The sequence below is a fragment of the Lycium ferocissimum genome, chromosome 2 (genome assembly GCF_029784015.1).
Source record: "Lycium ferocissimum isolate CSIRO_LF1 chromosome 2, AGI_CSIRO_Lferr_CH_V1, whole genome shotgun sequence".
Classification (NCBI taxonomy): Eukaryota; Viridiplantae; Streptophyta; class Magnoliopsida; order Solanales; family Solanaceae; genus Lycium; species Lycium ferocissimum.
This window is the reverse complement of record NC_081343.1, coordinates 53,366,617-53,437,072: the sequence shown is the minus strand read 5'-3', so window position 1 is coordinate 53,437,072 and position 70,456 is coordinate 53,366,617. Positions and strand designations below refer to the sequence as shown.

Here is a 70,456-nt window from a genome sequence, read left to right as displayed (position 1 = left end):
ATACATCAGTATTAAGTCGGTTCGGGGAAAAAATAAAAGGATTGCATTTGTTTACTCCTAGTTATAGAAAAGCACAAAAGGGGCGTAAGAAAGCTATTGAAATGGTATTTGGTGATTTTGAAACCTCTTTCAAGACATTGCCCCGATACATGGCTGCCTTAAAATATTTCAATCTGGGGACCGTTGTTGAGTGGGAGCACCAATCAACTACAATGCAAGGTGAACACATCTTCAAGTTTCTTTTCTGGGCTTATAAACCAAGCATCGATGGATTCAAAAGTTGCGGCCCTCGTCATCTCAATAGACGGTGACTCGTCGTACGGGGTAAGTATGAGATGAAACTGCTAATTCAAGTTGGAATTGATGCGAACAATAACATTTTTCCACTTGCATATGCTATTGTTGCACGTGAGAGCTTTGAGTCTTGGACGTGGTTCCTTGTGTTGTTGTGGAGACATATTATTTAAGAGAGACAAGGAATTGGACTTATTTGTCGACCGTCATCGGGGCATCTTGCAATGTGTCCAAACACATGATTGGTTACAACCACCATCCACACACCATAGGTTTTTGCGTTCGGCATTTGAAAAGCAACTTCAATAAAAAGTTCCTCAACAGTGACCTTGAGAAGCTAATGTGGTTGGCGGCTACAGAGCACCAGAAGAAGAAGTATAAAATGAGGATGGAACAATTCAAAACAATGTCACCTCCAGCATATCTGTGGTTAAAATATCTTCCCGGAGGAAAATGGACATTACGTAAGGACAATGGTCATGGTGGGGGGCTATGACAACGAATGTCTCCGAGTCTTACAACGGTTTATTGAAGAAAGCTCGTGGATTGCCCGTTACTGCCATGGTCCGTTATACGTTTAAAAATCTTGTTGATCGGTTTGTTGAGAGAAGCACCCTTGCTGATTTGTTGATTGCGGATAAAAAGTTTTGGCGCCCGTTGAAAAGAAGTTTGATGAATTTGGGAGAGGTCCACTAAAGCATACCGACACGCGCAATACAATGCAACTCGAAAGGGTCTTTTGAGATTCCGACATCCGCACACGAAGGTAAGGGCGGAAATATCCATAAAGTCTCTTAGAAAGGAAAAGTGTTCGTGTGGGAAGTGGAGAAACTACCATATGCCATGTTCACGCAATTAAATTTTGTGATATCCGCGAATTCAACCAAAGGACTATGTTAGCAAGTACTACGTTGCGGGTTTTACAAGCAAACGTACGGTGAAAATTTTTCACCGTGGGTGATGAGGCATATTGGCCACCTTCTCCCCTTGGGGTTTAATTGCAAACACCGAATACGAGCGAACTTCGTGAACGCGACTACAACTAGAAGGAGGAATGAAATGGATATAGCTCCGCCGCATGGCTAGAAAATGTAGTACGTGCAAGCAAAATGTGTCATAACAAGAATCGCTTGCCGACACGTAAATCAGTGCAGTTGTTGTTGCTTGTTGGTTTTTATGTTTTTTCTTAACTTGTACGATTGTTGTTTCCTTATGTAATCTTCGAAGAATATATAACATGTCTTGTACCGTTTAATAGTTAGTATGTAATTTAAAATTTATTACTCAGTTAATGTGTGACGTTTATTTAACTTATATTTTATTTTTTATTTCTGTTCGGATATATAACACATATTTAATTATTGCATGTATTAAAATATTTATTTGAGTTATTCACTCGAAATTAACTATATGCTTTAAAAATTAAAAAAAAATCAATAAATTTTTTTTATTAAAAACACAAATTTTCGAATATGATTTAATTAAATAGAGGCAACGTCTTACAAACTATTTGTAAAACGTCGGCGAGAAAAAATTAATGAAAGGTATAACGTGGACTGATCCACGTTATACAATTTTTTTTATTTTTTTTCGTTTTGTGAATCTGATAGAGGGAAAAAAAAGTTGGGGTATAACGTGGATTTGGTATATATATTTTTGGCTACCCCCTTTTGATTTATATCGTGTATTTTTATACCCTTTAGGCTCCGGACTCCCTTTTTAATAAAGGACACGATGATGAAGCCTTTTGTTGTCAACAAGGTGCTTGAGGACATCGAAGAAAGACGAGGAAGATTTAAAAATAGCAAGTGGATATGGAGGCCTAATGACATATCGTACATGATTTACTATAACCTTTTTTGTGAGTCAACATTGTAATCCGTAAGAATTACCATAAACTTTAGACCACATAACATTATCTTTCTGATGTGGAAAGACAAAAAACAAAATAACCAGATTCCTGTCGTGTTCTTCTAAGTATCTTTTCTTTTACGATATTATCATCGGTAATATTATTAAAATTTAAAGCACTTCCTTTTGGTTATTTGCCGGTTGCCTCGTCCGTTTATCATTACACGGGCGGTTGGAATGTCTTTTATTTTTCATATAATGCGGAATGATGCTTTGGTTTTTGTACAATTTCTCATGGAAAATAATATAACGATCACCTAAATTTTTGGTGATCATGATTCTACAAATTGACGATGTTGTTCTGTGAAAATCGCCTTGAATTTTGGAAAAAGTAAACTCTCAATAGATTCCCAAAGAAGTGAAAACTTAATTGATCGGGATTTTCTACGACTAATGCATCTGAACAAAATCTTAAGAATGATATATAAGATCCGAAATGATAATGAAAATGGTTATCCAGAATGATTAATACTGTGCATATATCATAATGCTCCAATATTGGATGAAAATTCCTAACGTCATGTTTGAATTCAACGGTGGAAATCGTGTTTGGAGGTTTTGAGCAGCAAATTATGAGCCAGAAACAGTAGCTCATTTGTGGTGATTAGATCCTCGTTGTGGATCACTTGTTTTGTTGATGGTATTTTTTTTCTTCTTGTTTGGCACTTGTACTGTGACCACTTTGGAAGAATTTTGTGACCCTCTCAATATAGTTTTTTTTTTTTTTTTTTTCATCCTTTTAAATCCAAACTGCCAAAAACACAATGGACCAATGTAGAAAATTTAGGAAAAGAGACTGAATTGTGGAGAATTTTCTGATGATTTTATTTCATTCCACTGTGCATGGTTATATAACAATCTGCTCTACTACAAAACAAAAGAAACTTTGTACAGCTGTGCTACAAGACAAAGAAATAAAAGAACAAATTTGCACAGTTGTGCTACAAGACAAAACAATAAAAGAACAAATTTGTACAGCTGCTATTCTCCTATTTGCTACTAAAATAAATATTCTAACTAAGTCTGTATTTGGAAAATATCTACAGTGAATGGAAAATTTCTGAAATAGAGAAAATTGATTCTCTCGAATGCCCGAGTGGGCCATGGAAATTGTTGTCATCCGTGAGCCCAACTGTTGAGACAAGCCCAAAACTTATTAAGCCCAACCATTTAATAACTTGACCCAAAACTCAGATACTTGAAGTGTTACCTAAATCAGTTTTTCTTTGTTTGCACACGAACACAACTCTTTCATGAACTAACCCTTTTGTCCTCCTCCTTTCTTTCATCATCATGGAGAGATGATACCATTCTCAACACCCCCCCCCCCCCCCCCCCCTCAAGTTGGAGGGAAAGAAGAAACCCCAACTTGCGAAGCAGTATTATGCGATGGTCCTGATAGCGATTTAGTGAAGATATCTGCTAACTGTGCAGAAGATGGCACAAAATTGAGAGAGATCAGACCAGATAAGAACTGCTGCCTGACAAAATGGCAGTCTAATTCGACATGCTTCGTCCTTTCATGGAAAACCGGGTTTTTAGCGATGTGCAAGGCAGCTTGGCTGTCGGAGTGAACCGGAATGGGTAGTGAAGGTGGCGCAGACAGATCAGACAGAAGTCGATTGAGCCAAGTCAATTCTGCCACGACACGACGCATCGACCTATATTCAGCCTCGGCGGAGGACAAGAGAGAGCAACTGCTTTTCTTGGATTTCCACGAAATAGGAGATCCGCCAAGACTGATGAAGTAACCACTGATAGAACGTCGGGAATCCACACACGATGCCCAATCGGCATCACAAAAAGCGAGTAGAGAAAAGGATGAATCTGATCTCATGAAAAGCCCTTGACCTGGGTCTAAACGTAAGTATCTCAATACACGTAATGCAGCAGAGAAATGAGGAACCTTTGGAGATTGCATAAATTGTGAAAGGTGTTGAACAGCAAAACTCAGGTCAGGTCTTGTGTGTGTAAGGTAGTTTAGTTTACCTACTAATCTTCTGTAGTTCGTGGGATCGCCTAATGAATCACCTTCCATGGCAGATAACTTGCAAGATGGGTCCAAAGGAGATGAAACAGATCTCAAATGGTCGCAGTTGAACTCAGCTAAAAGCTCAAGAGTGAATTTCCTTTGACTTACCATCAAACCATGAGGTTCTCGGATAATTTCAAGCCCAAGGAAGAAATGTAAGTCCCCTAAATCCTTTATTTGGAACTCTGCATGTAGAAATTGCTTGAGTTGCGTCAATTCTAACTCATCATTCCCAGTTAATATAACGTCATCAACATAAACACCCACAAGGGAAACCGAATCACCCGAATGCTTAAAGAATAGTGAATAATCATTTAAAGAAGAATAACCCTTGAAGTGTAAGGTCGTCGCTAATCGTGCATACCATTTGTTCTAGACGCTTGCCTCAAGCCATATAATGATTTCTTAAGCTTGCAAACCTGACCAGGCAGGGGGTAGTCATACCGGGTGGAACCTTCATGTAAACTTCTTCTTGCAAATCCCCATGCAAGAAGGCATTGTTTACATCTAATTGGGATAACCTCCAACCCTTCTTAACTGCAACTGCTAAGATACACCTGATGGTTGTCATCTTGACAACAGGGGAATAAGTTTCATTGAAATCAATCCCAGCTCTTTGTATGTCTCCTCTTACCACCAGTCTAGATTTTAATCTTTCAAGGGTCCCATCTGACTTTTGCTTAACTTTGAAAACCCATTTACAGGGTAATTCCCTCTTTCCAATAGGCAAATCCACTAAGTCCCATGTGTGATTAGCTTCTAGAGCTTCAATCTCAGAATTCATGGCTTTCTGCCAACCAGGGTGCATAGTAGCTTGTTCATATGATGTAGGTTCAGTGATAGAGGAAATAGAGTTAAGAAGCAATTGATTAGAATCAGATAATGCAGTAAAAGGAAACACAGGGGCAGGAGAAGAAACAGTAAAACAACTAGCATCCAGGTCAGTGAGGAAAATAGAGTTACAAATATAGTCATCAAGATATGTAGGCCTTTTGTGGACCCTCTCTGATTGTCTTGTAGGTGCAGCAGGAGATGTGTCCATTGGATCTTGTATAACAACTGGTGCAGGATTAGGAAGAGTAGGTGATGGACTAGGTGAATGATGAAGATCAAAAAAATCATGATTAGGAGGATCAGGTGTTGTATCAACAGGGGGATTAGGTTGAAGGGTAGCAGGTGATTCATCTGGGACAGGAATTGGTGTTGTAGGAGTGGTGACAGTAGGAGTGTTGGATTTAGAAGAAAAAGGAAAAGAGTGTTCATGAAAATGAACATCTCTGGATATGAAAACCTTTCTGGACTTTAACTCCATGACTTTGTATCCCTTCTTGCCAGGGGGATATCCTAAAAAGACACAAGGCACAGCTCTAGGTTGAAATTTCAGTCTATTGTGGGCTGGAGTAGAGGCAAAACAGAGACATCCAAAGCACTTAAGAAAACTATAATCAGGTGGATGACCAAAGACAAGTTCATGAGGGGTTTTACCATTTAAAAACAGAAGAAGGAAATCTGTTTATCAAGAAGGTGGATGTGAGAAGGCATTCTCCCCAATAAGAGATAGGTAGTTTAGATTGATGTAGGAGTGCCCTTGAGGTTTCTAGCAAATGTCTATGTTTCCTCTCTACAATTCCATTTTGTTGAGGGGTTGCTACACAAGATGTTTGATGCACTATTCCTTGAGAAGCAAAGAATTCAGCTATAGTACTCCCACTTCCTAGTTCTAGAGCATTATCCGACCTTATACACTTAATCTTGGACCCAAATTGTCTTTCAACCATAGCCATGAAGTACTTAAGCATAGGAAAAGCATTACTCTTGGCACTTAAAAGATATGTCCAGGTTGCCCTACTAAAATCATCTACTATAGTAAGGAAGTATCTATATCCATTGTAGGTAGGTGTTTTGTATGGGCCCCAAGTATCAATATGAATTAATTCAAAGATAGATTTTGTTTTAATGGAACTAACTGGAAATGGTAACTTGGTTTGCCTTGCCAAAGGGCAAATTTCACAAGCACAATCAATGGAATCAGAATGAGAAATGAAACTGAACTTCTTCATTGAATTAAAAGGCAAATGCCCCAACCTAATGTGCCACAAAGTTACATCAGATTGATTGCTTACAGGAATTGGAAAACAACTAGAAACAGCACTACATTGACTTAAAGAAACACTAGACTTAAAGAAACTCTTGGACTGATTGATAGTAAAAGGCAACACATAAACTCCATCTCTTGCCTCACCAAGAACCAGAGGGGTCTTCATTGAAAGGTCCTGCATAAAACAAGAAGTATGAGAAAAACTTAGATGACATGAAAATTGTTTGCAGAATTGATGAACAGAAATTAAGTTGATCCTAAAAGTAGGGACAAGCAAGACATTCTGTAAAATCAGATCTGGGAAAATTTTTACAGATCCTGCATGTGTGACTTTGACCCTAAAGGAATTAGGTAATTTGATAAACACTGGTGTTTTTAAAGGGGTGAGAGAGATAAAAAATTTGGGAGAAAAGGACATGTGTTCTGAGGCTCCAGAATCAATTATCCAGGAATTAGAGTTGATGTGTTTAAGATAGGTCACTGGGTCATTGAATATGTTACCAGCACACTGAATGACATTTGCGTGAGCATCTGAGGATGTTGTATTCTGTATGGCATTCTGGAACAACTGCATCATTTGCAGAAACTGATCCTGGGAGATGGAATTGTTTCCTCCCTGAGAAGTTTCAGCACCATTTTGTCCAGGTGTTGCCATTGCTGCATTGCCTCTCACAGCTGCTTGATTCTTGGTACTCTTAGTAAACTTGAAGTCAGCTGGGAACCCTATGATCCTGTAACATTTGTCCACTGAATGACCTGGCTTCTTGCAATTTGAACACACTAAATTGTTCTTCTTTCCCCTAAAGTCAGAGTTAGAAGTCCTCTGCATTATAGGGTACTGTTGACTTGCCATAAAAGAGTTAGAGTTTGCAGAAACAGAATTATTAGCATTCATCATAGGGTTTTGTTGAGCTGCCATGAAAGAACTAGAGTTACCAGGAAAGTGAGTGTTCATGAAACTTTCCCTTTGTTTCTCATCTTGCATCAAGAGTGAATAAGCAAGATTTACACTAGGCAAAGGTGACATCATGAGAATATTACTTCTTCCAGGTGCATACACATCATTGAGACCCATGAGAAATTGAACTAGCCTTTCATCTTGCAAAGCTTTGTTCATTTTCTCCTTACCTCCACAGTTACAGTTGCAAGAGCATGTCACTTTGGTGTATAAAGTGTCAAGCTCATCCCAGATTTTCTTCATCTTTGTGTAATAACCAGCTATGTCTGATGAACCCTGCACTAGATCAGCTAGTTCTTTTTGCAGGTGGTAGAGTAATGCTCCATTGGGTTGTCCAAACCTATCTTCAAGGTCCTTCCATAGCTCTTTTGCAGATTTGGAGTAAATAACACTTCCTGCTATCTCTTTTGAGAGAGAGTTCAGCAGCCAGGAAGTTACCATATCATTACATCTACTCCACAACTTGAACTCGGGAGTGTCAGATGAAGGAATGGTTGAGTCTCCTTCAATGTATCCCAGCTTGTTCTTAGCTGAGAGTGCTATGAGCATGGACCTTCTCCAAGCACCATAGCCATTTCCATCAAAAGGTGTGATGACTAGAGTCATCCCCGGTGAGTCAGAAGCATGAAGGAAATAGGGACTGGTCTGATCCAAGACACCAGTTCCTCCATTTCCAGAGGTTGCTCCAGCAGATGAGTTCTCAGTTGATGCAGACATTGATGATGAAAGGAGATGAAGAATGAGTAAAGAGAATGAGGATTAGGTTGAGAAGTTTGTATTCAGATCTTAAAATTGCTTTGATACCATGTAGAAAATTTAGGAAAAGAGACTGAATTGTGGAGAATTTTCTGATGATTTTATTTCATTCCACTGTGCATGGTTATATAACAATCTGCTCTACTACAAAACAAAAGAAACTTTGTACGAAACGTGTCTTTACAAGACAAAGAAATAAAAGAACAAATTTGCACGGTTGTCTTGCTACAAGACAAAACAATAAAAGAACAAATTTGTACAAATTGCTTTATTCTCCTATTTGCTACTAAAATAAATATTCTAACTAACTCTGTATTTGGAAAATATCTACAGTGAATGGAAAATTTCTGAAATAGAGAAAAATTGATTCCTCAGTAATGCCTGAGTTGGGCCATGGAAATTGTTGTCATCCGTGAGCCCAACTGTTGAGACAAGCCCAAAACTTATTAAGCCCAACCATTTAATAACTTGACCCAAAACTCAGATACTTGAAGTGTTACCTAAATCAGTTTTTCTTTGTTTGCACACGAACACAACTCTTTCATGAACTAACCCTTTTGTCCTCCTCCTTTCTTTCATCATCATCAATGGAGGAGATGATACCATTCTCAACAACCAACACATAGATCCCAAACAAAAATCATTAAGAAAATACTTACCACCATTAGTTAAATTTTAATCAGAATAAAATTACTTTTATAGTAGATTATTTGTGACATTTTCCTTATGTAAAAGGTCGTGCTAATCCATCTCACACTATATCCTTCATTCGCTGCTTTTTGACAACTAATAATGTTAAATGTTAATTTGTTGAAGTCAAATAGTCCTGAGCCGCAATTGTACCATCAACTTGTTTAAATGAAACAGATTAAATGACTACGCACAAAAAGTGAAGAATTTTTAAGTCCCACTTGACAAGTGACAACTAACGTTTAATGTATACTGTATATATGTTGACTGATTAATTGCCTGTCATGATACTTATCAAAACATTGCGGCTTTGGATGCTATTGATTAGCAGCAGATAACACCACTTTGCAGTTAGTAAAGTAAGAGTAGGCGGAACGGCAAGTTCACATTAATTTCCACTTTTTTTTTTTGGAACACAAGAAAACCATAATTATATATCTGTTTTTATCATAGTGTCCCTTTCCTCATGAAGAAATTAATCTTATCAAACTAAAGTGTGATGTGTTTTCAAGATCGGTTCTGCTGGATTGTGAAATTTGAGTAATGAGCTATTAGTTGTTTGCCTTAGCTAGATTTTCTGATCTACGTTATTCAAAATTTGCTTTGTTAGCGTTTACCTAAATTTGATTATTTCGATCCTAATGGCAATGGGAGTTATGACATTTTGGAAAAGGCACAAAACCCTGCTTAATTATTAGCCTTCTAGCGTACCAGGGTGCACCATTTCTTTTTAACTTAAACTTTCCAATTACAAAATACCTCACTACAAATTAATTAATAAGTATTCATTGAGTACGCAATACTTCAAAATAAAAGAAGAGGATGTTTTAGAGATAACTATAAGAGCAAAATAAAATTTAAAGTAATATCCCAACAATACTATGTTTAATGCTACATGCTTTATAAGTTTCCAGTAGGATGAAAGCAAAGTGCTCTGTCGTGCATCCGAAATTTAAAGAATGTAACACTCAAGCCTATCCTTAGCCTGGTTTGGTAATCACCAATTAACTAAGTATGATCTTCCACAATAATCTGCAAATTTTTCCTTGGACAATCTTCCTGAACTGGTCTTCCAATAGGATCTCAATAAAATAAGTACATATCAACAAATTAAAGTGCTTAACTTATACAAAGAATCTTTGAGGAAATGGCCACTTGTTCCACCATTCATGGCCCTTGGATGCTTCGAAGGAACCCATCTCTCAGCCATATATTCTCCAATAAGAGGGTAAAAAAGGCCAGGAATTTTGATGAAGTGGCCTTTTGAAATGCGGGTTTTTAATTTTTGGCCTCCTCATAGAAAAGTTGAGCAAATGCATATATTTGTCGGGAATTTCTCTTCTTATGTGGAGTCAAAAATTGAAGATTCATTGCTTTATTTATGATTATTTTGGATTGCTTTTGGGTTGAAGAAACTTGAAAAACATATTAATTGTTGGGTTTTATTAAGCTTGTTGTCGAAAAGACAAAGTGGTTCTATTGATTTTGAATATTTGAATTGAACCTAATTAACTGAAAATTGTCAGGACTGATATTAGAAGCTTGGGTATCAAATTTGGAGTCATTTGGAGTTGATTTAAAAATTTGGATCAATTTTAAATAAAAACAGTTAGAAATTTCTCCATTACAAGTTATGGTGATCGTCAGAATTTTGGCCATAAATCCTGACGAGTCGCTAGGATTTAAGCCACAAATGTCAAGATGGCGATCTATTAGGATTTATGGGCAAAATCTTGACCCTCACCATAGCTTATTATTAAGGCAAGTCTTGTGACCGAAATCTTGACGATTTGTCAGGATTTGTGATCAGAATTCTAACGATCACCACAACTTGTTGCTAAGGCAAGTCTTGCATCAAATAAGAAACCATCGCGACGCGCCAGGATTTAACTCTAGATTCTGACAAAACAGTTATTGTTGTACCCTTTTTTTAACGAGTCCAAAATTAAAAAGTGGCACTCAAAGATCCTATCTGTTCAAATCACCCGAAAAAACTAATTTTGATCCTAAAAGTGAATCATAATAGGATTTGCGGAGGGGTAGAGTGTACGCAAGCGGGGTCCATAAGTGGGGTCTGGGGAGGGGTAGAGTGTACACAGACCTTACCCCTACCTTTAGAGGTAGAAAGGCTGTTCCCGAAAAACCCTCGGCTTAAGAGAAAGCATGACAAAAAAGGTCAGACAAGGATTGATGAAAGTAAAGAAGCCATGGCAAAATACTATAGATAAGCATTATGAAGAAAAGTAACAGTAACTGCAACAAACTAATATGATAATCGAAATACAAGAGACATCAAATAGTAACATGAAAACGAAGGACAAGAAACTACAGAGATAATACTACGCCTACTTGTATGAAAGGATACACAAGACAACGCTCTACTACCTACTCCTTCTACCTTAGTCGGTGTCCTCTATAAACCCTTATCTAAGGTCATGTCATCGGTAAGCTGAAACTGCGTCATGTCCTATCTAATCACTTCTTCCCAATACTTCTTCGGTCTATCTTTACCTCTCCTGAAATCATCCATAGCCAACCTCTCACACCTCACTGTTATTTACTTTGATATATTTTTAGTTATAGATTCCATTTTTATTATGGGCAATTACCTAAAGTTTCCTGATACCATAATTTTTTTTTTTATGCTATTAGGGGTCCTTTGGCATACGGTATTAGCTGGGATATCCCAGCACTTACTGTGGGATTAATTTTGTATCGTGTTTGGTAAAGCTATAAATTTATCCTGGGATAAATTTATACCTTGTACCAAACAAAGTATAAAGTGCATCCCAAACTTAAAGATGGGATACCCCATCTTATCCCATTAATCCTAGGATTATTTTATCCCATCTCCTAGATGGTATAAATTAATCCCAAAATTATAATCTTGGGATAATTTTGTCTACGTACCAAACGACCACTTAGTATGTAGCACATTGTAATTAATATCAGATAATTATAACTCCCTTGTTTTATTTGAATTCCTACTTAGATATTGTTTCAAGACAATCAAAAGTTAGGCCAGACAAAAACTTTTCATGAACACCAACACTTATCCAGATGTTTCCATTATTTAGCTAAACTAGTTCCTAGGCACGTGCTTTGCAAGTGAACCCCATTTTAATCGGTACAAACTTTTTAAAACGACATACATATTATTTAAATATGTGTGCGGCGATTAACGTGAGATTTGAAAAAGAGAAAGACAAGCTCAAAATGTGATGATCAATACCGAGAACTAAAAGGCATCAATCTTATTGAACCATACAAAAACGTTAGCTTTAGGAAAACTATGCTCTTAAGGCTATGTAATTATGAATTTTTAATTGCTTACGATTTAAGATTAATATAAAAAGAAATGATTGAAGAAATAAAAGAAGAAAAAAGCAGAGTTACAAGCATGAAAACTTTCAGTAACAATGTTGACATGAGTATCAAAACAATGTGATAAAAGTAATATTGTTTACCCCGAATTCGGATAATCAATTAAATTTGTGAGTAGGTATAGGATACGTGGTTAAGCCTCAATCTATTCGATGGAAAATATATATATATAGGTATGATACGAAGAAAGTAATAATAATCTGAGATCCGCTGAAGATTCGTGTATCTAATAACATATGAGTATTGCTTGATTGGATAGATTTAGGATATGAACACAATGAACCGGACAAAATCCGGTATTGAGGGAGAGATTTGTATATATTTGCTAATACAAAGTGTTCTTTGTCCCTTGGAGCCAGCCCTTACAAAGGAGGGGGATGCCCCATATTTATAGTGTTGCCTCCATGGGCTTCGTACAACGTGAACTAATAAAATAATAATAACAAGGGCTACTCGAACGGATTTGGTGGGATTAGACCGACGGCGCCGTCGATACACGCATGGTTGGTGGTTGACCATGGCGGGGACGCGCCGACGCGTGGCTCACGTGCAACGGCTATACCGGACCAGCGGCCACACGGACCAACGGCCACATGGACCAACGGCCGTACGGACTAACGGCTACACCGGACCAACGGCCCTGACCGTCTCGGCGATAAAGGTGGTGGACCAAATGGTGTCCTTGCTCAGCTCCGGTCCAAGCGCTCCTCCGGTTTAGCTCGAATGTCATCAGGCACGTTCCTCTCTTCCTTCCCTCGGTCCTCGTTTCATCGGTTTACGTTATATCCGGTTTTTACCGTATACAGATAGCCCCCACACTTTCCGGATCAACGATCTATCGGAGTAACGGGAAGTGGATGAATCAAGCCTTCACCTTATTCTTCCTCCCTTTTACTTTCTTCATTTCGTCATCTCTAATCATTTTCCATCTCTAGTTTGCTGTTGTTTTTGCCAAAATTGTTGGTCCGTTTTAAGGACAAGCTGACTCATGGTCATTAGTTCATCGTGCCCGTAGGACTTACCTGATACTTTGTGAATTCAGACGTCTCCAAATCACGATGGGCATTTTTAGGGCCGGTATTTTTCGGACACCTGACTCTCAGCCTTGACTAAATTTTGATGCAACAGTCCCCATTTGGGGAAGTTAGGAAATTTCGTCTCTGATCATTGTGACCTCGTTGCCTAAGTCAAATTTCGACCATAGTGCCCGGTATAGGGTGTGTGAATGAGATAGTGCCGAAATATGGTGGTTATCACCGGGGTAAAGCCCATTTAATCAGAAAGACACTCGAGATTTTTGTATTGCGAAATGTCTGTATACATGAGAATTTTCATTTCTTCTGCCTTTGCCGTAGCAAATACTAAGTGGGACACGATTCGTTATGATCGTTTGGTCCTTACATCGGAGGCTATGGCCGGTGGCCGGTCCTTAATTTTGCCGTGGCAAATGTTGAACGGGACACGATTCATTATGATCGTTTTGTCCTTACATCGGAGGCTATGGCCGGTGGCCGGGCCTTAATTTTGCCGTGGCAAATGTTGAAAGGGACACGATTCATTATGATCGTTTGGTCCTTACTTCGGAGGCTGTGGCCGGTGGCCGAGCCTTAGTTTTGCCGTGGCAAATGTTGAACGGGACACGATTCATTATGATCATTTGGTCCTTACTTCGGAGGCTGTGGCCCCGAGTTCCCGGCAATTTGTCCTTATTTTGTTAAGTAACACGTTGTACTTGTTGCCTCATTAAAAACCTTGTCGGAAAACCCATTTTGGGACAAAACCGTACTAAGGAAAAGAGTGCAACACGTGTTTTCAGACCTAGATTCTAACTTTATCCGGTACTTGACTTCCTGCAAAAAAAGAAAGAGGTCAATAGAAAAACACGAGGAGTCCATACCTTAGTCCGACCTAAAGCTTGATTCCTCCGAACGAGAATATGGCCGGTACCTCTCCCTCGATGACCTGACCTCCAGTTCGTAATTCTTCCTGGGCCTCTCCGGACCTTTGTTCATATTTACGGTCCCCGGGGGAAGCTCGAGTTGGTCATCCTCCACCCGAATCTTCGACGCGTACCGGTTATGGACATGGACATCCGCCCATGTTACGGCCTCGTATTCCAAAGAAGCTTTCCTTTAATTTGAACGAAGCCGTCGAGCTCCGAACATTGAGCCCCTTTGTGAAAGCTTGTGCAGCCCATTCCTCCGGAACCGGGGGAAGCTCCATTCGTTCCCTTTGGAACCGATTGACGAATTCACGCAGTAACTCATCGTCTCTTTGGGCAATACGAAAAATATCCGCCTTCCGAGACTGCACCTTTTTGGCTCCGGCGTGTGCTTTTATGAAGGCATCGGCGAGCATTTCGAAAGAAGTGATTGAATGCTTGGGCAAATGATCGTACCAAGTCAATGCTCCTTTTGACAGAGTTTCCCGAACTTTTTCAGCAACACGGATTCGATTTCATCCTCTTCCATATCATTGCCTTTTATAGCACAGACGTATGAGGTCACGTGTTCGTGAGGGTCCGTCGTGCCGTTATATTTTTGGATGTCCGGCATTTTAAACCTCTTCGGGATCAATTTCGGGGCCGCACTCGGAGGAAAAGGCCTTTGGATGTACTTCTTAGAATCCGGCCCTTTCATAATGGGCGGAGCCCCCGGGATTTGATCCACCCGAGAGTTGTATGTTTCCACTCTTTTTTCAGTCGAGTCTACCCGCTTTGCTAACGTTTCGAGCATTCTCAGAACCTCGGTGGATGAGCTAGCCCCGGACCCATTACTTTCGGCCATCCGTGCCTCATCTCTTCTGGGTTCAACAACACTCTTTGTCTTAGGGTCGCTTTATCTCCTCCGTTTTGCAACCGGCTATTGCGATTCCCTGTTCGGCAATTCTTTGCTCTCTGTTCCTGCAACATTTCAAAAATTAAACGCAAGTCAATATTATCATTCGGGGTATCCGGTTCTTTCCGGACTTGTGTCCCGGACAAAGTAATTGAATTGTTAGTATTTAAAGGGTCAGTGGGGTTTGGCAATCCTCGTGGCCCGTCGCTTCATTTTCCGCCACAATTTCGGTATTGTTGACATGACCGGATTGCTCGGCGTCGGCCATTTAGTCCGTTCTCGTAGAGACGGGCGAGGCGTTTCGATTTTGATGAGTGTGATATGAGTCAAGATCAAAGACCACTATTATCCTAGCCCCACGGTGGGCGCTAAACTGTTTATCTCGAGTTTGGATAATCAATTAAATTTGTGAGTGGGTATAAGATATGTGGTTAAGTCTCAATCTATTCGATGGAAAATATATATATAGGTATGATACGAAGAAAGTAATAATAATCGAGATCCGCCGAAGATTCGTGTATCTAATAACATATGAGTATTGCTTGATTGGATAGATTTACGATATGAACACAATGAACCCGGATCAAAATCCGGTATTGAGGGAGAGATTTGTATATATTTGCTAATACAAAGTGTTCTTTGTCCCTTGGAGCCAGCCCTTACAAAGGAGGGGGATGCCCCATATTTATAGTGTTGCCTCCATGGGCTTCGTACAACGTGAACTAATAAAATAATAATAACAAGGACAGACGAACGGATTTGGTGGGATTAGACCGGCGGCGCGCGTCGATACACGCATGGTTGGTGGTTGACCATGGCAGGACGCTACTGACGCGTGGCTCACGTGCAACGGCTATACCGGACCAGCGGCCACACGGACCAACGGCCACACGGACCAACGGCCGTACGGACCAACGGCTACACCGGACCAACGGCCCTGACCGTCTCGGCGATAAAGGTGGTGGACAAATGGTGTCCTTGCTCGGCTCGGTCCAAGTGCTCCTCCGGTTTAGCTCGAATGTCATCAGGCACGTTCCTCTCTTCCTTCCCTCGGTCCTCGTTTCATCGGTTTACGTTATATCCGATTTTTACCGTATACAAATATTTGGCAGCTTCTGCCTCTAGATATTCAAACACAACTTCTCCACATCAAATATGATAATAAACTATCAAGTGCTTGATACTCCCTCCATTCCATAATAAGTGTGACTTTTTAGGCTTATGCACACCCTTTAAGAAAGTGCTCACTCCTAGAAAATTAGGAATGTTTTTACTAACTTACCCCTAATTAATTGCATAGAAAAAGAAAAGCTTAATGATTCTTGATTATGTTAAATAAGGGTCATTTTGGAAGAAGATCAATTTCTTCTTGAAATCCTAAAGCACCACTTATTTTGAAACAAAATAAAAATCCTAAAAATTCACTTATTATGGAATGGAGGGAGTATATCACTTGTTACTAGATATGGTTACGCAAAAAAAAAAAAAAAAAAAAAAAAAAAAAGAGTGGCGCGGGGGGGTGCACTATTTCATGATACTAAATTATAGTAGTAGAAAATGTTTTCTAGTCAAAAGTTTCAAGATTCCAATCGGGCTACCTCTGAAGGAAGGTGGCGGCGAGGAAGGGTATTTCAAATCTCGATCAAATAGCGTAGCATGGGACTGCGCCAAGCATAGCGAGTTAGGTATGGGCTTTCTTTCACTACCAGAATCACCATTTGGCTACTAGGACTTGGGTCTCTCTCTTGGGCGGGGCATCAAGTACATCTATCTTTACCGATGTTGCAATTTCTAAAGGCTGGAGTAGATCCTAAAGAGCTACCACTTCCTCATGAATTTCTCTTGAATCGAGATCTTTTGGCTCAACTTTATCCCACCGAGGGAGCAACCCCATTTGAATAATAAAACTATACATTTTCACGAATGTTTGTAGAAAAATAACAAAACGAAAAATGAACTTATTTGAGTTAACACTTGCAAAGCATTGCTGAAGGTGAATACAGAGGCCTAATTAATTAAAATTTACAATATATTTATGGAAGTAAGATATTCCAACTGATTTCAAGCCCACGTATAAGCTGATAGTTGATCAAAATTTAATTGAGTGCCTAATGATTTTCTTCAACGGATAATCCCATTCAATAACAATTTAATTGTATACCTGTTGGTTTTCTTTGACAGATTATATACATGAATAGCCTTTTTTTCCATTTAACACGAGTAATTGCTATATACTAATTACAATCGAGTTGTAGTCTTAAGGGGTCCCACATTTTTATTTCTAATTCAAAGGATCAACATAAATGACGCATAATTGCTATCCGTTCAATGTACCAACATAACTGATAGGAGTATAATTGAATGATAGATTCTTGATTTTCCCTAAAGTTCACGTTATGTTTACGTAAATAAAATATGCTAATTTATTAGATTTGCTATTAATTAGAAATTTAATTAGATTTTAATTTAGTATATGGGTAAAATGATAAACTAACTTTGAAGGTAGAAACTTTCTACTTTTAGTATAACTAGCTCTCGGACACGTGCTTTGCACGTGTATTCTATGCTATTTAATGCAACTTGCAAATGTGAATTTAATACTATTTAAATAATATTAAATTAGATTTTGATTTAGTGTAGGGGCAAACTGGTAATCCAACTTTGAATTATGGGGCTTCCCACTTTTAATATTTTATATTATATATATATATATATATATATGATGATATGATGATGATGATATGATTATATATATATATATATATATATATATATATATATATATATATATATATGATATGATGATGATGATGATGATGATATGATTATAGTAGGACTATAAAATGAATCAATGTAAGAAGAACGAATTGACACAAAAGAAGCAAGAACATGATTTTATCAGCACTGTTATCAAACAGCTCTTCGTTAAATGCTTGAATGTATTACTCCACATAGTAGAGCATAGTTCAGAATCTGCTGAAGAATATTAAACTGACCAAAATAAATAAGCCGTCCCAATCACAAAAATCAGAATTAATTCAGCAAAATAAAGAGAACCCATTGGGAGTCTGGTGTATTTAACGAAAACGACAATGTAAGAGTTTACTCTGATGAAATATTTGCCATAACATCTGATAAGTTCATTACAAAAAGGTCGGTAGTGTACTGATGTTTTTTGGCCTTTGCCTTTAGACAAGGTTTGAGGAGATCAAATGAGGTCTTATCTATCTTTCACTAAATATGTCTTCATCTCCATATTGTCAAAAGGGAAATGTCCAAAAAGCATCAGATAACATTATTGAAAAAGGAAAAAAAAAAAAAAAACATTAGTTACTAACTAGTACAGAACAGTAGTATCTAGACACCAACTTAGCCAAATTCTGTCTATGTTGCTCGGATCCTTCAAAACTGTCGTCGCACCATGTCGGATCCTCCAAAAATGCATTACTTTTGAAGAATCTAACACATGCTTGACAACATCTTTGAAGGATCCGAGCAACATAGATTTTGGTCACTAGATGAAGGACCAGGATTCTTGATTTCCAATTCCCTAGTTTTACTCAGTCTTGGCAACTGGCAAGACAATTTAACTTTCTGATCAGAAGTGTTTAAAATGGTGATGAGGGTCAGGTCCTCCTGGACTAACTCGCTGAGGCCAATCTCGGGCGCCATAAATCTCCTTCTCTCTTTCGAATTGTTCCTCCAATGCCTCCCTGGCAATCCTAATAGACCTAAAGGAGCGAGCTTCAACTAATGCAGACGAAAACAAGAGCAAAATAATGCAAGCTAAATACTTGAACCTAGACATTGTATATCATTCAAGAAGTTGTAACTAGCCAGCTAGACTCAAGTGTTTCAGAATAGCTAGAGAGTATCCTTATATAGATTTCTTCTGTGACTACTTGTAATGTTCGATAATTTTTTATATGGTTTGTAAACCTTTAGTTAGAGGAAACTGATTCAAGAAGCACAAAGTTTTGTCTTTACTAGAAAACTAGATAAGTATGCTTTTAACGTCCTCATTTGCAGTTGATTCCAAACATATTTCACTATCCAGTCATGTTTAGGCATGAGGTCTGCAGAGACCATTTATGTGAATTTAAGTTAATTCTGTGAGATACTTAGGAAAAAGTCAACCCTCTTTGTGTCAGCATAATGAATTTTCACTATCCAGTAATGTCTAGGTTTAAGTTTGCTTTCTAGCCAATGCATAAGGATTTGGTGATGACCACATCTAGGAAATGACATGGATAGATGATGGAGGATGACTTTGATAAAAATAGTGAATTTACAGCAGGGAATTCATCTAATCTGAATAGATGCTGATGGGGATGGAAATTCATTGGTTGAACGGTTCATTACACGTCAACAGACAATTGATCAGCAGTTATCCACCTAATCTATTGCTCATTCTGATAGACATGAAACTCATACAGTGACCAAGCAAAAAAAAAGAAGAGTTTTTCTAAAATGCAAAAGCCAATAGGAACTAAGATGAAAACAGCATCTCAACGTGAGCAATAAAGTTGAGGATAAGAACTAAGTTTCAAGATTTTGTACCATATTATCCAAATTAAGTAATCAAATAAACTTCTTGTCAAAACTTAAAAGACTGATTTTTCTAACATTTCATATCCAGAAAGTAGAAAAGTTAATTACATGCCAACACTTAAATGCAGCCAAAATTAAATTACTATATCAGCAGAGTATTGCCTTTTCAATTAACATAGATTCAGCAAAGCTGGGGAATGTAAATGCAATAGGATTGCAGTTAGAACCTTTCACTATAATATGCTCAAGAAATTAGCATGTTCACTAATTTATGTATTTATGCTTCAATAAAATAGGAAAGTAGATATAATTCACATTCTTGATAACCCTGTTTCTCTTGCAAGCAGCTTATAATCCCAGTTCAAAATAAAAATAAGGAGCTAGATAATTAAGGAAAAAATGAACCCTTTGCGACAAAGAATGGAAGAAGCAAAAGTCAATTCTTATAGTATGTCTTTTCTGCCCAATATTTCCATAGCTCACTGGGAGGCGTTCTCGTACTATGAATGTTCCTTGTCTTGAACTTGGTTGAACATAATAAATATTCATATCAAGAGAGAGAGAACAAAATCATGAAAAAAAAAAAGGGAGAGAAGAACTGTCAATTGCCTTAATCCTACACGTCCTTTTCATGCGAAGCTGGGAATAGAGCTGAGAAATCCCTACATGTACGTGTATCCATGCTTGCTGTTACTAAAGACATTAAATGATCACATAGGTGAATCCAAGATCTAAAGTCACTAGGTTCAAAATGAGTGTTGTCTTATTATATATATACATTCTAAATGGTTTTTGCATATGCATATTTAATTTGAGCAAAAACATGGAGTTCTGTGAACTTGCAAAACTCACCTTGAATTCGCCTCAGTGTACAGAAACAGCCTATCGGCTCAATGATACGATCAGAGGCGGATGGAGCACTATAACTTGGGAACCCCAAACTTTCGATGCGGGTTATAAATTTATGTGTAAAAATTTGCTAAAATTACACTAAATAGTAGATATGAACCCATAACTTTAGAAATATAATGGTTTAGTGCTAAAAATTTAAGATGTTGAAGCCCTAGAATTTAAATCCTAGATCCGCCTCTGGATACGATGGACAAAATCCTCATGGCTCCAGTTAACTTAAAAGACCAGGCATTGAAAATTATGTTTACCTAATCTATCAGTTGTGTCCACTCTTTCTGACCTAACAATGAGAAACCAACTTTAGAATGCTTTAACTGCACCTCCAGTTGTAGTTATCTGATTGACATCAGACTCTAATACAAGTGAGAATTGGCATATAATTCACTCACCGATGCAAGGGTATATAGAATCCCTCAACTCAGAGGAGACATGACTTTAAGGTTACTGAGGTGACAGAGTGGATATGGCTCCACCAGTTGCTTTATTTTTGCTTAACCCAGTGTGCCGCACTGGTTCTAACTCAACGACAAGCCTAGGGCCATCGTATTGTTCTCCATTTCCTTACTTTGTTTTCCCTTTATTATCCATAACTCGAGTAATTACACAGTAGAATTTTACGTTACAAAGCACTGGCCCTTGATGCTTATAGGAAACCCTGGGAATCTGAGAAGGCAGACGTGATCTTTAATAACCATATCTACACAAAAAGAAAAAGAATCCTTAGGGAGCTATACTTTCAATTTTCAACCTTAAGAGCAGACGAGCAACTTTTAATCATCAGTCTCATTGCAAGAGGTTTTTCTATAATCTTCTCTACTCTTGTTAAACATCTTTCTCCTGCAACAAGATTTAGTAATGTCTGATCCAATGTCATGCCTTAGGTTGCCTCTTATTTCTGTAATAATATGTCCCACCTAGAGCTTCACAATGTGACTAGATGGTCACCTAATGAAAAGTTCCTCAATAATGCCAATCATACTCGATAGTTTAAAAATTTCTAGAGTTTCCTCCGATTCCACTTTAAATAATTTCATAAAATTTATGCCCTAAAAACACAGTTATCTCCTTTCCCAATTGTTTAATCTGTTACTCGTTACTCATTATAGAATTTCAACTTTCAGCTCATACTATTAAGAATACTTCAGATCTTGGGCAGTCGACCTATATTTGGATATGAATAACAGTCATAATTAAAGAAGACAGAAATATCTCATTTGGTGCTGCTTTATAAGGTGCCCAAGAGGGAGAATCTGTAAAGAAGCACAAGACCATGGTGTAAAGAGTATAACAAAAGGTGCAATATCTTCAGGTGCTATAAGCAAACTGCCAACACCTGTACATGGATAGTTTCTTAGAATGCCAGAATTGTATGGGATACTTGAAATTTAGTAGAAGTTTGATTTCCCCTTCAGCCAGAAATCTGCCTCCGGTAGTAATCTAGCTCAAAAATCACTTTAATTTGTTGTTAGCAATGTTTTCTTTTACGCTTGCGTAGTCAATGCTTCTTCACCCGAGGAATGCAAGGAAAATAGATTCTTTGCAATTGCATTAGAACATGCAGCAGCAAGCTCTGCCTGAAACTACATGGCATTAGTAGTCATGCATACTAAACAAAGAGAATGTCTTTTCAGTTTACACTGGGAAATTTGGAATATACAGAACTGGAAGCATGGATGACAAACAAAGCAGTATGATGTGTGTGTTTAATATCTTTACTCAAGTCTTTTCAGTGGTGTGTACACACATAGAGAGGAGAAAAATACCTCTATGTTGTCTTATTGTGATCCTATTTGGTAATTCCTCGTCATCAACCCAGCAGCGAATTTCTGAACCCTGTGTATGTTCAAGGTGGTGAAGGCACACACAGCTTATTTTAAACTAAAGAATTGAAAATTATGAAAAAGAAGTGATGCGACAGTAGTTCAGTAATAAGGATATCTTCTCTTCACAAATGGGATGGTTAAGCAGCAGCAGCTTATTGTTGTTCACAACAGCTCGAACTAATAGTTCTTTTGCCTCCTCCTGCTTTTTCCTTAGCATGTTGCATATCTGCAAATACAATAAACTATGATCAGCCAGCATGACAGTCTCCCATTTCATGCCTCAGGTCCAGGCCTCAACAAAGAACAAATACTTGTTAGCTCAGAGAACGAGGAGCTAAGTTGAATACCTATAGAATTCTTGCACCCCTGTTACCTTTGAACTTTCAGTTATCAGCTTGAAAGCATTAAGAAAAGAGTAGGCTAGGAGCCTAGGACACTAATTATTCCATCAACCAATTGGTTTGGGAACCCTATTCTGTTCCGCCAACATAAGATATATATTAACTTCCACCAACAAAATCAGACATAACAAGGCAAAAATGTCTGGTAGTTCTCGTGTCTCTTTTTCCTTTGTTAAATTTATGGATGCTTCTTGGACTACTGAGCTGCAGTGAAAAGGAGACCCTGGTTTCAAGCATACTGAAGGTTTTCACTCAAGTGGAACTCAGTAGCTAAGCCTAAGATTGATACAATGCAAAGGATTTTAAGAAAAATTTAAATCCAAAGACATAAACTTAAAAGGAACTACTGTAACAATTTCTAGGACCAACAAGGGCATGTCTAAAATCTAAATTACCAACAGAAACCAAGTTGAGAGAGAATGCAGTTTTTCTTGTTCATGTAGCCAAAATAAAACGGGAAGGTGGTATCATGCATTTCTAATTCCCAGAGAAACTTAAAATGTTAAGTTTATGCTGTCTGGTTATTTGTTTAGAGTAGAAAAATACTGGCTGAACAAGCATTTATCTTTTTTCAAAATTTGTGGCAGGAATTACTTCAAGAGTTTTCAGAATATTTGAAAAGATACTGCACCAGAAAGCAGAAAACGAGGAAGAACGAAAAGTAGCAGGAAGCACTCCTTACATCATCAAGATCCTTTGACAAAGCCTGAGCCTTCTTTATGTTGTCATCATCACTGTCATCTTCTATCGCAGAAGGGCTTCCTAAATCTTTGAAGTTGATCTTTACAGGAACATTGCATAAAGAGATCTGACAATTTTCATATTCGCTGGTCTTATTACCATTTCCAGAATGTTCATGGTCATGAAACTATCAATGAAGAATGATTAGAAAATTTTAAATGTTGACATGCTTCTAGATTCCCATGTAGTGAAACACCTGGGAAACTATGTCAAACATATATGTCTGTCCCTTCTCTACCAATCACCTGTTTGTCGCATATCCATTCTGTTCCTTCAGAGGAGCCCCTGTAGAATTTTGAGGAGTAATCATGCCTATGTTCAGCATTGATGAAAAGTTGTACACAAACTAATTTTATAGAAAAACCTGCTTCCATTGGGTGATTGCGAAAGACGCTTTGATGGAAATAGGATCATCAAATCCGAATTTGTCTGCGTTATTGGCTATCACAAATGTCAAAGATGTCCCATAGTGGTTATGTAACTACGCAGAAAAGGTACTCTTTTTGTAAGAGAAAGTGGTGGAGAAAAGGAAACCAGACCTCTGGTATTTTCCTCTTCATAGACAAGTTAACAGGCATTTGCTTCAGCGTCTCTGTGGAATTGTCTTTGGCGTGTAAAATAGATTTAAAATCACCATGCTGGTCCACAGTTTTTGAGGACTTCATATTTCTTTGCAACATTGTCCGAGGTATCTCAGGATTTGTACCAAGTTTTCTGCATTAGGAGCATGTGATTGACTGATAGCTTACAGAAAAATGAGAAGATCTGCATCATTGAAGAATTTAAAAGAAAATTAGTATATACGCTGAAATTTTCAGGCTAGATGTCTCTAGAAGACTCCTGTCAGCTTTAATAGGCAGTGTTTTTTCTCCATTGAGAGTGTTCTTTGCAGTTGGAATAGGAGCTATGTTCCTTGGAATGTCAACGCTGCGTGGGGTGGATGTAGCTGTCTGTTGAGTTTTGCCAGGAATATTTACCCGAGAACTGAAGGAAAACATGCCAAAGATTTTAGGTTAGAAAATATTTTTATTTTCATAGATCAACAGAGGCACTTGACTGGAATCAAGCACAATATCAGAGTGCTGTATATATGACCCAGAAATATGGCAGTATCATTCGTAACATATAAGATGACTTCTCATCTACTGAGAATGTCAAACAATTTCTTATATAACTAATCATTTTGGGTGAAATGATTTTCGTATGCAACAAACATGACTAGCTTAAGAGAATAAATTCAAATAAATCAGATAAAAATGTGATATATTTTGAGTGCAGGCATCCAAACAGAATAGCTGCCAAAGAAACTAAGAAACAAAATCAGCTAAAGTAGTCCATGCATGGGGAGAATAGTTTTATATGCATGTTAAACATTTTACAAGGTGAATTCAATGGCATATCTGGTTGGAAACATCTATCAGAGGGGCAAGACCTGATAGTAAAAAGATCTTTACTGCTTGCTTTGCTTTTCTCAGGACCAGATTTGCCAGTCAATGTTCTTATGTTTTCCGCACCATCCAACTGGGAGCCCTTGCTAAAGTATTATTATTATGATGATGGATCATCAACAACAGAAGTTAGTAAAGGAAACTGAAACTTGAAACTTTTTTTTTTGAAACTCAACTTGAAAATTAAGCATGATACAAAAGTAAGTTACCAAAAACTTACATAGTAGTCCCTAAAACTTGGTGGCCCTCCGGACTTCCAGTCTGAAGAGGGTTAACCATTGGTAGAGATCTAGAGTCTGGGGGAAAACCAGCTTCGGTCCCAGTCTTATCATCTTTGTTATCTTGAGATCTGCATTAAATTGTATCATATACACTGTAAACAAGAATTTGACTATCTAGTTTATACCATCAGCTTACATTATTTCATCTGGACGACTCTGTGGTACGGGGCCAATTCTTTTGTTACTAAATGCAGAAACTTTTGTCTCAGTCAATGATGTTGTCATCTGCATCTGTGCAGGCTTAATTGATGGCATAAAAAACTTTGACCTAATGACACCAGTCTCCCTTCTTTTCTCTGCTGTCAAATTTTCAGCTACTATTCCCCTGTGACAATTTCAAAGAAACCAAGTGCACCACAGTTACAAAAGATGCATGACAGATACTTAATTTTACATTATTCTCTACGGAAGCTAAGCTCTGCAGTTTCCAAGTTAGACATCATGGATAGTAATGCTGAATGAATCGAAGGGAGATGGGTCTACATTGACCTACTTGTTTAATGAGGATGCAGAATGCTCCGAAGTCTCATTACAGACTTTCATGTCTTGCATATTGTCTTCTGTAGCATTTGACATACTGTTGGAATGTGTCTCAGTCCTGTCCTTATTGGTCTCCAAAAGATGCTTATCATTTTCAAAGTTTCTTCTTTCACTAGCATTCTTCATTGGGGTTGCAACATCCTCCAAAGATGGACTTTTTAAAACTGACTTATCATAGTTTGTGTCAGAGTCCAAAAGCACTTTTTTATTACCGTCTGTTCCTACACCTAAGAAACTAGCATCCGCAGCCACAGAATTAACATGATCCTGTAAACATGGAGTATCCCTCCTTGATTCACTCTGTGATATCAAAGAAGATCCTTCCTCTACTTGGCAAACTGTTTCTTGAGTGCTAGTGGATATTTTTTCCTGTAACGAACTTTTTACTTTCACCAGTGCTGCTTCATCGCTAGCAGATCGCAATTTTGGAGTTTCATTATCGCTCATAGTATGGTTTGATGGTAAACTATGTTTTGTGGTGTCATGAATTTTATCTATGTCAATATGAGAATCAATAGTTAAAGTCATCCCAGCCTCTGATGCAGTGTGTTTCTGAACTGCCCCGTCCTCTAACGAACCAATGTCTTCATTCAGATAACTTCCAGAGCCTTCATTACCACTTCTCTTAGAAGATGAACATTCCTTTTCTTGGTCGTTCTTCGCTTCTTCTCTACTCTCCTGGGTTGACCCAAAACTGAAAGAATCCTTTTCTTGATTGTTCTTCGCTTTTCCTTTACTGTCCTGAGTTGACCCAAAACCAAAACTATCCAACCTGAACCAAACACAGGAGGGGTTACTTCACTTAGTTACAATGGAACTACTGGGTCATGTTTTGATGAATGGAAGCACAATTCATGCCTTAGACAAATACAGAGCAGAAAATAAAAGATCACCAAAGGTAGTACATACTCAAAATCAAATGAAAAATTGAAGCCATCTCCTTTCTTTTTGTTGACAGCAACAGTGGATTCTTCTTTTGATGTCTCCTTTGATTTTCGATCCTTTTTACATGGGGAAGGTATATCAAGATCTGACATGTCAATGTTGAAGGACGATATCTTGCCGAAATCAGTATCAAGAGTGAAATCCATATCCCTGAAAAAAGTTCAATGTCAACATAAGTAAGATATCATTTCTCCGCTATTCAACATTCATTAGTTTGTCCTGAATCAAATCTGGAAAATTGTACAAAATACTACAAATTATAACATAGAGAAACACTGTAAAAGAGAAGCAGACAGAGGACTTGCAAGTTAATGACAGAAACCTTAGATACAAGTACAGGAAAAAAGGTGATAGACAAGATACATGAAAATCATGAATGCGGGTATTTTGATACACAGTAGCTTAGCAAACTAAATTAATTATGCAATCAGAAATAGCAACAAGGCTATGCAGGGTTTACTCATTGTCAAAGTTGAATGTCTTTTTCTTATTTTTGGAGATAGGTCCAAAGTCAAAATCCATTGCATCATCTTCTCCCATAGACACTGATTTGAATGACTTAAGAAAGTCATTTCCAATATCCAGATCTGTCACAACATAATGTAAACAGTAATTATCCAAGTGACTAGGACATTAACAAATTACTACTGGTCCAATAACTGCACTACTGAAGATGCATAAAGAAAGACGTGGATAAACAAAAACTTATTGATAATTATCTTTTACGGAAAATATACTTCAATGTATTTGAACATTATAATCCAGCAAATAGCCATACTTCAATGTAGCATTCCCGTTTTGAAGGATGTCATCCAATTTCTGTTGTTCCTGGCATTCTCATTTTCAGAAAGCTTTTTATCTGAATGTCTCTTGTATACCAAGTACCACTGGATCAGCATAGTGAATCTCATCTAGATTGTCTCTTGTAATTTTGATTAGAACTGATTTGGTATTACATGACATTACCGTTAAAGGAAGCTATCTCTTCTAGTTGGTATTTAATGTTGAAATCAGATTTTTAAGAAGTGCACTTTTCAGTTTCTAATGGTAACAAATAGGTTAGAATCCTGGTAGGAACCCAAAAGAAATGGTAAATACCACCAAGTAATGAATTTTTGTCTTTTGATTTGGCAGTCGAAGATGCTCCCTTTGGTGATTGTGCCATCTGCACAGAAAGATTGGATTTGTAACTGCTGAAGGCTCTCAAAGGCATAAAGAAGGCAGGTAATGGAGTAATAATAGAAAGAGAAAATATTACACAACTACAAAAGTAGAAGCAAACAACAGCTCTGAGTTAGTACTCTGACAGTTTAAGTTCAGACTATCTTTGTAATAACCGTTTGATATAAGACTGTTATCAAGTCAAAATTTAAATGGATCTTTCAAAATTTTTGGACGACTCAAAGCATCATCTCTTAGCAAGGATGACCAGACCAAGCACTGAATTATTTGCAAAGGAGTCACATAGACGGCAACATCTCTTGTAAAGCTTCTATACTCGTTACAGAAAAATGTAAAACTGCCTAAACCACAATAAGAACAATGAAAAAGAAGTAACATCAATTCTAGATCTTACATGCTTCATGAAGAACACAAATAGAAGGGAATAAAAAGAAGTACACGAGTAAATCTTCAAGCACACTCATTGTATGTAAAACTTCATTAAGTTCACTCTGCCCATCACAAAATATTTGAATTAACCGCCAAAATTTGGAACCAAACTTCTCTAGGAAATATTTTAAGGAGTCAAAGAAGCGTTTGTAGAATGAGCATATTTTCAATTCATAGGACAATTAAGTGCTTAGATATCTAAACAAACAATAAAACAAATATCTCAGAGACTACTTGAAGGAGGAATGATACAAAAACAGAACATACATATATTTTCTTAGAGTCTTATATCTCTTCTTTTCCAATCTCAGAACTACTATCAGAGTTCTGTTTAAGGCCTCAAAATAAATACAAAAATTAAGTTCTCTGCCAATTAAAAAGCAGATTCTAAATGCTATTGCTTTTCTGACAAATTTTACCGAATTCCTGAAGCTAAATAACATGATTAACTCGTGAATGCACAAGAAAATAGTGAATAAATTGAAAAACATAAGATAAATGCGATTTTAAAAACTCTCCAGTTATATCTACTGGTCCAATAACAATGCTATGAGAAAATAAAATTTACATCTAACAAATATCAAAGCATACTATATTCATGCACTTCAGCAATGCAACAAATATTGGAGCATCGCACAAATGATATATGTAATTAATTTACTCTCCCAAGCTAATCTATATTGTACTTAATAGATAGCTCGTGTTCGCCTCTCTCTACTGAGCTATTAAAGTAGATAAAGTTTAATATTCTAGCATGAAACATACTCAAATTGATGAATCGGAAACCAATCACTGACTAAAATTGTCATAAACTTGAGGATCTGTAGACGATGCCACTAAAATCAATGTCTCAATTAGAACGACTCGATCTCTTCACCAATTCATCAAAACTACAAATTGAAATAAATTCACAGCTCAGGTTATGGATAATGAATCACCAAAATTTCCTCGATTAAACCCTTCACAGTTCGACACTAACGGAAGGAATCGAAGTAAAAAGCAAAAACAACATGAATCTACGAAGTAAAAGCAAAAACAATACTAATCTACAAAGTAAAAGCAAAAACAACACAAAATCACGAAGAAAAAACTATACGAAATTACGAAGTAAAAGCAAAAACAATACTAATCTACAAAGTAAAAGCAAAAACAACACAAAATTACGAAGAAAAAACTATACGAAATTACGAAGTAAAAGCAAAAACAATACGAAATTACGAAGTAAAAGCAAAAACAAATACGAAACTACGAAGTAAAAGCAAAAACAAATACGAAATCTACGAAGTAAAAGCAAAAACAAATACGAAACTACGAAGTAAAAGCAAAAACAATATGAATCTACGAAGTAAAAGCAAAAGCAATAGGAATCTACGAAGTAAAAGCCAAAAAAAAAAAACGAAATTACAAATTAAAAGCAAAAACAATGGGAAACTACGAAATAAAAGCAAAAAAATACTAATCTACGTAGTAAAAGCAAAAACAATAGGAAACTACTTAGTAAAAGCAAAAACAGTACTAATCTACTAAGTAAACACAAAAAAAAATACTACTAATCTACTTAGTAAAAGCAAAAACAATACTAACTTAGGAAATAAAAGCAATAATAATACTAGGAATCTATGAAACCTGGTGAATTGTGTAGGAAGGAATGAAAAAACGGTTTAGCGATGAATTCAACAATTTATGCTTTGCTTGTGTGTGTATATATCATACATGGAGTCAAGAGAGATCACACAAAATGCGTGGGTCCAAATGATAAGCCGTTCGCGCCTAAATTGGATTTTATATACACGGACATTGCAAGGGTATTATTGGTATTACATAACTATGGAATTCTATTCAGGAATCTAATAAGCTCTCGTTTGGCCATTTCAAAATGAATTTGAAAACATTATTTGTCCATGGAATTTGATCAGTTCTTGAAAAAAAAAATTCAAGTTACAACTGGCTTGGAATATATATATATATATATATATATATTTTTCAAACAAATTTTTTTAATTTTTCAAGTTTCACAAAATTTAAACGCTAGCTAAATTGTCTTTGAACAAACGTGTTTAAAATTTGTTTTTAAGGAACTATGAGAGTAAAATATTGCCCTCCTCTTTTAAAACATAACAAGAAAATTGATATTTTTTATTTTGTAATTTTAATCACCATAAACATTAGTATAAAAAGGTAGGAGGTAATAAGAATTTATTTCCTCAAAAGAGTTCATTAACAAAGAGACGTGTTATAATTTACATATCTTGATATATGGATTCCACATTAAATTCAAGGCATAATATCACTGCACTTCTTCTGTTACATATTAGTAAATTTTACTTGGCATAACTTACTATGTTACATATTTATGGAATATAACTATACTTTTTAATAATTAAGTTTAGTAGCTATTGTAACACCCTGCATCTTGGAACTAAGTTTAGACTCGCATTGTTTAGCGGAAAAAAGGTTTGAACGTTTTGCGAAAATTTATAAGCGACGATAACTCCTTGATCGGTTTGAAATTTGGGAAAGTACACTTAATAAAATATGTAGAAATACCTTTCTAACGATATAAGGACCAAGCCAAAAGATCGGATCAAGGAGATATGAAAATATGGCTAATAGTTTTTTATTTTGTAAGTTTTCGATATGACATCCAGTCAAATGCAAACACCTTCCTCAATGAAAGTTGTAGATCTTTGAAAAAACGGTAGGTCTCCCAGAGAGTTAATAAGAAGTTATGCCCATTTCCTCAAAACGCGCGAGTTCAACTCTGAACAAATGTTGCGCGAGACCCGCATCGCGGAACCATCGCGAAACAGGTCGTTTCGGGTCAAAAGGTCGGGTTTGTTTTAAGTTACATTTAAGGTTTGGGGTTTATTTCCACCCCATTCACGAAAGATTACCCTAAAGTCAAGAAGAACAAGTCCCAAGCCTCAAGAACCCTACAAGGTAAGTTTTATCATGATTTTAGGTTGAATTCAAGTCCCTAATCTTTTCTAACTTGAGTATCTCAAGGTTCAAGAATTCAAGATTTTTAGAAATCCTCTTCAAAGCTCAAGTCTTTAATTCAAGTTTTGGACGATTAGGTATGTAGAATTTCCATCCACATGTGGGAATCTCTACGTTCTTCCCCATGCTCAATTTCATGATATTCATGAAGTACAAACCCTAGGGCATTAAACCCAACATATTGGTAGCCCATAGTTATGTATTGATGTACATGAATTTTGTATCTATATTCGTCATTGTATTCCTAATCTTCCATTATGGTTATTAGGAACCCTAGCTTAATCCATGAATCATGAATTCTTCCTCATGCATTCTCATTATGTTCATATGAAAATTTATGATTTTATGTAGCAAGTCACATGCATGTTTTCAAGACAATTACTTATATAATTATGAACTATTGTTATTACTCATGAATCAAGAACATGTTTGCAAGACTACGACAAGTTATCTTATGAAACCATGTTACAAGTTATTTCATGAAATCATGATTACAAGTTATTTACAAGTTATTTCACGAAAATCATGGGCTTCTTAGCCAACTATATCATGTTCATGTTTTGGGATTGCTTAGTTAACCGAGAAGGCTCGGTATCTCGTTGCCACCGTAGGATTTTCCTAGGCAAACAATATGCATTTGGATCCTTACATGCTATTATTACTTAAATCTCATATCCCCCCAAGGTGTGAGTGTTCTCCCGCAAGTATATCATGTTGTCGGTTACACTATAGCATTCCCCACGTTACAAGAAGTTTTATATACATGTATTTTCATTGAATTCGTTTTCGAGCTTTACTCACGTTTCATGCTCATGTTACGTTTCATGCTCATGTTCAAGTTACATTCGGTTTCGGTTCATGTTCATACCTATGTTGTGCCATGTTCTTCATTTCGGCGGGTTTTACATACTAGTACTATTCACCATGTACTAACGTCCCTTTTGCCGGGGCCTGCACTTCACGGTGCGATACCGATTTCGAGAGCATACACACACAAGAGGATCATCGATTATCGGCTTATTGGTGAGCCCCGCTCCTCTCGGGGTTCAACATGGAGTCTATATTTAGTTGCAGATTATGGTCCCATGTCCGGTATCATCATTCGGACATGTTTTAGAGGTTTCATGACGCATATTAGTTCACGAGTCGATTATGCTTTCATGTTTTCTATTACGTTTTCATGAATTTTCATGCTATGAGATAATTTCAAGACTTTATTCCGCAAATTATATTTTCATGATTTATTTAAATTGCATCATATAGATATATTGTTTGATGCCCATGTTGACAAGCAAGCCATGAGGTTCGCTCGGACACATGCAAGCAAGGCCCGAGTGCCGTGTTACGCCCAGGCCATGGTTCGGGGCGTGACAGCTATAATATTATATTTTTACAACTTATAGCTACCCACTTTTCTACCAATTAACGTACCACTCCCCACACCCCTATTTTTTAGCTGCACACTTTCTCTCTCTCCCCTTTTCCTAAATATACACGTTTCTAACTCCCATCTCCCCTAATTTTGCTTTTCAAATCGCTTTCGATTTCTTTCACTTTCGCTTGTTCATTAATTTCAACCTTTTACCCCAAAATTCAACTCTATTTTCTAAAATATGTAAGATTCCCTGTTATTTTTGTGTTCTCCCTCATCATCTTTGTTTCTTTTTGGGCTTTACTAAGCCACAGATTTTCATCTTTCCCTGTATTCAGTGGAAGTTTAAATGTTTTTTTTGTTTTTTTTTTTGTTTTGAGGGATCCATGTATCATTCATCCATGTCGTTTTAGACCACCGTCTTCTCCGACGTCATCTGACCGACATCAGTCTTCTTTCAAAGATCCGTAGTAATTACATGGTCGGATCGGATCGTAGCAATTACAAAGATCGACCTATTTGACACGGTCGGATCCGTAGCAATTAAAAATATCGCCTATTTGAACAAAAAATATTAAAGACCAAATCATTTAACCGCCATGCGTTCCTAGATGCCCCTCCGCCGCCGGCCACCGGAATTTTTGAATACGGATTTGAAGTTTTTGTTATTGGACAAGAGTAAAAATATTCATGTTCTCCAAAAGGTACTTTTTCTTATTAATGATTCACTTCACCTCGTATATGTATTTTACTTGCATTTTAAGTATATTTTTATCATATTTTTCGATGAACTTCGCTTAATTCCCGTTTTTTCAATTCACCGATCTATATTTTGCATGTATTTTAAGTATATTTTTGTCGTATTTTTTATTCTTTCAATTAGTTTGTGTTTTGAACTTCCGTTAATTCTTGTTTTTTCAATTCACCAGATCTGTATTTTGCGTACATTTTAAGTATATTTTCATTGTATTTTTTATTATTTCAATTGATTTGTGTTTTTAATTGTGTGTGATATATTTTTTCTACCTAATTTGCTACTTGTAAATTTATGTGATTTTGAATTTGTGTTCACTTTTTATCAAAGTATATTTTGTAGTATGTATTTAGTGTATTTAAAATGTATTTTTACAGCACAATCACACACTTTTGTAGTGACAACCACAGTGCATTTGACATTGATATATTTGCATTATATTTATAGTATATTTTCAGTATATCTTGAATGTGTTGTTATTTATTGTGGTTAATTTGTTATTTTGTTATTTTTTCATGTTTTGTTAATGTAAAGTTTCGGTATATCTTGACGCATTCCAAATTTGAAATTGATGCAAAGTTTCTCCGTATGAGATACGACGCAAATCGATAAGGCAACCCTGAATGCATTTATAGATAACGAGTAAACACCAATACCTGTCAAGGCTACCGTTGATTATGATGCAGTGATTTTAGTAGATGTTCAAAAGTAGATTTGTAGACAGAACAGTTTATGTTTTAAGTTGTTTTTTTTCTCCAACTTTTTTTGATGTATAACATCACTGTTGCGACATTATTTTTATGAAGATTTTAGAAGAAGTTTTATGTATTTTGGTAAATGATCCCGCTTGTTGTATAGTCTAATCGTAGATTTGAATTCTGTTTTTATTACATTTATATTTTTCTTGTATAGTTACTGCTAAAAAATTACAAAGTGCATTTCAATATCAAGTTTGTATTTTCTACATGTTTTCACTATATTTGATGAACCAGGAAGAGTTCTATGCATTTTCTCTATATATTCATGGTACACTTGAATCCATTATTGAACCATAAAATCCATTTTTCTGTATAATATACTTCAAAAATTAAAGAACAATTTTAATACTTCTAAAATACATACAAAATACAAGTGAAATATATTGTAAATATATTCATTACGATTCAAATCTTACGGATCAATTAGAATACACTAAAAAATACAATCATAATACAGATAAAATACAGTGAATCAAAAGCCACCCTTAGGGATTAAAGTTTTTTATGGAGTCAAGTTTTTCCATCTTATTAAAGTTACTAAATAATATTCAATATCAGCTTATTGCACTCAATAACTAATATTTTTGATTTTTAATAATGTAATTTCATTGAATATTTTTAATAATGAACACAAAACCGATGGTCATAGCATCAGGAGACAATCTCAACTTGTCACTATGCAATTCAGTTGATGAACAAATCAAGCTTTGCATGATTTTTGGAACATTAAAAAGAGATTTTTTTTTTTAGTTATATTTTGGGAAAAAATATGAAGAGAGTTTTTGAATTCAAATTTTATGTGAATGATTAGATGTTGAATGAGATATGTGATTAGATATGGAAGAGAATGAGATTTGCTTGATTTATGAAACATTAAAAACAGATTTCTGTTTAGTTTGAAAAAGATTTTTTTTCCTTAAATAGAGGCATTATTTGCTCAACAGTTCTGTGTATTTAGTCTATATTTTGGCTACGCATCCAGGACCTAAATATAGGAAAAATCAGCTACGAATTGTAAATAATGAACTTGTAGTTATAGCTTGTTAGAAGCAGCTAAAAGGTAGCTATTTGTGAAAATTTTACTACATATTATGTGACATTATAAGCTTGTTTGGATTGTCTTATTTTATGTGTTTTTAAGCACTTTTGTCATGTTTGAAAAAGATAAAAATTAACACTTTTTGATAAGCTAAAATAATAAGGATTGGCTTATTTTATGCGTTTATTGGTTTTTAAGCACTTTTCTAGTTTTAATTTATGGTGTTTGAGAAAAATAAAAAATGCTTAAAAACACTTTTAGGTATAAAAAGTACAAAAATAAGTCAAAAGCCATAAGTTAAGTGGCTTATAAGCTACTTTTTAAAAGTCTATCCAAACGCCCTCAAAAAATAAGCCAAAAGCCAAATTATGACTTATGGATTATAAGCCATAAATTATGAGTTCATCCAAACATGCATTAGGAGCCTGTTTGAATTGATCAAACCAGCTCATACCTAAAACAAGTTCAAAAGCGCTTAAAATAAGCCAAAAGCAAGGAGTTGGAGAATCACAACTTTTTTCTTTTTGGTTTAAAAGTTATTTTAGTTTGAACAATAATTTTACTCTCTTATGCCTTATATATTTTTATCTAATTCCAATATAAAAGTCTTAAAGTAGGATCTTTCTGTTATAAAATATAATAAAGTAAATATATTAAAATAAATATATAGAGAGAGACTGATATATTATTTAATTTTGAACTGATATATAAATGTATATGTGAACGTCCTATTTATAGAGGAGAAGTGACTCGGTGGCCGAGTAATTAGCTGGGTGACCAAGCTACTAAACGATTCTCCGTATTAAACCTGGATTCCAAGTTAATGGACAACCATTAAATATTTATAACACTTTCCCCTTTTCTTCAGTTTATCACCGTAGCTCCTCCACTTTTCTTCTTTCCTCTTCCTTTCCTTTATCTTTGCATCAATCCTTAAAGAGATTTCACTTCTATTAGCTTGTGGTAAATTTTATCCATCAATTTCTCTGCGATTTCAGTGGTATATATATTAGTTTTGTGCCTTTTACTTTTTTATTTATTATTATTTCTGCCCCCTGTTTGGATGGTTGTTTTTCGTGGTTCATTAATGTTAAGATGGTATGACATAGTATGATGTTGTATTATATTGTACTGTATTAATGAACACAATGTTTGGATAGACTGTATTGTTTGTTGTGGTTTAATAACATTTATATTGTTTGGTTGGACTATATGGTACTGTATAATATCTTGTAGCTTTACTAAAATATACTTAACTCCTAATTAGAAATTAGTTTTTATATATATCAATAAAACTCAGGTAAAGGATTAAATAGAAACTTTAAAAAATAAGTAGGTAGTGGGTGGGGGTGGTCATTGGGTGGGTGATGGGGTTGGTGGAGGGGTGAGTGGTGTGAGGTGGGTGGTTGTGGGATGAGGGTGGGGGTGAGTGGTTGTGGGGTGGGGTGGGGTTGCGTGGAGGTGAGGGGTAGTGGGTGGTAGGGTGGGGTGGGTGCAGAGGGGTGGAGGGGTTAGTTGGGGGTGGGGTGGGGATACGGTGGGGGTGGTAGCGTAGGGGTGGGGTATAATGGAGAAATGAAATAGGTAACCACGCAAAAACCACCAAATCCGTGGTTATAAATATTGATCTTTTTCATGATTATATAACCACGAAATTACAATGGGTTTACAGCACCGTATCACATAATTTTAAGAACAATGGGTATGTTGTTGTTGGATACAAACATGGTTTCATAGAAAACAATACATTAATGAACCACGGGAAACAACCATCCAAACAGGGTAAATCTCCAAATAGATTATGTCAACAAGCAAATTTGAAAACATCAATTCTTGCTGAAACTCAAAATGAAACTACAAGAAAGGAGATCCGATATAACGCTCGACAAAAAAAGAATAACTTTTTCCATAGATCTGAAAGAAAAAATATACTAAATTGAATCAATCAGTTGCCATCAATGATAGAAGTTGAAAATGCACAAATCCTTCGTGCAGATAGAGAAAACATGGTTCTAATCAAGTTCGAACCTAACAGAAGCTACAGTAAACCAATCAATCAACTACATAATTCCTCTGTCCATTCAGTCACAGTAAAGTAGACGCATGCCAATGGATTCAATATTCAGTGGTTGTAGTGTTAATTTTAATTTGAATCAATTTAGAATTAAAAATCTTATAGTAATCAGCTTTTTTAGTGTTAACAACTGTAAGGGTATTTCAGTCATTTTGACAGAAAAAAGTGCTTAACAGCACTTGTGTACCAAACGCATCAACAACTTATTTTCAGTTTCAGCACTTTTATCCAAATACTTAACTGCTTATTTATAAAATAACTTTCAGCACTTATGCTTAAAAATCACTTTTTTTAGCTAATCCAAACGGGCTCTAGGTTGTCCTTGATTTGGTTGTTACTTTTATCCATCCTGTAAATTTTGTCCATGTTGACTTTTACTCAACTACACTTTTATATAAATTTGTGAAATTTTACTTATAGAAATTTAAAATCTAAGAGTTTCTTATGTAGTTACTGTTTTACATAGTTCGTAAAAAGGTTTTGAAATTTAATACTGAGAATGGCAATGGCCGGTTTGACCTATGAATGTCAAATTTGCACAAAGAAATTGGGCCAGTGGTGCTAATATCTTCTCTGATTTTTTATACATCTCTTACAGGCTTACACACGGCTAGATTTCCTTAATCCTGCCTGCGCTCGTGGTTTAGCTGTTAACAGCATTGGAATGAAAGTTGAAGGTCTTGAGGTGTGTCAATGCTGCTGGTCCTAATTTTTAACCACTTGATATCAAATATTATTAGCAGGTATATCTTCATTTCCTATGTGGTTTAGCTTCTGATGCATAGAATACCTGGTTTACAGAAGGGGAGTGAATCAGTATCAAGTAAAATGGCTGAACTTGAGAAGGAGAAAGAAGCTGCATTGAGCAAGATAACTCAGCTTGAGAAGGAGAAAGAAGCTGCATTGAGCAAGATAACCCAGCTTGAGAAGGAAGGAGAAGCTGCACTTAGTAAGATAGTTGCGGTAAAGAAGAAGAAACAAGCTGCATTGTTTAAGATATACGAGCTTGAGAAGGAGCAAGAACGTACAGTGAATAAGGTAGCTTTGCTTGAGAGGGAGGGAAAAGCTGCATTCAGTAAGATAGCTGTGCTTGAGACGGAGAAACAAGCTGCAGCAAGTATGATAGAGGAGCTTGAGGAGGAGAAAGAAGTCGCAGCCAGGAAGATAGATTTGCTTGAGAAGGAACTAAAAACTAAGGAAGAGAAATTTGGAACGTATAAGAATGCTCAGCTTCAAAAGGAGGAGGAGCTAAGAACCAAGTTCGAGGATTTGAAAACGCGTACAAATGCTGAGCATAAGATAGAGAAGGATGCTGCCATGAGTAAGATAGCTATGCTTGAGAAGGAGCTTGAAACTAAGGAAGTTAGAGCATATAAGCAAGCCGCAAGAGCTTTAAGGGAGATCCAAATTGAAGACAAAGAACCTAGGGAAAAGATGAAAGAGTTGACAATAACTATGCAAAAGCTCACTGAGGAAAGAAACTACTGGGAAACTTTAGCTAAGCAGCTTAAGGGCAAAGAAAGCGAGACTGCTCATGAGCTAGTAGAAGCTCAAAAAGAGATGATTAAGGTATAGGTCTTTCAAGAGTGTTTGAAGCATATGTTTGCTACAGCTACAACTTACACATTACTCATTCAAAACTGCTAATTAGATCAGATATCAAGTTACTGTGGTCTCTTTCTAAGAAAATGTGCTTTTGATGCTCAGAATTAAGCCAACCTTCAGCATCTAAGCCGCCAACTTTCTGTCCTCTGTGTCCTCCCTTTCTCATTTATCTGCATATATATATGTGAAACTGGTGTCTACCATTCTGCTTAGAAAGCACTTTGAAAGCATTTGGTTTAGGATTTCATTCTAAAAAGTTCCATATATCGAAACTCCTAAATCATCATTGATACCGGACATAGCCTCATGTATTTCCCATGAACCATCTTACTTCGTTCTTACTGAAACTTGGTTTAATTTGTATAAACTATGCACAAAGTAAATTCTACAGAACTGGTGATTTCTCAGGCATGTTGCTAGCGTTATTGTCAATTATCTGACAGTCTTCTTCAATTTTGCCAACGATTAAATTACTACTTGAGAAGAATTGATTTTTCTTCTTTTTAGTATGTTTATGTAGTTTGATTGTAGTATATATTTAGAAATTGTTACCTGTTTTGACCTTCTACATATAAGTGCATCAACACTCTGCAACAGGTGTACTTCATTTCTGATGGGCATAAATTAGAGGTCCCAGATCAGAATTTTTATAGGTATTTGAGTGTAGAAAATGGTGGCTCGATAGGCACTAACAATTGCAAAATATCTGTTTATTGGCCTGTTACCCTACCACCATTTGTTTGTGAGAGAAATGTTTCCCCTTTTGCCTGCCTGTTGGATTCTTGTGCAAACCATTGAGGTAGAGATATATGCTTCTGTGCTCTATTCCTCACTTTAGATGGATGATGTGGTGGAAATACTTCTCACCAGTAGGAAAATGTGTAGCACGAAATATATGTATAAACTGTCACCACTATATGACTATGTTAAAATCAATAGGCCTATCTGTTTATCCAATGTGGGTTCTATTGATGACTATATTAGTGGAACACTTCTGGATTGTGTAGGTTTGCTGGATGTAACTTCTTCAGACACACGGATTACTAGTGTTTGTGGTTGTAGTTGATATGGAAAACACCTTACTCTTTCACTTTCCACGCTGAATTTATGAGCCAATGACTGAGATGTTTTCTTTCTTTTCCAGGTTATTTCTGACCATTACTCACATATACCGGGCAAAACCATGACTTATAAGCTTTGGAATTGCAAGGATGATAGGAAAGCTACGCTAACAGAAGCCATTTGTTTAATGGGGGAAAAACTGAAGGAGGCAAAGATCAAAGATACAGGTATGCTTTGAGTGTCTTATACTCTTATTTATGCTGCAACTGCTTTATTCTATCAGGAACAGAGAAAACACGAGAGAAATTGAAGAATGACTGTCTCAATTACTTGATTCCAATACATCAGAATACAGTGGTATTTATATACAAGAGAAATAAGAGAGGAAAGGAAGTAAAATATCCTACACTAAATGTAAATCCTACAAAATATTCTTCATAATATTTTACCACTAATGTTACATAATATTCTACACTAAATGTAGAATATCCTTAATAATATTTCATATATTCATAGTATCTCTTCATATTCACCATATCGAGAATATCTTAATGTAGATATTCTACAATCTGTCCATTATGCTAACATATTCTTCTTCAGCTTGTAAGTTCAAGTCAACCTTGCTTTCAAGTGTTAAAGCTCAAACACCTGCAATGTGATTCGTTGAGGTCAATGAAGCATGTAATGATAGGCTCTGAGTGACTGTTTACTTGCCAGATAAGATTAGAAGTAACACCAAAACAGATTTTGTATATTAGAGTAAGTATCTAGTAGTAAATAAGAAAAATGTATTAAGCTTTGTATTGTGGGGAAGTTTGATTGTTCAAAGAGGGCTATTATACTATCATATCTTTTGCAAATAAGGACAAGGATTTTGGTGAAGGTTCTTCCCTCTCCCTCTGACGTATAAATGAGAACCTAAAATCACTTATTTTTAGATCATTATTATTCTCACAGCTCAAAATCTGCTTCTATCATAAAACTTCAACCTATCTAGGAGCAGAATTCTAGGCCAGAACGATCTACAGTTTAGATTGGATTGGTTTCTCTTTGTTCTGATTGTACAACTGGAGGAAAAAAAAAACGAGTTAGAATTCTTACCCTATTGAACGTGTTGTATTTTGTTTGTTGTTTGATTGCCCTTATATATATATATATGGGCAATTTTATTTTTTAATTGTCCGTTTTTATTGGATTACTACAGCGAAAGGGAGTACTATGTAATCGGATAGATCAATAGTACCATGTTTAATATTTTCTTAATTGAAGACCCTCGAAGACCAGGTTTGGGTCCTAATAGAGACAAAAAAGGTAGGTAATTTATTCTCATCTGCCCAAGCTTTGGCGACCAAAGTTACAGTGGTAGTTGTACTAGTGAAAGGATGGAGATACTCAGTGGAATAGACTAGCTGTACGTAAGTGAACTGAACAGTCACCACCACCATAATCAATTTTTTTTTTTTGGTTTGAAATGTACATGTTAACTCCATTCCCTCCATGTAGGAGGACCGCTGGCCTATAATTATGTATGTGAACATTTTAGGTGCCATCCAAGGGTATCTTTGAAAAGAAATAGTATGATTGATAATGCTTTTGAAATATATGATAAGAAGTATGCATTGGTGAATAGAGATATATGAAACATCTCTGTAATAAGTTACACTTTCTCTACTTAGGATTTGTCAAAGTGGTTCAGTTGAAGCCAGGAACGGTGGACATCAATCTAATTGTCAAGGTCCTAAATACTAATGTGGTGGTTAACAAGAACCAAAAGACCAGGCAGCAGTCCCGACGACCACACATATGTTCTCAACCACAAATCACACTTGTAGCTGAGAGCCTTGTTGGAGATGAAACCGGAAGTATCTTATTCACTGCTCGTAATGAACAAGGTAATGTCAATCTTGTTCTTTTTCCCTTTTCTTTTTGCTGCCTTCATAAGTTCATTTTTTATGAACTGAGGCCTATTGTTTGTGCTTATGATAGCTCTGGTTTTATTATGTAGTTGACTTGATGGAGCCAGGTAACATCCTACTTCTTTATGGTGCGAAAATCCAAATGTATCGAGGTTCCATGAGGTTAGCTGTAGAGCATCATGTACAAATCGTAATCGCAGAACCTGCGGAATTTGCTGTAAATGAAGAAAACAATTTGTCTTTGGTTGAGTATGAGTTAGTAAATGTTGAAGAATGGTGATGAAGAAAGAGTTCCACATTAGACCTGCAGGATGACTCTGCCTTAAGAATGCCTTGGTGTATAGTTTTGGATTTCCTTGGCACAAATCACTTGGTTGCCCAAAAGGCTATTAGCTTGTAGCGTTTTGTAAAGCTTCGAAATTGCATACTGTTCTTAGCAGCGTGCTTCCTTCATCATGTCATTCTTATATCACTCGTTTAATTCGAAAAGTTTTGGTGCCTTATGTGTGTCAAACGTAAATCAAAAGACTTCAGTCTTCGTTTTGTTTAATTTCAAATGTCAATTGGAGTTAAAACGTTTCAACTTGTGGTTTACTTTAATGAGTGATCACTCTTTTTTCAACTATTGAATGAAAAAGATTCACTCAAAGTATCTGAGTTTTCCTATTTTTGTAGGTTACTAATGAATGATCACTTTTTTTTTTTTCTACTATGGAATGATCACTCACCTTTCATTTTACTGTACAAAAGCTCTTAAATTATTTTTTCAATGCAAGAATTATTCAATTTTATCGAAGTATTAACATTTGAGTCAAAAACTTGACAATGAAGTGTTTATGCGTGGTATGTTGTTAGAAGAGTTCTTCAGTGTTAATGTAATGCAATCTCCGTCGAGTTATACTCCCTCTAGTTCAAAATAAAAGTTCACCTGGCCTTTTTATTTTGATTCAAAATAAATGTCCACTTATATTATCAAGAACAAATTAATTATTTTATTCTAAATTTATCTCTATTTAGATAAGTGAATTTTTTATGTAATCAAGTAACTATATAATTAGATAATATTTAATTAAAGATAGTTTAGTTAAATTATCTAAATTTTTTTAGAAGTTAATATTTTTCTAAAGAATGTGTTAAAGACTAAGTGGACACTTATTTTGAACCGAAAGGAGTAGTGACTTTTATATATAAATTTTATCCTAAAATATTTAAAAATTCTTTGGCTGAAAAAAAGGTCAAAATTAACAGATTTACTTTCAAAATTCAAACTCTGGCAAAAATCAGATATGTAAAATAGCTTCTTCTCTTCTCTTTTTTTTTTTTTTGAAAATTCTGTATTTGAATTCACAGCTTAAAGTAAAGTAGTTTGATCGTGCGCTCTGACGTAAAATAGAACCGATGGTGTACGTCAATTCAAGCCTAGCTATTGTTGTGATTATTAATACACCCTCCGTCTCTAAATAAATGGCGTTTTAGGCTTTTTATTTTATTTTAAAACAAGTGGGACTTTAGAATTTTAGGAAGAAATTAATTATATTCTTCTAAAATTACCCTTATTTACACAATCAAGAATCATTAAGTTGATTTTTCAGAATAGAGATACTCCCTCCGGATAAAAAAAAGTGTCCACTTAGCTATTTGCACACCTCTTACGAAAATACTATTTCCTAGATAAAAATAAATAATTTGACTAAATAATCCCTAATTAAATAGGCATTAAGATTTGATAATATAATATTTAATAAGAGCAAATCTGAAAAAATCAGATTAATTCTTTTTTGATTTGATAAATAGACACTCTTTTTGATCAAAAAAGAAAAGGCTAAGTAAACTTTTTTTTTTTTCGAAGGGAGTAACTTAGAAAGAGTCAAAATTTAATTAGAGATAAATTAGTAAAAACACATTTAATTTTTTTAAAAAGCAATTTCTTTTAAGGGTATGCATGAACCAAAAACACCGCTTATTATTATGAAACGGAGGAGTAGTGCATGAATTAATACAGCAGCCAGATACTCTACTACTGTATCTTCAATACAGAAATTAATAAAGACATTAATTCAAATAATACATTATAACAAATGCATGTACTAGTACTTTGATGCACTGGGAATAAAAGTTTAGGGTTTGCGTTTCAAAATTCAACAGGTTTTCTCCTTTTCTTTCCTTGAAATTATCCAAGCTCCACCTGCTGATGAAAAAGGTGACACTATAGACGATTGCTTCTTTGATGATAAAGGTCAGTCAACTTTCGTTTAGTTTTTTTTCCTTATTGTGGCTCACATTTGGTTAGTGCAAACTACAAAAAAAGGTAGCTTCACACATAGCTTTCTGCATAATCTCAGGTTGCATTTTGATGATTGACATACCAAAGAGAAGGTTACCCAGAAATGGAGATCATCACAATGTCTGAAAGTTCAAACACCAATGTAAGTACTGATTAAGTTAACTGACACACAAAAGTACAACAAGAAAATACTAGGTGATTTATTTCCATGTGTATTAGCCTTAGTGGACAAAGCTACCGACATACCCGGTGGAAGAGTCGAGGTGCACTGACATGGGCACCACAGAACAGAAATAGAAAAAATGGAAACAACCCCATTTGCAATATTGTGTACTATATGGTGGTCTTAAAATAATATGTTCTTTGAATGAAAATAGAGATTAAAATGTTAGTTTGACTTGTATATTATATTAGTGATAATCGAGGAAAACTATTGAAGTAATTGTTGAACATTTAGTTTGTCAGTGAAATGTATCAAAATCAAAGTTTGAACTTTCTTTAGTTTAATGAATTTGACTTATTAAAGAAATGTATTTCTTTTAGACATTTTGGTGGGGAAAAAAAAAAAAAAAAGTGTGGAACAAATTGGAAAAGGGGAGTAATATTCTTCTTTGAACTCCATAAATTTAAAATATTAAAGTTGGAACTAAAGAAAGTATATTTTTACTTTTGCTTGGTTTTGAATTGTGTTTCTTCTTTTTTGTTTGTCCATCAAAGTCAAATTTGCAAAGAATTTGGAACATTTGTGTTGTTTCACTTATAGAAATCTGAATGCTAATGTCTTCTCTGGATTTTTCTAAATCTCTTACAGGCTTACACAAGACTGGATTTCCTTAATCACGCTTGTACTGATGGTTTAGCCATAAACAGCATTGGAATAAAAGTTGAAGGGTTTGAGGTGTGTAAATGCTGCTGGTCTTAGATTTTTAACCACTTCAAATCGAAAATCGTTAGTAGGTTATATTGTCATTATATGATTTAGCTTCTGATGGCTTTGATTATCTGATCTACAGAAGGGGAATGAATCTGTATTGAGTAAGATGGCTGAGCTTGAGAAGGAAAAAGAAACTGCATTGAACAAGATAACTCAACTTGAGAGGGAAGGAGAAGCTGCATTCAGTAAGATCGCTGCGCTAGAGAAGGAGAAACAAGCTGCAGTGACTAAGACAGATGAGCTTGAGAAGGAAAAAAAATCATACAGAGAATAAGGTAGCCTTGCTTGAGAGGGAGGGAGAAACTGCATTCAGTAAGATAGCTGTGCTTCAGAAGGAGGAACAAGCTGCATCAAGTAAGATGGAGGAGCTTGAGAAGGAGAAAGAAGATGCAGCCAGGAAGATAGCTTTACTTGAGAAGGAGCTAAGTACTAAGGAAGAGAACTTTGGAAAGTATAAGAGTGCTCAGCTTCGAAAGGAGGAGGAGCTAAGCACGAAGTTTGAGGATTTCAAAAGGCATACTAATGCTGAGCTTAAGGCAGAGAAGGAAGTTGCAATGAGTAAGATCGCTATGCTTGAGAAGGAGCTTGATACTAAGGAAGAGAAATTTGGAAAGTATAAGAATGCTCAGCTTCGAAAGGAGGAGAAGCTAAGAACTAAGAGGAGGAGAAGCTAAGAACTAAGTTTGAGGATTTCAAAAGGCATACTAATGCTGAGCGTAAGGTAGAGAAGGAAGTTGCAATGAGTAAGATAGCCATGCTTGAGAAGGAGCTTGAAACGAAGGAAGTTAGGACGTATAAGCAAGCTATAAGAGCTTTAAGGGAGATCCAAATTGAAGACGAAGAACCCAAGGAAAAGGTGAAAGAGTTGACAATAACTATGCAAAAGCTCACCCAGGAAATAAACTATTGGGAAACTTTAGCTAAGCAGCCTAAGGGCAAAGAAAGCGAGACTGCTGAGCTAGTAGAAGCTCGAAAAGAGATAATTAGAGTATGGGTCTTTGGACATTCTTTTGGAGCATATGTTTTCTACAGCTACGCCTTAAAATTCATTTTAAAACTGCTGATTAGATCAGACATCAAGTTACCATGGTTTCTTTCTCAAAAATATGCTATTGATGCTCAGAATAAGCCAATATACAGCATCTAAGCCAACAACTTTCTGTCCTGTGTTTCTTTATTTTCCCTTCTCCTCTATTTGCTTATATATGTAAAAAGTGTCTATACCACTCTCCTTAGAAAGCAAAAGAATTTGGTGTAGGATTTCATTCTCAAAAATTACCGATGTCAAAACCCCTAAATCATCACACAATGGTTATAGTCTCATGCATTTTGCATGAACTATCTATTCTTTCTTTTTTCTTACTGAAACTTGGTTTAATATGTTCCTGATGTAACTATGCACAAAGTAAATTCTAAATAACCGGCGATTTCTCAGGTATGTTGCAAGCTTTACTGTCTGTTTATCTGACAGGTGTTCTTGATTTTTGTAGCAATTAAATTACTATTTGAAGAAGAACTTATTTTTCTTCTAATTGATAAAAAAAAAAAAAAAAATTATTCTTCTTTTTACTCAAGACTCTGCAACTTTGAGGAAGTCCATTTCCTAGGATGTAGGTTAATTCTCTTTCTATTTCATGGTTGGAAGAAGTACCGTGGCTATTAATTCTAGAGACTATGGGCTGAGGTAACTTCTAAAATATGCACATAAAGTTTTAACTATCTGAGTTTGATAGCAGCATTTATATTGAATCTAATACGCGTTAATGTAGTATAATAGTAGCATATATTTGGAAATTTTTACCTGTTTTGACCTTTTGCATATAAGTTCATGAACACTCTGCAACAGGTTAACTTCATCAGAAAAGAGCATATATAAGAGGATCGCATGTCAAAAATTTATAGGTATTTGAGTGTAGAAAACTGTGTCGCTCTTTAGGCTCTAACCATTGCAAAATACCTGTTCATTGCCTGTTTCCTTACCACCATTTGTTTGTGATAGTAATGTTTCCCTTTTGCTTGTCTGTTGGATGCTTTCGGTTATAGTGTGGAGAACATTGAGGTAGAAATATCTCCGTCTGTGTTCTATTCTTCAATTTAAATGGATGATGAGGTTAAAGAGATACACGAATTGAGTGTCACCACTAGGAAAATGTGTTGCAAGAAACATATGTATGTACTGTCACCATTATAAGATTGTGTTAAAAGTCAGAGGGCCTATCTGTTTATCCAACATGGGTTCTATTGATGCCTATATGAAACACTTTTCTGGCTTGTGTAGCTTTGCTGAATGTAATTTCTTCAGACGCATGGATTAATAGTGTTTGCGCTTGCAATCGATCTGAAAACCATCTTATTATTTCACTTTCCACTCTGAATTTATGAGATAATGAATGAGATGTTTTCTCTCTTGTGCAGGTTCTTTCTGACCTGTGCAACAGTAACATGGATATTGGCATAAAGAAATTTGGTGTCATTGATAGTTATCCTTTACGCACTGCATGCAAGCAGAAATTTTTGCGTCAAGTTGCCGAGGAAAAATCGACAGAATTGTGTTCTATTTGGCAGGCAGCTGTTGAAGACGCCAAATGGCATCCTTTCAGAACTATCACCTCAAATGGGGAAGTTAGAGCAGTATGTATCTGAATCCTTTCTTCTTTCCTTTTACCTGTTTAAATTTCATCTTTTGAAGAGATATTATCAATATATTGTCACTTGTCCAACTGAAACGGAAAATTTTGGTTTCTTAATATCAGAACATAAGCTCTTGAAAGTCAAGTAATTCACGTAGTCGAATGAAGCAATAGTGAAACGGTGAAACAAAATTTTTATGTTCAAACTGATTTCTCTATTTTCTATGGTCTAATTAACTAAAATCAAGTCATTGGTACAATTCGTTCTGTTTGAATTTCTCTCCTTCTTCTCTATCTGAATCCTTCTTCTTTCCTTTTACCTGTTTAAATTTCATCTTTTGAAGAGATATTATCAATATGTTGTCACTTGTCCAACTGAAACGGAAAACTTTGGTTTCTTAATATCAGAACATACGCTCTTGAAAGTCAAGTAATTCACGTAGTCGAATGAAGCAATAGTGAAACGGTGCAACAAAATTTTTATGTTCAAACTGATTTCTCTATTTTCTATGGTCTAATTAACTAAAATCAAGTCATTGGTACAATTCGTTCTGTTTGAATTTCTCTCCTTCCCTGGAATTCCAACTGAACTGTTTACCGGATGTTCCCTCTGGGACATCAAGTGAAGTCTTTCTATTTAGATTTCATGATTTCAAATTTGAGCCTCCTTAATACCATAGTTTGTGCTTCAGCAAATGATAGACAAAGAGGACAAGAAGCTCCAGCAGCTGAGGAAAGAGTGGGGATATGAAGTATATTTAGCTGTTGTTATAGCCTTGACAGAAAACGAAGAGTATATATGAAGGGCAGAACCATGACTCATCAGCTTTGGAATTTTGAGGAAGGTAGGAAAGCTACACTAAAAGAAGCCATTTGTTTAATGGGGAAAAACTGAAGGAGGCAAAGATCAAAGATACAGGTATGCTTTGAGTGTCTTATACTCTTATTTATGCTGCAATTGCTGTATTCTTCTTCAGCTTGTAGGTTCGATTCAACCTTCTTTCAAGTGTTTTAAGTCTTACAAACACTTTTTTAATAGGCTCTGAGTGACTGTTAACTTGCCAGATAAGATCAAGAGGAACACCAAAACCAATTTTGTATAGTAATCGAGTCAAGAATCTGGTAGCAAAATAAGGAAACTGTATTAAGCTTTGTACTATACTTGGGGAAGTTTGATTGTTCAAAATAGGGCTATTATTCTACTTTTTTTTTTTTTTTCGCAAATGAGGACAAGAATTTTAGCGAAGGCTCTTCCCTCTGCCTCTGGCATTATGAATGAGAATCTAAAATCACATTTTTTTAGATGATTGATATTTTTGTTTTATGACAAGGAAACCCACAACCGCTACCCTTCGGGTGCCCAACAGGGTAAACCCCGCTCTAGTGTAATAGCCCCAATCCACGCAACAGAGGTAATTGCACTAGGCAAGCTGACCGAGAAAGCGTGTAGGGGGTTTCAAACCTGAGATCCCCATATAGGAGATCCCTTGCGCAGCCAATTCGACCACCCTTGCTAGTTAGATGATTGCTATTCGCACAGCTCAAAAGCTACTATGATCATAAAATTTCAACCTATCTAGGAGCAGAATTCTAGGCCAGCACGGCCTACACTTTGAATAGAAATGGAGGAAGAAAATGACTTAAAGATTCCTTCCCTAAAGAACGTACCATATTCTTGTTGTTTGATTGCCCTTTTTATATATGAATCTTTGTTGGCCATATTATTTATTGGATCAATGGGATACGAGAAACATGGTCAATGAGGATTCATATAGTTGACCCCAACTTGTTTGGGATTGAGGCATAGTTGTTGTTGTTGTTGTAATTGGGATACTACAGGGAAAGGGAGTACCGTGGATGAAATAGATGAGCAGTGCCATGTTTAATTTTTTCTTAAATAAACACCATTGGAGACTAGGATTCAAGTCTCTATGGAGACAAAAGAGTTTAGTGATTTATTGATTATTCTCATTTGCTTAAGCTTTGGTGGTCAAAGTTACCTGGTAATTATACTGGTGGAAGGATGGAGGTACCTAAGGAAAGTCGAGGTGCACGTAAGTGACTTGAATAGTGAACACCACCATTATCATTTTGTTTGTTCATAAAGCTCATGCAGCTCTTTTCCCTCTATGTAGGAAGACCACTGGCCTAAAATTATGTATGTGTGGATTTTAGGTGCCATCCTTGGTATCTTTGAGAGAAAACAGTATGGCTGTGTTAAATGCTTTAGAAATATATGAGAAGTATGCATCTCTCTAGTAGGAATATGAAAAATATGTGTTGATGTAATAGAGGTATATGAAAAGTATGGACCTCTGTAATAAGTTACACTTTCTCTACTTAGCATTTGTCAAGGTGGATCAGCTGAAGCCAGGAACCGAGGGCAGGAATCTAATTGTCAAGGTCCTAAGTACTGACATGGTGGTTGACAAGAGCCAAAACATCGAGCAGCAGTCCCATTCACATGTGTATTATTCTCAATCGCGAATCACACATGTAGCTGAGAGCCTTGTTGGAGATGAAACCGGAACTATCATATTCACTTCTCGTAACGAACAAGGTAATGTCAATCTTCTTTCTCTCTTTTCTTTTTGTTGCCTTGGCATAGCTCATTTTTAATGAGCTGACTGCAGTCCGAGTCCTAGATTGCTCCATCTAGCTCTCTACTATCAAGGAAGAATAAATGATAGTCACAAATTTTGGTTGCTATTAGCATAATACCTATTGCTTGTGTTGATCATAGTTCTGGTTTTATTATGTAGTTGACTTGGTGGAGCCAGGTAGCATCCTACTTCTTTATGGTGCAAAAATCCAAATGTATCGAGGTTTCATGAGGTTAGCTGTAGAGCATCGTGCACAAATCATAGTTGCAGAACCTGTTATAATTTGTTGTAAATGAAGATTGCAATAAGTCTTTGGATGAGTATGAGGTAATCCCGAAATATTGATAATGAAGAATGAGTTCCGCACTATTCATCACCTTAGACCTGTAGGATGGCTCTGCCTTAAGAATGCCTTGGTGTATTAAAGTTACTAGTTTCGAAAAAAGAATGCCCTGGTGTATATTTTTGGATTTTCTTGGCACAGAAACTTACTGTATCAGTTTATTGCCCAAAAGGCTATTAGTTTGTAGCGTTATAGTTATAAAGCTTCAAAATTTCATACTGTTCTCAGGCTCTCAGCAGCTTCATGTTATTCTTATGTTGCTCTTTTTTTTCGAAAAGCTATGGTGGCTATTTGTGTCAAACGTAAATCAAAAGTGGACTTTAAATCTTTATTTTGTTTCATTTCAAACGACAACTGGTAGCGTGTCAATTGAAAAGAAAAAGTTTCAACTTGTGGGATTTCCATTTTCTCTAAGACAATAAAGATTCACTCAAAAGTAACAACTATTCAAAGTATCTGATTTTTTCTGGGTTAATTTAATGGATGGTCGACTCATCGCTTTTACTGCAACTATTTTTTGTAAAGCAAAAAGCGAAAAATCACGTAAGTTTACTTGAAGATTAACATTCAAGAAAGGCTAAAACATAACATGACAGTAAAGTGTTTGTGTGGTACATTTGTTTTCAGGAGTACTTCAGTGTTCATGTAAAATTTTGTCTTAATACTCCGTATTGGTTGAAAGAGCTGTATGGTGTTAGGGAGAGAGCGCGGGAGTGGGGGTGTGAAAATAGTACTTCTCGGTAGTCGTGGCAACACTGAGATCACCCATTGTAGCCAGTTGTATTTCTTATAATAATGTAATACTCCGATATATTGTACTCCACATAAGTTTGGATGCCACGTTCTTCAGTAGCAGCAAAAAACTATAATTTAGAGGACGAAAACAGATGTTCATATTTACTCCATATTTAATCAAAAGAAAATGGCATGCATTAACATAGGATGGGAGGTTCTAAGTAGAAAAATCAAGAGCTGCCTCAAAAGGAAAAAGGGGATCCAAAACACAGACAATATAGCAGAAAAATGGGAGCTTTTGAGCGGCAACAACAATTGGGAAGGCTTACTTGACCCTTTGGATTACGATTTTCGACGATACCTTATTCACTATGGCCAAATGCCTCAAGCTATCTACGACTCATTCAATAATGAGAAAGCTTCAAAGTACAGAGGAACAAGTCGATACTCGAAAAAGAACCTCTTCACAAGAGTGGGGCTCCACAAAAACAAACCCCACAACTATGAAGTGACCAAATATTTGTATGCGGCTTCAAGTAAAACTGAAAAGATCAAAGAATCAAATTGGATTGGATTTGTTGCTGTTGCCCCTGATGAGGGTAAAGTTGCATTAGGAAGGAGAGACATTTTAATTACTTGGAGAGGCACTATATGTTCTTCAGAATGGAATGATAATTTTAAAGTATCCTTGATCCAACCCACAAAAATCTTTGGAGAAAATACGGATAACGTTCTTATACACAAAGGTTTTTACTCGATTTGTACTTCTCTTAACAAGGCTTCAAAATACAATCGGACAACCAGTGCTAGAGGTCAGGTATGACAATCTTTTTATACACTCCCTCGGTTCCAACTTGTTTGCCTGGTTTTGACTTGGCACGGAGTTTAAGAAAATAAAAGACTTTTGTATCTTGTGGTCTTAAATTATAGATATGTACATTGTACCAAAATATCTTTTAATCTTGTAGTTTTAAATATGTCATGTGGGAAGTTGAAATTAAAGAGTTGTTACAAAAAGAAAGAGACATTCTTTTTTAATCTTACTAAAAAGAAAGTAAGACAAACAAATGGAAATTGAGGAAGTATATCTTAAGCAACTTTCCAGGTGATACTCATTAAAATTCCGTTTTGTATTTTTACATTTAAACAGGTTCTTGATGAAGTTAAAAGGTTGTTGGAGCAATACAAGAACGAGGAAGTTAGCATAACTGTTACAGGCCACAGCTTGGGTTCAGCATTAGCCACACTATGCGCTATTGACATAGTTGTCAACCAAGTCAATAGGGAATTCCCAGTGACGGCATTTGTATTTGGTTGCCCACAAGTCGGAGAAGAGAATTTCAAGAAAGCTTATGAGAAATTGAAAAATCTTCAAATATTGCGCATTTGCAATGCCCCTGATCATATTTCGGAGAAGCCAGATCACGGACTCTTCGATGGTTCTGCAAATGACTGGAGAGTGTATGAACAAGTTGGCTCTGAACTGTCAATTGATACTACTATGTCGAAGTATTTGAAGAAAGATGTAAATGGTCATATTCTGGAGGTTTATTTGCATGGAATTGCTGGAACACAAGGACCAAAAGGAGAGTTCAATTTGGAGATAAATCGGGATATTGCTCTAATGAATAAGGCAGATGACGCGTTGAAAGATGAATATGGTGTGCCAGTGTCGTGGTGGATCGAGAAGAATAAAGGAATGGTTCAACAAGAAGACGGATCTTGGATTCTCATGGATCATGAGGATGACACTGATTTTTTACTCTAGATTTCGATTTGTTATCTAATCTCAGGTTGTTATCGTAAACCTATTACATTAGGTATTGTCTGCAGTGGGTCATAGCCCTTTATGTCTTTGCTTTTATTTTCTTGTTGCAGTACAATGGATGCTTTTAATTCATTCAGATGTACTTGTCCTTCTTCCTTCCGTGCTGACTTGATGAATTTATACGCATGAATTACGACCATATGTTAAGCTTGAAGATAAGATAAGATAGTGAGAAGATATCGCTTGAAAAAAGTATAATGCATTTGAAAAATAAGTAAAACAGAGAGCTAGCCAGTTAGCTATACCAATAAATCCGATATGTGAGGACTAACGACAAAGCTGCTGCCCAATTAAATGGGTTGATTTAGGTATTCCAACTTCAGCCTTTGTAATTTCATTGTTCTATTTTTTAGCTCAAATGACCATTTCTTTGTTCTACGTGAACAAAAAGTATGTATACATAATACAATATTACAAGTTGGAATGCTCATACATATCACTGGCTTGTTACAATTTATTTTCTACGCTCTTGATATTATTTAACCGTAATTACGTTATATTGTACTGCGTATATTATATGTTCTAATTGCTTCTCTGGAAAAAAGAAAAAATTGGCTATGGAGAAGAGGAAAACAAAAGAGGTAGAAGCTTATTCATAATACATTTGGTGGTCCAACTCCGACCTCCAAGTATAAGCAACTACTATGCTTCAAAGTTCAAGGCAATGAACAATGCTGACTTTTTTACAAAATAGTACTGTATCATTTGTTACCACCAAAATAGAGATTATTGAGTAAAATCTTTTGGACGAAAAAGAAAACGAGGGTAAAGCTTTTGAATGTCATATAGTGACGCTCAATATTCTCCACAGAAATAACATGAGTGAGAATTGTTCAAAATGAACATATGGGATTCATGCCTTGCCTTTTGAAAATGTCAAGCATTTCCTTTCAATTTTCCTTAAAATTTCTGTTACGCAATGTCAGCGTGACAGCCTGAATTTGGAATGGGAAAAACGAAAAGCAACACCAAAACTTCAAAAGATAAATGAAAGATGCAATTTGGTACTATATGACCAATGGACTCATCAGTCATCATACATATGGGAAGAAGATATCACATTTGTACACAGAAAAAAGGAATTTAAAAGCACGGAAGTTAAGTCACAAGCTTTGCCAACCTTTAGGATATTTAAAGGTCCAACAAAAACAAGAATACTATAAGAGGAAAATGTTCAACTGCTTCAAACCAAGAAAAAACCCAAGGGAAACCATAGAAAAGATGCAAAATGCAAACAAGAATAAGGGCAATATAGCACAAAGATGGAGCCTTCTTAGTGGGAGTAACAATTGGGAAGGCTTATTAGATCCACTTGACAATGATCTTCGTCAGTACCTCATTCACTACGGGGAAATGGCACAAGCAACTCGAGACGCCTTCAACAACGACAAGACCTCTAAGTACGCTGGAAGTTGCAGATACTCTAAGAAGAACCTCTTTTCTCAAACGGGGATTGCAATGTCGAATCCATTCAAGTATGAGGTAACCAAATATTTTTACGCGACATCATCAATACATGTTCCAGAAGCATTCATCATAAAATCATTGTCAAGGGAAGCTTGGAGTAAAGAGTCAAATTGGATTGGTTTTGTTGCTGTGGCTACTGATGAGGGGAAGATTGCATTAGGAAGAAGGGATATAGTGATTGCATGGAGAGGCAGTGTTCCGGCTTTGGAATGGATTAACGATTTTGAATTTTTTAAAGTCTCAGCCCCTATAATCTTTGGTGAAGAATCTGAACCTAGGGTTCATCAAGGATGGTATTCCATTTATACTTCAGATGATCCACGATCACCATTCAATAAAGCCAGTGCTAGAGATCAGGTATATTCATCATCCTCTAACAAGAAACAAAACTTTTTGGCATGAAGGGCTAGCAATATAGTTTTTGATTCGTATTAATCATGTGTAACAAAAGTATGAGTCGATATCACTCTCTCCATTCACTACAAGAAAAAATACATTTGGTAACAATTTTTTTCTTTTTGTTGCCATAGATTCATTATTGTTGCAAAAAGTACTTTTGGCAACAAAAAAAAAAAAAATTGTTGCATAGACGTTTCCCAACGGTTGTTATTGCAACAACGCGCAACAACTTTTTTTGTTGTTGCCAAAAGTACTTTTTGCAACAATAATCACTACTATGACAATAAAATAAAATTCTTTAAAACTAAGTTATGCCAAATATTAAATTTTTTGTTGCCATTTCTATACTTTTCTTGTAGTGATTCTGTTTATGTTACATTATTTTCTTATTAGTCCGTTCCAAAAAAAAAAAAAAAAAAAAGGACACAGTTCTATATTAAAAATAATTTAACTTTCAACCTTCTATTCGATCCACAATGAGAAGCTTTTATAGCCATACAAAAGTTATGTCATGTTTTAGACTATAAGTTCCAAATTTCTTCATTAATTACACCTGACGAGTCAAACTATCATGTCACTTAAACTGGAACGACTGGAGTAATAATATTTGAAATCCCTTTTCAGGTGTTTGGTGAAGTTCAAAGATTGGTGGAACAATACAAGAATGAAGAAATTACCATAACTGTAACAGGGAATAGCATGGGGGCAGCACTCGCGACACTAAATGCAGTAGATATTGTTTTCAATGGAATTAACAAGGGAGTTCCAGTCACAGCATTTCTATTTGCAAGTCCAAAGGTGGGAGATGAAAATTTCAAGGAAACCTTCTCAGAACTCGAATATCTTCGAGCTCTGAGAGTCCGAAATATTCCAGATATAATTCCAGATTGTCCGTTGATTGGCTACTCAGAAGTTGGTATCGAATTAGACATTGACACTAGGGAATCGGGCTATCTAAAAGGTCCTGGAGATGATAACACTTGGCATAACCTGGAATGTTACTTGCATGGAATTGCTGGAACGCAAGGATCCGAAGGAGGGTTCAAGTTAGAAGTGGAACGCGATATTTCACTTGTTAACAAGTATTTGGACACGTTAAAAGATGAATATGGTGTACCAACTTCATGGTGGGTTGTGAAGAATAAAGGAATGGTTCAACAGCAAAATGGATCTTGGATTCTCATGGATCATGAAGATGATGATTTGTAATTCTTTTTCAAGGAAATAGATCCAGAAGTTTAAATGTTTTAATATTTTTCTATAGCTAGTATTAGAACTCGTGATGCGTGGATAATATTACACAAGTAATCATGATTACATTAGATATATCCGGGGGCGAATTTATGCATAAATTTTGGGTCACGTGAACACATGGTCACTCGACTAAACTCGATATATTATGTATATAATTCTGAAAATATATGTAACATTAACTAAAGGAACACATGGTCAAAATAGGCTGATTGGAGCACTGGATAGAGGCTATGTTTACATCCTTAAAGTCACGGGTTCAATGCCCAGCTCCTGCATGTTTTTGCTATTATTTTATAAAGCTGCCTTTTGTATATTGCATCAGATGACTTTTCTTTCCTTTATTTCTAATTATACCAAGTCCCAAAAAGCAAAAAAAAAAAAAAAATCAAAAATAACTCCATGGGATAATCTACAACGAGAAGTCAAGGATATATCTATGGTTGTGTTAACAATGTTTTAATTGTCATCTTGTTTCTTTGGATAAGGAAATCTTATTGTAACAAATTTCTAATGAAATTAAAGAGAATGAATCATATAGTCATTCAATAACTTGTTTGATCCCTATTTTCCTGATGATGAATGTTAATTCTTTTTCAAGGAAATAGAACCTGGATTCAGGGAGAGGAATCTAAGGGGTTTTGATTATTCTTTTCTACCTTAATTATTTGAATTTAACAGAGCCTTATTCATGAGATGTCAAATGCAGTGCTATATATTTAATGTTGGGATGATTTAGAAGTTAAATAAACACCCTTGACCTCACCGTGTTTTTTATTGGAAGACTACTTAATGCATGTGAGAAGAGATAATAGTCAAAATCTCCCCAACGTTTGACCAAAATGCCAACTACACACCGAACCTGCCCTATTACCCCCCGAACAAATTTTTTCGGTAGCAAAATGGCCTTTTTTGTGGCGAGAGAGCGTGAATACACCGCCCGGTGGCGCGTGACGGCCTTTAAAAATCTGCATCCGACTGTTTTGGACGTCAACTAAGCTGCCACATATGATGCCAAGTAAATAAAATTTGAACTCCCTCCATTTTTAGGCTACTTCATCTTCATCTTCACCCTATTTAATATCCATCCCCATTTTTTGTTGTCAAAATAATATCCATTATAAACGAAAATCTCAACCGAAGAAAATCCACATATGATTCCGAACAACTTGTTAAAGAACAACTTTCCACCATAAACGAAAATCAAGAAAAAAATGAAAAATCAAGAAAGAAAAAGGAAAAATCTGGAAAAAAAAAATAAGGATGAAAAATCTAATCTTGTTAAAGAAAATCTGATTGGAAGTTGCTTGTTTGGAGTTGCTACTTGTTGCTTGGTTGGAGTTATTTAAGCACTAATTCTTTGAGTTGATTTGGGGAGAAAATTAAACTCCATTCTTAAGAATTTGAGAAAGCTATGAAGAACACCAAATGGGTTCTCTAAATTCTTGATTGTTTAATCAAATTAATGGATGAACTTTGTTCTATTTGGTGTTAGGAAGCTTCCTTTCACATTTGGGTTTGTTTGGATTAGATTTGAGCAAGTTGGTGTGATTTTTTTTCAACTCTAGTGAAGATGATGATGATGATGATGATAATGTTGATGAAGATGAAGGAGAATTGGGTATGGGTTTTCAGATCCTTAATAAAAATGGAGTATGGAAAATTGAGAGATTTTTTTTTTTTTTTTTGAAGAAGAAGAGTAGATGGATGGAGGAAGGGGGAAATTAATAAAAAATGGGGCAAAATTAAACACGTGGCACGTGGGCAGCGCGTGTGACAACCGCCATTTAATATTTGGGGTTAGCGATGCCTACATCAAAAAAAAGGCCATTTCTTCTTGAAAAAATTTGTCGGGGGGTAATAGGACCCCCGCAAAGGTTCGGTGTGTAGTTGGCATTTTGGTCAACGTTGGGGGGTATTTTGACTATTATCTCCATGTGAGAACCTTAAAACACGATTTAGACATTGGTCATATTTTATGCGATTATTATAATTGATTGAGTATATTACAAGTTCAGTTGGTGAATGGTGATAGTATTGACGAATGAAATTGTTCTTTGGTTTCGACGAAAACAAAAAAGGGTAGAATAAGGGTCCCATATATACATTTAAGAGATAACATTTAGCAAAGAAAAGTTTACTGGTAGAAAAGAAATTACAAGTTCTGTTTTATTTCTTTCTCTAAAACTTTGCAAGCTTTGCTTTTCTTGAGGGACAAGATTTTCTTCTCCCGTAATTTCTTAGAAGTGCATGAAAGCTCCAAAATGATTTTGTATTTTCAAGAGCGTGTTAATTCCATTTCAAACAAGAATAGGGAGTAAGGGGTCGTTGGTATGTAATTGACTTGTTCGAATAAGTTTAGAAATCAACTTATATATTTTAATTTCTCCAAAATAGACTACTCATACCAATAATGTAAAAATTTGTCTCAATAAGTAAATCCTTGCTTACAAGGACGACCCATAGTTTCGTCTCGTCTATTAATTGTTATTAGCCTAGTTGTCCCTACGTGATTGGTCACATTTTTAGTAGCTTAGTTGGTAGTAATTTCATCGTTATAAGAATGTGCATTTTTTGCTTAGGGGATAAAAGCCATTTGTCTTTGTCATGGCTTCTTCTTCTTCAAAATTGTATACTTGGAGCAGTACTGCAGTTGCCTGGTCCTAAACCATAATTTTGAAAACATTGAGGGGTGCTTCAACTCCATTATTAGTTTCAGTGAGAACCTAGCTTGAAACAAGATTTAAAAATTGATCATATTTTATACGATTAATATAATTGATTGAGTAGACTCTAAGGACAGTTGGTGAATGATGATAGTATTGACCAATGAAACTGTTGTTTGGTTTGGCGAAAACAAAGAGGATAGAAAAAGGGTCCCCATACTTTCGTGTGTTTTATACGTTTTTTAAGAGATAAGATTTAGCAAAGGAAAATTTACTGGTAGAAAAGCATTTACAAGGTTTGTTTGATTTCTTTCCCTAAAACGTTGGCATTACTTCTCTTGAGGAACAAGATTTTCTTCTCCCATAATTTCTTAGAAGTGCATGAAAGCCCCAAAATGATTTTGTACTTTTAAGGGCGTATTAATTTCATTTCAAACAAGAATAGGAAGTAAGGAATAGTTGGTATAATTAAGGTGTGTAAATGACAGTTGGTATAATTAAGTATGTAGATAATTTTTTCGAATAAGTTTAAAGATCAACTTATATGGAGTAATTTTTTTTCAAAATGAACTACTCATCATTTGTACCTTCGGGGACACCCGATAAAATTGGAATACTACAGAAAAAATTAGCATGGCTCCTGATCAAGGATGATACTCACAAATTGAGAAATGAAACTACTCATCGTTACAGAACCAATAATGTATAAAAATTACTATCTTAATAAGTAAATTTTTGCTTACACGGGCGACCTATAGTGTTAGTAACCTGTATTAAAAAATGTAACAGCCCAGGCCACCGCATGTAGAAATTGTCCGCTTTGGAGCCTTCGCCCCTCACGGTTTTAAAACGCGTCTTCAAGGGAGAGGTATCCAAGCACTTATAAAGCACTCTTCGTTCTCCTCCCCCAACCGACGTGGGATTCGCACAAGGCAAGCACAATGCTTCGGTTGGTATCGGAACGGCGGTCGGGCCGGGTGGTGAGGCAAACCCAGTGGTGGGGCAAACCTCAGCGAGGACGCTGAGTCCGAAGGGGGGATGAGTGTAAGGCTTGCCTTAGTAATCCCACACATCGGTTTAGGCGAATCACACATCGGTTGGGGAGGAGAACGAAAAGTGCTTTATAAGTGCTTGGATACCTCTCGGTGTACGCGTTTAAAATCGTGAGGGCGAGAGCTCCGAAAGCGGACAATTTTACACATGCGGTGGCACTCGGGTCATTACGGTTGGTATCGGGCGGTGCGGCCGGTGGTGGGCAAACCGGTGGTGGGGCAAACCTCGGCGAGACGGCCGGGTCCCGAAGGGGGGGGGGGTGAGTGTGGAGGCTTGCCTTGGCAGAATCCCTCGTCGATTGGGGAGGAGAACGAGTGCTTGGATAGTTCTCCTTGTGAGCGCGTTTAAAGCGCGAGTGGCGAAAGGCTCAGCGGACAATTTACCTCGACGGTGGCACGGAAATACATTACGGTTGGTATTAGAGTGGTCTTTGGGCGGGTGGTGGGGAGCAAACACAGTGGTGGGGCAAACCCCGGCGGACGGTCCCCGAGGGGGGGGGGGGTGAGTGTAGGCTTGCCTTGGCGAATCCGCGTCGGTTGAGCGAATCCCACGTCGGTTGGGGGAGAACGAAGAGTGCTTTATAAGTGCTTGAATCTGCTCTCCCTTGTAGACGCGTTTTTAAACCGGGGAGGGCGAAGGCTCCAAACGGACAATTTCTACGGGCGGTGGCTCGGGCCGCGATTGGTATCGGGCCGTGCGGGGCGGTCGGTGGGGCAAAGCTCGGCGGACGGCGAGTCCCCGAGGGGGGGGGGTGAGTGTGGCTTGCCTTGGGCGAATCCCCGTCGGTTTATGCGAATCCGCGTCGGTTGGGGAGGAGAACGAAGAGTGCTTTATAAGTGTGGATACCTCTCCCCGCCGAAGACGCGTTTTAAAACCGTGAGGGGCGAAGGCTCCAAAGCGGACAATTTCTACATGCGGTGGCCTGGGCTGTTACAGAAAATATACTTAAACAGAAACTAAAACAAATTTCAGAAACGAAAATCAGAAGAATAGTATCTGAAAATATGTGTAGGAATTAAATCGAGCCTACTGAATGCACAGTGTGAAATTATTCCCCTCAATGTACCCGAGGTTGTGGAATATATCCTCCCAGGATAGAATGATTTACTCATCGTAGTAGCGGTACTGCAAACTTTGGTGACAGCGAACCACTCGAAGGATGTAAAATCAAACGAGAATTTTATGAAGTCCAGAAGAAGAAGGTAGAAGAATTCAGAATTTTGTCAGGAAAAAATCAGGACGATCGAAATTTATAGCCATTGAAGCACTGGTTCTGAAAAGGTTTGCAACCTTTCAGAAAGGCCATGTAATAACGGGCGGGAAGTTTAAAATAATCCGGGAAAGAAAATGGGTCAGACGCCCCAATCCGAGTCACTAACTGGGTCAGGACTTGGGTAATTAATTAATAAATAATTAAAAATTAAATAAATTTGGTCCAAAAAAATAATCAATCAATCAGATCATTTGACCAAAGCCAAAGCCGAGCTCAGCAAGCAACGACGACAACAGCGAGGCTTGCCTTCCTCTCAACCCTTTAACAACTAGAAAGAATGCTTTTATATTTAAGTACAAGGACTTTTCTTTCCACTACCTATATAGGAGAAATGCTTCTTCCATAAAGCAAAAGAGAACAATTCATTTTCCCTCTATTTTTCATTCAACCAATCATTAAAACCCAACATATAGTTGATCGTCTCATATGTTAATTGTTATTAGCCTAGTTGTCCCTACGAGATTGGTCACATTGTTAGCAGCTTAGTTGGCATTAATTTCATCATTATAAGAATGTACATTTTTTGCTTAGGGGGCAAAAGCCGTTTGTCTTTGTCATGGCTGCTGCTTCTTCTTCTTCTTCTTCTTCTTCAAAATGGAATACTTGGAGCAGTGCTGCAGTTGCCTTGTTCTTTTTGGTCCTAAATCATAATTTTGAAAACATTGAGGGGTGCTTCAACTCCATTATTAGTTTCGGTGATTCGCTTGCTGACACTGGAAATGGATTTCATCTCTCAAACAAAACGCCTCCTCCCCATTTTGCCGTTCCACCTTATGGTGACACTTTCTTTCATCGTCCCACCGGTCGATTTTCCGATGGCCGTATTGTTATAGATTTTATTGGTACGTATATACAATTTTTTAACCATGTGCCTTTAAGTGCCCTATATTGGTTGATGGGTAAAAGTTTTGTCTTATAAAATTTTGGGTGATCATCACTTCATGAGCTAGTTTTTTTAGTTTAGTTACGCTCAAAGAATCGATCAGGTCCATTTTTGTTATTGTTTTTTCCAATATTGGGCACCATGTTATGTTATTGTCGCACATCGATTAATTATGAATGAATTGTTTGTATCCTTATATATTGTCTTGTGCATTTCTTGCTACTTTTTGACATGTATACTAAAAACTCACCAATAATTTTTGTTTCGTACGCTATTTTTCTGATGACTTGTTGGATTTGTAGCTGAGAGTTTGGGGCTGCCGTTAGTACCAGCATATTTGGGAGGAAAAGACGAAAGGAATAATGTAAAATTCAGGCAAGGTGTCAATTTTGCAGTAGGAGGAGCAACAGCACTTGATTATGCCTACTTGTTGGACAAGGGAGTAAAGCCTAGTAACAATGCGTCTTTGGGGACTCAACTGGGTTGGTTCAAAGAAATGCTGCCTTCGCTTTGCAAATTTCTTTCAGGTAATATTATAATTTTCCACTTGCCTGCTTTAGTAGGCGTTTGGACATGCGATTTTATCTCATGAGATAAAATTAGCGTTTGGACATGCAATTTCATCTCATGATGAGATGAAATCCCAAATCATCCAAAAAGGCATGATTTGGGATTTCAAATTTTTCAAATATAAAAGTTGACCCGTAAGTTTATATTTTGTAAAAAAAGATTCATAAGTTGGTAAATATATTTACCAATCATGTTTACTAGCCATTTATATCAAAAATTAAAAGATCTACAAGTTGGTATTATATTTATAACAAAGTTACTCTTACCAACCATGTTGGAGGATTATATTAAAGAATAGTTACATTACAACTCATGTTCAATTTTCCATTTTATTGAACTAAAATTTGATCAATTGTTGTTGTATTTTTTAGAAAGGCCTTCTAGTAGCGCATTGATTTTGTTATGAACTATGACTTGCTCATTTGATAAGATTGGATAAGAATTGGAAAAGTTTTGATGATTTTTACAACTTGTAGGGTTTTTATGTCTATAAAAAAAAATACAACTTAAGAAATTCAAATTACATATCCAAACATAATTTCAGATGAAATCATGTGCTCCTTAGTCTTAGTTAAGACAATCAATCAATAGGTTCTTATGATTAGTATCACTTTAGAAGAAATTCAAGTATAGGTGTCAATATTTGTGAAGAGGGTGCAAAGTGCAGTTGTCTTTTTCTGTTTGTTTTTTGTTTAGTGAAAAGAAATCCTGATCATAGGCGCCTCCACCAGAATATTGTAATGGAATGGGAAATGATTACTCTATGCCAATGAAAACTGAAAAGAATATCATATCCATCATAAAGAGATTCAAGATTTGTGAAGAATTTTAGTTTAAGGGTTTTCTTTTTAATTTTAACGGTTAAGATATGATATTGCAATGACCAAATTGAAATTACTATCCAATATAAATAAATATTACTACTAATCTCTCCAAGATCGTCATGGCATGAAATATTCATTGTTTAGGAATGATTGGAGATGTTAGCAATTCTTTTGAATTTTTCTTTCATCAGCTTGCAACGGATTACCTACCGTAAATAAAAAGAGTGACGTTCTCTTATATTTTCATTAAAACTAAAAAAATCCAAATTTGCAAGAATAACCCACTATGTTGAAAAACTTATCATAGATGACCATGAGGGATAGTGTCGTTTCCCATTTGTTGAGAAAGTAGAAATTAAACGGTAATTAATGCACGTTAACAAAGAACTATTTGATTTAGAAGTACCTTAAATATTTATTATGAGTATTTTTTATAAGAGGTTTTTACATAAAAGATGAAAAAATAACACAAGAGATTTTTTTAGGATCATTAAAAGGTTACGTTCACCATTTCCACTGTAAGTATGATTTAGAGCTTAAACGCTATAAAGAATAGAAATGCACGAATTTTGATCAAAGATTAGGTGGATATACTAGTTATGTGAAATGCACAAGTCGCCCAAACTGACATATAAAAGTAGATATTTTAACTAAAGAATATAATTTGTGTTAGTACAAGTGTACAACAACAACAACAACAACCATATACCCATTAGCCCCACAAGTGGGTAGTTATATAAAGCAAAATTTTCATTCCACTCCTTTAATATTTTAACTTCCATTTTGATGAAATTATTTAATTCAAATCAAATTTGGAACGTAATTTGACGTTATAACTTATGTATCCTAATTTTTCAAGTTATTTAGTTCTAAATAAATAATCTATACATAGTTAATGAACTTTTAAGATAAATACATAATTTAACTTGTGCGGTTGAGATATTTAGCCGCCTCTCTTAATCGGGGATTAGGGGTTCGAACATGGATATGGAAAAAAATCTTTGGAGGAAGCGCCCCCCGAATAGGCGCGATGCGGTGCGAATTATCCGAATTAATGGGCTAAATGCGGATATCGAGTACCAATCGAAAATCAAAGAACGTGAAAAATGAGGTAGGAGGTTCGATAGCTTTTGAAAAGTAGACTTTAAAAACAAAAACAAAAAAATTGACATAAATAAATAAGATTAGGACCTAAAAGTAATTAATTAAAAAGTTTTAAAAAAATTTGACAATTATTGTGAGGACTACAAAAGTCCCCAGGCTCGATAGCTTTTGAAAAGTATACTTTAAAAACAAAAAACAAAAAAATTGACTTAAATAAATAACATTAGGACATAAAAGTAATTAATGAAAAAGTTTTTAAAAATTTGGGAAATTATTGGGAGGACTACAAAAGTCCTCACATTCCCTCTTATATATAATAGTAATAGTAATGTGGTAGTAGATCTAATTAATGAATATAATGGCCATCAATGAGGATTAGTTCACGGGTCATTGTCAAACAATATAATTTAGCTTACGTACTCAAAATTTACCTTAATAAATAAATGTATATATTATATTTACGTGTGAATATGTCTTTATCTGTAGTCGGTTGAGCTTTCAACTTCCTATCATGGAGATTTGGGGTTCAAGTCTTTAGAAAAAGACAAGGCACAAAGTGGTCAAGGTCATGGATAGGGACGTAGGATAAAAAAACAGGCTAGCTTTTAAATTTGATTTACTTATATCATTAATATATATATGTTAAGTGTATATATACACAATGCTACAAGTAATTTATAAAAGTTTACTCCCTCCGTCTCAATTATTTGTCATGATTACTAATAATAGTTGTCACAAATTATTTATTGTTTTAGAAGATCAAGACACATTATTTATTTCTTTCTCATTTTACCCTTAGTAGAATTTTATCATTAATGAATATGAACATAAATAGAGTAAACATTAATTGGAGAGAGATGTTAACTTAGATATAAAAAAAGGTAAAAGTAGTCAAATACCCTTTTAATTAATACTTATTTTTTAAGCAACGCGTAGAATAAAAAACGATTAATAATTTGAGACAGAGGGAGTAATTAAAGTGTTAGGAGCGAGAAAAAGGTTTCACAATTGAGGATAGAGGCTCAATTAATTTGGACGAACCAAAAAGGTTGCGGTGTCATTTACTGAGATGAAAGTAGTATAAAATTAATTACTGTAATATCTAAAGTAAAGCAATACTAAGAAAGAAGAACAGTTTGCTGTTTGCAGAAGAACACAGAGAAAAAATGTCAACAAGGCATGTATAAGTATCCAATCAAAGACACTTATAATGTGTTAGAATAAGTTTTATTCAACATTTGTCAATCACTAATTAATTTTATTGGACATAGAATGCAAGGAATTTCTACAAAAGTCATTGATACTGGTGGGAGAAATCGGAGGCAATGATTTCAACTATGGTTTCCTTGGAAATAGCACTAAGGAAGAGGTTGAAGCATATGTTCCAGCTGTCATCAACACTATTAGCTCAGCTATAAAGGTAAAACAATATCAAAACGCTTCATATTGCATCAAAATAATACACCCTTGTCCGTTCATGTGACACATTTTGAATTTTAAAAGTAACACGAATTTACTTTAGTCATAATTTTGAATTTTATTATTATAATTTATAGTACTATTTACGTAGTTATCAAATATATAAATTTTATTTCTAAAAAAAATTTAAAGATTCCATCACCGAATTAACGGTCAAAATTAAAAAAAAAAAACTATGAAAATTAAAATGGTACCACATAAATAGGGATAACGGAGTAAAACATATTCTGTAATGTCGCAGGAACTAATCGAGTTCGGTGCAAGCACACTAGTAGTTCCAGGGGATTTACCAATTGGATGCTCAACAGCTTATCTGACAAAATTTATGCACTCAGATAAGAAACACTACGATCCAAAAACTGGTTGTATTAATTGGCTAAATCAATTCTCCCAGCAATACAATGAGCTTCTACAAAAAGAACTTCATCTTCTTAGAGAGCTTCATCCTTCTGCTACAATCATCTATGCAGATTACTACAATGCAGCCATGCGATTTTATGCATCTCCTAGGAACCATGGTAATTATTGATTTCCTTTAATTTCTTTATTAAGTAAGTAATATATAATCTTTATATTCAACAAATTTCAAATAAGTTTAGTTGAGCTTGAAATGTCAAAAAGTTGACTTTTCACTTTGGACCACTTAATTGTTTTCATATTTAAGGACTTTCACTTGTCTATATACAAATGCATATATTAGATTGAAACAGCCAAAATTTCCACCGCTAAATTAGGTAGAAGATATATATGGTTTCATGCGTACATGATTAAAAGTCGATGGGTTATTTGTCATATAATGACAATTGTATATGTTACTCTGTTCTTAGCCTGAAATATAGGGGTAACAAAATTATCCCATAACACTATGATTCCGTCCAAGTTTAAGCAGGTTAATGACCTGTCCATTAAGTGATTTAGCCCATCGTGACAGGCCCAATTCAACTCATCTAAAAGTTGAGTTGATTTAGGCTAATAGCCTGTTTGACTAAGCTTCTAAAATTAGTTTATTTTAAATAGTGTTTTTTTTAAAAGTACTTTTAGCTAAAAGCAGTTTGTGCTAGGTCAATTAATTTAAAAAGTATTTTTGAGCAGCAATTAATGTTTAGCCAATCTTTTAAAAAGTGCTTCTAAGTGTATTTTTCTCAAAAATATTTTTTGGTATTTATTTTTTAGCTTGAAAAAAAGAACATACTACCCCCAAAAACACTTATTTTTTCCCAAAAGCTTGGCCAAACACTTCACTTTTTTTTAAAATAAGCACTTATTGAAAAAATAAGTACTTTTAAGAGGAAAATAAGCTTGGCCAAACAGGCTATAAATATGTAGCCAAATTGACCATGAAAAACCTTATTAAATATTAATGTATTTTTATTTATTTGATATGTAATATATAGCTTTAATATTTTTATTACTTTTGTTTGGTAACTGAACTAATACAAATAAGAAAACAATGAAAGAAGACAGATTTGTTAAGAGTTGGGTAGGTTGAGTTATGACCCAATTGTTCATTTCATCTTCACTCAGCCAATCTATGCCCGAGTAACTTTTAAACGGAATTGAACAATGACTCATTTATTGATTCAACCTACTTTCACCCGTACGAATTTAACACAAGCCGTTCATTTCTCAGCCGTACTTGTGTATGCATTGATATAGAAGGAAGCGAAATCTTATGATTAATTACAAAATTAATTACCATAGGGTTCACAAAAGGAGCTTTGGTTGCATGCTGTGGAGCAGGAGGGCCATACAACTTTAAATTTTCTGCAGTATGTGGGAATCCACCAGCAAGAAATATTTGCAATGACACTTCATTATATGCTAGTTGGGATGGAATGCATTTCACAGAAGCTGCATATAAATGGATAGCTACAGGTCTTTTGGAAGGCACTTTCACTTTTCCTTCCCTTGGTAAATTAATATCGTCATGTTTGAATCCAAATGTAAATCATTTCGACTCTTAAGTACGACGAGTATAATCATATCTTTTAGTGTTTTTCTATACTTGTTTTGATATTTAAATACATAATTATGATTTATATTGTTTGAGCTCTAATTCGTGTAGCGTCTAAATCATTCTAAGCTATGCGTCGGATGCACCTCCAATGTTCCCAAAATTCACCCATAACAATACTTAAGTTAGCGCACTATTAAAATTAATAACAGAGAAATACAGAGGAAACCTTAGACAATATTCTTAACAAGATTACAGAATTAATGAAATTTTATACATGATCTTGAATCAATAAAGTTAAGACCCATGTCGAAGCATTTATGTACAGTAGTTGCCTTGTCAAACTCGCAACCCATATTTAATTCCGTGGTTACTTTTTATTGGTTTTACTTGAATGCAAGAACATCCGGAGTTAAAGTTAGAGCTCCAACTCTAAAGAAGTTTGCAGCAAAAAGTATATTTAGAAGTGATCGCGAAAGAAAGGATACCCTCCGTCCCTAAAAGATTAGCACTTTTCACTTTTCGAGAGTTAAACCTCTTAATTTTGACCGTGTGTTTGAACATAAAATATTTAATTTTTTTGAAATAAAATATACATATTTGAAAACTTCGTAAAAAGTACTATAAGTCACCATAATTATTAATCTTTTATATATATAAAAGCAGGTCAAAGGCCCGCTGACGTGGCGCAACACAAATGCAGAGTTTTCATTTATCTTTTTTCTCATAATTTTGGTCTTTTAATTCATTTTAAATTCTATTAGTTAATTAGTCAAAAAAAAAAGGGGGGGGGGGGGACGTGTCCTTTCGGCATATTTTTGTGACGTTTCCATACGCTACCTTTTTAAAACAGTAGCGTCAAAAGTTGTCCTGAGTCTCTCACTTCATTATTACCAACAAAACCCACAGGCTACAGTACCTCTTCCTTATCACATTTCTCCAATTAATATCATTGGTACTACTTACTTCAATAATGATCTGTTTCAATATACATACAGTTCCTTTTACTTTATGGTTTTACACTGTCATTTCTTTTTGCATTATTGAGATATTAATATAGAGTTTCTTCCCTTTTATTTATTTTTATTATTAATTTAATTTTTGAATTTTAACAGTACTCGTGCATCTATTATTGGGTATGCTTCTGTGCCTTTTAAATTTTTCTCTGTTGTGCATATATGATGTCACTCAGCATATATGATGTCACTCAATTATTGTTTGCCCTCGTTAAATTTTTATAATTATTATAGAAATGATATTTTCCAGAAGAACGACAATTTTTTAGACGAGATTCGATGAGGAAAACTAAGAATTTAACTGGTGTGGAATGGAAAGTAAGTATTTTTCTATTAATATGTTTTCTCCATTATTTTTAAAGAAATTTTTAAATGTAAAAACAGAAATCTTTATTATCTTTTACCTCAATATTTTTGCTTTTTAGTCCTTTTATTTGAACCCACTAATTCCCTATAATCAGCATTAAATTCCTCATAATTAGCATTGTTGAAGATGATACATACCTTCACATAATTCCCCAAAAAATCACCCAAACTCTTTAATTAAAGAGATAATGTATTCATTTAAAATTCTCTTTAAATCCATCTAATTTCCTTATTCTATTTTACTTTATCATTAATTATTTATATTTTATCTCACTTTCTTTTAATTTCATGAATAAATGATACATAATTGTCGGCAATAGAAAAGTGATGTGGCAACCTTAAGACATTTAAAGCAAGCTTATGTGTGACGACCTTGACTTATAATTCAAAAGAAACGTTGGAATCTCCACACATATATGTATTCCTTAGTAGTTTTTTTTTCCCATTCAATTGATTTGAAAATTGGTGCTTAGGTTTCATTATTCTTTCCTAATTTTATTTTGTTATGCTTGTGGGCACGGAGGCCTAGAAGATGAAAGTGAATGAGAAATGGTTGAATGTATTTTGAAGGAGGGTAGAGATAAGAAAATAAATGGAAGATTTAAGGAGAATGAAGGAAAGATATATATTGAATGTTGTTGTAGTATTATAGCTTATTTAAAGATAGATTTAATTTTCATTGTTATATGTTCGTCTCAATTGGAATTGTTTATCAAACAAAGGTGTAGACAATTTTTTTTGTGCTTATTTCTCTTTTGTTGCTCGCTTTTTGTGTAGTTCTTTCCTTTCTGTTAATCTAAGGCTTATGCTTATCACCACATTAGTTCAATTTTTCATGCATATTATAATTGTATTATGCATTTTCTTTATTGAAAAAATTATTTGAGCTAAATGTAGGGATCAATTCAAAAATTTAATAAGATTTTAATTACCGCGCGAAGCGCGGGTCAATTTACTAGTTTAAAATATTTAAAAGACATATGAAAAAATTACGGTCAAAG

At 35.6% G+C, this 70,456-nt stretch overlaps 7 protein-coding genes and 1 non-coding gene across 13 annotated transcripts; 7 read left to right on the top strand and 1 right to left on the bottom strand.

Annotated features, from left to right (window-relative positions):
• Window positions 1-21,631: 21,631 nt before the first annotated feature.
• On the bottom strand, window positions 21,632-30,133 carry LOC132044498 (uncharacterized protein At4g18490). Of its 6 annotated transcripts, none has more exons than XR_009412197.1 (15): window positions 29,840-30,132; window positions 27,701-27,767; window positions 27,063-27,189; window positions 26,567-26,752; window positions 25,611-26,429; window positions 25,254-25,442; window positions 25,057-25,185; window positions 24,821-24,922; window positions 24,193-24,372; window positions 23,928-24,102; window positions 23,753-23,829; window positions 23,634-23,673; window positions 23,330-23,515; window positions 22,187-22,472; window positions 21,632-22,003 (listed from the first exon to the last, which is right to left on the bottom strand). XR_009412197.1 is itself a non-coding variant. In XM_059435010.1 (15 exons), the coding sequence occupies exons 2-15, from the start codon at window positions 27,765-27,767 to the stop codon at window positions 22,199-22,201; spliced, it is 2,442 nt and encodes an 813-aa protein (XP_059290993.1). In that variant the 5' UTR covers window positions 29,840-30,133; the 3' UTR covers window positions 21,632-22,198. The 6 variants fall into 6 exon arrangements, 2 of the variants coding, with proteins under 2 accessions (XP_059290993.1, XP_059290979.1); XR_009412196.1 differs by having other exon boundaries at window positions 21,632-21,997; XR_009412200.1 differs by having other exon boundaries at window positions 21,632-21,997; window positions 23,753-23,817.
• A 5,770-nt stretch (window positions 30,134-35,903) lies between these two features.
• LOC132044490 (uncharacterized) lies at window positions 35,904-42,294 on the top strand. The gene is made up of 6 exons (XM_059434985.1): window positions 35,904-36,099; window positions 37,809-37,895; window positions 38,012-38,779; window positions 39,960-40,104; window positions 41,554-41,769; window positions 41,883-42,294. Exons 2-6 carry the CDS (start codon window positions 37,875-37,877, stop codon window positions 42,071-42,073), a joined length of 1,341 nt encoding a protein of 446 aa, XP_059290968.1. The 5' UTR covers window positions 35,904-36,099; window positions 37,809-37,874; the 3' UTR covers window positions 42,074-42,294.
• Window positions 42,295-44,877: 2,583 nt separating this feature from the next.
• LOC132047747 (uncharacterized) lies at window positions 44,878-45,685 on the top strand. The gene is made up of 2 exons (XM_059438746.1): window positions 44,878-44,975; window positions 45,091-45,685. Exon 2 carries the CDS (start codon window positions 45,248-45,250, stop codon window positions 45,683-45,685), a length of 438 nt encoding a protein of 145 aa, XP_059294729.1. The 5' UTR covers window positions 44,878-44,975; window positions 45,091-45,247.
• A 65-nt stretch (window positions 45,686-45,750) lies between these two features.
• LOC132047746 (factor of DNA methylation 1-like) lies at window positions 45,751-50,941 on the top strand. The gene is made up of 4 exons (XM_059438745.1): window positions 45,751-45,999; window positions 47,427-47,642; window positions 49,997-50,201; window positions 50,404-50,941. Exons 1-4 carry the CDS (start codon window positions 45,751-45,753, stop codon window positions 50,538-50,540), a joined length of 807 nt encoding a protein of 268 aa, XP_059294728.1. The 3' UTR covers window positions 50,541-50,941.
• Window positions 50,942-51,362: 421 nt separating this feature from the next.
• On the top strand, window positions 51,363-53,249 carry LOC132044479 (phospholipase A1-II 1-like). Its single transcript, XM_059434975.1, has 2 exons — window positions 51,363-52,139; window positions 52,473-53,249. The coding sequence occupies exons 1-2, from the start codon at window positions 51,510-51,512 to the stop codon at window positions 53,088-53,090; spliced, it is 1,248 nt and encodes a 415-aa protein (XP_059290958.1). The 5' UTR covers window positions 51,363-51,509; the 3' UTR covers window positions 53,091-53,249.
• Window positions 53,250-53,384: 135 nt separating this feature from the next.
• Window positions 53,385-56,592, top strand: LOC132044470 (phospholipase A1-II 1-like). Its single transcript, XM_059434964.1, has 2 exons — window positions 53,385-54,974; window positions 55,641-56,592. The coding sequence occupies exons 1-2, from the start codon at window positions 54,138-54,140 to the stop codon at window positions 56,223-56,225; spliced, it is 1,422 nt and encodes a 473-aa protein (XP_059290947.1). The 5' UTR covers window positions 53,385-54,137; the 3' UTR covers window positions 56,226-56,592.
• A 2,924-nt stretch (window positions 56,593-59,516) lies between these two features.
• On the top strand, window positions 59,517-59,619 carry LOC132048442 (U6 spliceosomal RNA). The gene has a single exon (XR_009412984.1). It is a non-coding gene; the product is annotated as a U6 spliceosomal RNA (small nuclear RNA).
• A 2,196-nt stretch (window positions 59,620-61,815) lies between these two features.
• On the top strand, window positions 61,816-68,103 carry LOC132047745 (GDSL esterase/lipase At1g28580-like). The gene is made up of 5 exons (XM_059438744.1): window positions 61,816-62,101; window positions 62,445-62,669; window positions 65,912-66,060; window positions 66,361-66,637; window positions 67,821-68,103. Exons 1-5 carry the CDS (start codon window positions 61,816-61,818, stop codon window positions 68,081-68,083), a joined length of 1,200 nt encoding a protein of 399 aa, XP_059294727.1. The 3' UTR covers window positions 68,084-68,103.
• Window positions 68,104-70,456: the final 2,353 nt, after the last annotated feature.

What these genes read in the sequence shown, in the direction of transcription:
- LOC132047747 (XM_059438746.1), top strand. Translation starts at nt 45,248, where the DNA reads ATGAGCTTGAGAAGGAAAAAAAATCATACAGAGAATAAGGTAGCCTTG.
- LOC132044470 (XM_059434964.1), top strand. Translation starts at nt 54,138, where the DNA reads ATGAAAGATGCAATTTGGTACTATATGACCAATGGACTCATCAGTCAT. An exon ending in AAGCCAGTGCTAGAGATCAG is followed by an intron (nt 54,975 to 55,640) that starts GTATATTCATCA and finishes ATCCCTTTTCAG; the next exon opens with GTGTTTGGTGAAGTTCAAAG.
- LOC132044498 (XM_059435010.1), bottom strand. Translation starts at nt 27,767, where the DNA reads ATGGCACAATCACCAAAGGGAGCATCTTCGACTGCCAAATCAAAAGAC. An exon ending in TGAAGAGGAAAATACCAGAG is followed by an intron (nt 23,818 to 23,927) that starts GTCTGGTTTCCT and finishes CCAATAACGCAG; the next exon opens with ACAAATTCGGATTTGATGAT. An exon ending in TGTCAAAGGATCTTGATGAT is followed by an intron (nt 22,473 to 23,329) that starts GTAAGGAGTGCT and finishes TTGTATTTGCAG; the next exon opens with ATATGCAACATGCTAAGGAA.
- LOC132047746 (XM_059438745.1), top strand. Translation starts at nt 45,751, where the DNA reads ATGAGTAAGATAGCCATGCTTGAGAAGGAGCTTGAAACGAAGGAAGTT. An exon ending in CTCGAAAAGAGATAATTAGA is followed by an intron (nt 46,000 to 47,426) that starts GTATGGGTCTTT and finishes TCTCTTGTGCAG; the next exon opens with GTTCTTTCTGACCTGTGCAA. An exon ending in CACTTCTCGTAACGAACAAG is followed by an intron (nt 50,202 to 50,403) that starts GTAATGTCAATC and finishes TTTATTATGTAG; the next exon opens with TTGACTTGGTGGAGCCAGGT.
- LOC132044479 (XM_059434975.1), top strand. Translation starts at nt 51,510, where the DNA reads ATGGCATGCATTAACATAGGATGGGAGGTTCTAAGTAGAAAAATCAAG. An exon ending in CAACCAGTGCTAGAGGTCAG is followed by an intron (nt 52,140 to 52,472) that starts GTATGACAATCT and finishes ACATTTAAACAG; the next exon opens with GTTCTTGATGAAGTTAAAAG.
- LOC132044490 (XM_059434985.1), top strand. Translation starts at nt 37,875, where the DNA reads ATGAAAGTTGAAGGTCTTGAG. An exon ending in CTCAAAAAGAGATGATTAAG is followed by an intron (nt 38,780 to 39,959) that starts GTATAGGTCTTT and finishes TTTCTTTTCCAG; the next exon opens with GTTATTTCTGACCATTACTC. An exon ending in CACTGCTCGTAATGAACAAG is followed by an intron (nt 41,770 to 41,882) that starts GTAATGTCAATC and finishes TTTATTATGTAG; the next exon opens with TTGACTTGATGGAGCCAGGT.
- LOC132047745 (XM_059438744.1), top strand. Translation starts at nt 61,816, where the DNA reads ATGGCTGCTGCTTCTTCTTCTTCTTCTTCTTCTTCAAAATGGAATACT. An exon ending in TATTGTTATAGATTTTATTG is followed by an intron (nt 62,102 to 62,444) that starts GTACGTATATAC and finishes TTGGATTTGTAG; the next exon opens with CTGAGAGTTTGGGGCTGCCG. An exon ending in CTATTAGCTCAGCTATAAAG is followed by an intron (nt 66,061 to 66,360) that starts GTAAAACAATAT and finishes GTAATGTCGCAG; the next exon opens with GAACTAATCGAGTTCGGTGC.